Source organism: Chlorocebus sabaeus, chromosome 15 (assembly GCF_047675955.1).
Source record: "Chlorocebus sabaeus isolate Y175 chromosome 15, mChlSab1.0.hap1, whole genome shotgun sequence".
In the NCBI taxonomy this organism is placed as follows: Eukaryota; Metazoa; Chordata; class Mammalia; order Primates; family Cercopithecidae; genus Chlorocebus; species Chlorocebus sabaeus.
Genome location: NC_132918.1, coordinates 102,024 through 172,439, shown reverse-complemented (window position 1 = coordinate 172,439; position 70,416 = coordinate 102,024). Strand labels below are relative to the sequence as shown.

The following is a 70,416-nucleotide window of genomic DNA, read 5'->3' as shown; positions in this document are numbered from 1 at the left end:
GTGGATATAGCACCTTCAACTGAAATATCCAGGTTCTCACAATGGGACTGACTAGACAATCAACTTGAACAGCTGAGTCAACTGAACTGCAGATATGGAAGCTGTCCCTGCCCCCTGCCCTGCCTCCACCAAGCTCCCTCCCAGGGAGAGATCAGGACTTTATAAGCCTGGCTGGAGTAACTGAAGGCTCCCCACAGGAAGGCCCCACTCAGTGAGGAGGACTTGATCGGGGTCTGCTTAAAGAGGAGAATTCTTAAGGAGAATGAAGAAAAGCAGGTTGGGGAAATGGCCCACCCGGGAATAGCACAAAGCCAAAGAAACCCCCACCCCCAGCCAAAGGAAGTGGTGAATGATCATGCAACCCTGCCCAGGAAACCATGCTTCTCCCACAGATCTTTGCAACCCACAGATCAGGAGATCCCCTCATGAGCCCATACCTCTAGGGCCTTGGGTCCTATACAGAGAGCTGTGTGGAGTCTTGGCAGAGTAGCCACTCAGGCACTCACAGAGACCCAAGACTTTTACATACTCTAGCCCCCAAATCCCTGGTGAGGCAGCAGATCTGTTCATACATTCCCCTAGGAAGGGGGCTGCATCCAGGGAGCCAAGAAGTGTCATTCTGCAGGCCTCTCTTCCACAGCACCTCACAAGTTAAGACACACTGACTTGGAATTCCAGCCAGCCAGGGGCAACAGGCTGAGCCTGCCTGAGATAGGAAAGAGTTCCCCCGGGAAGGGTGGGCACTATTTCTGTAGTGCGGTCAACTCAGTATTCCGGCCTGCCAGTTCTGGAGAATGCAGGTGGTCAGGGCAAGGAGGGGACCCCCTAATGCAGCACATTTGCCTAGTCAGATTGTGCCCAGACTGCCTCTTTAAGCAGACCCCAATCAAGTCCTCCTCACTGGGTGGGGCCTTCCTGTGGGGAGCCTGCAGTTACTCCAGCCAGGCTTATAAAGACCTGTTCTCTCCCTGGAAGGGAGCTTGACTGGGGCAAGGTAAGGGGCAGGGATGGCTTCCATATCTGCAGTTCAGTCGACTCAGCTGTTCAAGCCTGCCAGCTCTGGAGAGTCTAGGCATCTGGACAAAGAGTACCCCTGCCAACACAGCAAACCTGCTCTACCAAAAAGCAGCCAGACTGCTCCTGTAAGTGTGTCCTGAATTCTATTCCCCCTACTGGGTGAGACCTTCCAAAAGGGGTCTCCAAACACCTTCTACAAGAGTATTCAGGCCAGAGAAAGGTCAGTACCCCTCTGGGACAGAGCTTTCAGAGGAAAGAGCAGGCTGGCATCTTTGCTGTTTCACAGACTTCACTGATGATACTTCCAGGTACAGGAAAAACTGAGGCAACTAAGGTCTGGAGTGGACCCCAGAAAACCACAGCAGCCCTACGGTTGCTAAGTCAGTGCCCTGTTAAGAGAAAAACAAACAAACGGAAAACTACAACAACATCAACCAAAAATACCCCACAAAAAGCCCACTCAAAGGTTAGCAACCTCAAAGGTTGCAGGTAGATAAGCCCACAAAGATTACACTGAATCAATAAAACAATTCTGAAAACTCAAAAAGGTGGAGTGCCTCTTCTCCAAATGACCGCAATAACTCTACAGCAAGGGGACAGAACTGGGTAGAGTCTGAATTGACAGAAGTAGGCTTCAGAAGATGGGTAATAACAAACTTTGCTGAGCTAAAGGAGCATGTTGTAACCCAATGCAAAGAAACTAAGAATCACAATAAAACGATACAGGAGCTACTAACTAGAATAGCCAGTTTAGAGAGGAAGATAACTGACCTGATGGAGCTGAAAAACACAACATGAGAACTTCACAAGCAATCACAAGTATCAATAGCAGGATAGACCAAGCAGAGAAAAGAATCTCAGAGGTTGAACACTATCTTTCTGAAATAAGACAGACCAACAAGAATGAAGAAAAAATAATAACAAAGGATTAACAAACTATTTGAGAAATATGGGATTATGTAAAACGACTGAATCTAGGACTGATTGTGGTACCTGAAAGAGACAGGGAGAACAGAACCAAGCTGGAAAACATACTTCAGGACATCATCCAGAAAAACTTCCCCAACCTAGCAAGACAGGCCAACATTCAAATACAGGAAACCCAGAGAACCCAGTAAGATACTCCATGAGAAGATCAACTCTAAGACATATAATCATCAAATTCTTCAAGGTCAAAATAAAGGAAAAAATGTTAAGGGCAGTCAGAGAAAAAGGCCATGTCACCTAAAAATGGAAGCCCATCAGAGTAACAGTGGGCCTCTCAGTGGAAACTCTATAAGCCAAAAGAGATTGGAGGCCAATATTTAACATTCTTAAAGAAAAGAATTACCAACCCAGAATTTAATATCTGGCCATACTAAGCTTCATAAGAGAAGGAAAAATAGGATCCTTTTCAGACAAGCAAATGCTAAGGGAATTTGTCACCACTGGGCCTGCCTTGCAAGAGCTCCTCCTGAAGGAAGCACTAAACATGAAAAGGAAAAACTGTTACCAGCCACTACAAAAACACACTAAAGTACACAGACTAGTGACACTGTGAAGCAACTACATAACTGAAATATGCAAAAATAACTGAAATCATAACAGTCTCTCAGACCACAGTGAAATCAAATTAGAACTCAAGATTAAGAAATTCACTTGAAACCACACAACTACATTGAACAACCTCTTCCTGAATGACTACTGGGTAAATAATAAAATTAAGGCAGAAATCAAGAAATTCTTTGAAACTAATGAGAACCAAGAAACAATGTACCAGAATCTCAGGGATGCAGCTAAAGCAGTGTTAACAGGGAAATTTATAGCACTAAATGCCCACATCAAAAAACTAGAAAGATATCTAATTAACAACCTAACATCACAACTAAAAGAACTAGAGAACCAAGAGCAAACAAATCCTAAAGCTAGCAGAAGACAAGAAATAACTAAGATCAGAGTTGAACTGAAGGAGATAGAGAGACGAAAAACTCTTCAAAAAAATCAATGAATTCAGGAAGTTTTTTTTTTTAAATTAATCAAATAGGCTGTTACCTAGACTTATAAAGAAGAAAAGAGAAAATAATCAAATAAACACAATCAGAAACAATAAGGGGGATATTACCACTGACCCCACAGAAATATAAACAAACACGGGAGAATACTATAAACACCTCTATGCACATAAACTAGAAAATCTAGAAGAAACTGATAAACACCCTCCCAAGAGTGAATCAGGAAGAAATTGAATCCCTGAATACACCAATAATGAGTTCTGAAATTGAGGCAATAATAAATAGTCTACCAACCAAAAAAAGCCCAGGACCAGATGAATTCACAGCTGAATTCTACCAGAGGTACAAAGAAGAGCTGGTACCATTTCTACTGAAACTATTTTAAACAATTAAAAAGGAGGGACTTCTTCCTCATTTTATGAGGCTAGTGTCATCCTGATATCAAAACCTGGCAGAGATACCACAAAAAAAGAAAACTTCAGGCCAATATCCCTGAAGAATATTGATGCAAAAATCCTCAATAAAATACTGGCAAACCAAATCCAGACATTTATACAGTCAATAAACATACGAAAAAAAAAAAAAGCTCAACGTCACTGATCACTGGAGAAATGCAAATCAAAACCACATTGAGATACCATCCTATGACAGTCAGAATGGCAATTATTAAAAAGCCAAAAACAACAGATGCTGGTGAGGTTGTAGAGAAACAGAAACACTTTCATACTGTCAGTGGGAGTATAAATTAGTTCAACCACTGTTGAAGACCATGTGGCAACTCCTCAAAGATCTAGAGGTAGAAATACCATTTGACCCAGCAATCCCTTTACTGGGTATGTACCCAAAAGGAATGTAAATCATTCTATAATAAAGATACATGCATGCATATGTTCACTCCAGCACTATTCCCAATAGCAAAGACATGGAATCAGCCCAAATGCCCATCAATGATAGACTAAGGAAAATTTAGTACAAACACACCATATGCAGCCATAAAAAGGAACAAGATCATGTCTTTTGCACGGACATGGATGGAGCTGGAAGCTGTTATCTTCAGCAAACTAACACAGGAACAGAAAACCAAATACTACATGTCCTCACTTATAAGTGGGAGCTGAATGATGAGAAGACAAGGACACACGGGGGGAACAACACCTACTAGGGCACATTGGGGGTGGGAGGTGGGGGAGGGAGAAGATCAGGAAGAATAGTTAATGGGTGCTGGGCTTACCACCTAGGTGATGAGATGATCTGTGCAGCAAACCACCATGGCACACGTCTACCTACGTAACAAACCTGCACATCCTGCACATGTACCCCTGAACTTAAAGTTGAAGAAAAAAAAATATTATAGATATCCCATCAACCTTGATTCGGTTCTGTGAATGTATCAAATTATCACACATACTCCAAAAATATGTACATCTATTATGTATCAATAGAACAAATACTGAGTTGAAATGATGAGAGTAGGAGGAATATGTGGAAAGGAAGAAAGGAACACTCACATTTTCAGACACCTACTGTGAGCTAGGCACCTACTCAGCATTTTCTCACTGACTCTTGAAAGAATCTTTCCAGATTATTATTGTTAACCCAGGAGGCTGTCAAATTAGAAATGAATCTGTGCCTCAAAAGTTAATGAAACCAGTAACTTAAAGAAATAATTGAGTTTGCAGGATGGCAGATAAGAAAAGAAATAATTTGTTGTTAACACTGAAACTCTCTCTGCTTATGAGGTAAAGTAACTGACTAACATCAGTTGGAATCCATATGGCCAGTGCAAGTCTGTGCAGAACCAGCTTGCTGACATCACTAGCCTGAATTTACATGACATGTTTCATACTAACTCCCCTGGAATTTTCACATGTGATCCATGAGGTATCATGAAGAGACAACTGCGCATGCCCAGAGACTTTTCAGACCTCCACTTTTCTTCCACCAATCACCTAATCTCAAAATCCACCCCCTGAACCTTTTCTAATAAAAAGACTGCTTTGAAGCCAGCACAAAGAGACAGATTTGGGCCTCACACTCCTGTCACCTTGCGAGTTAACTTCCAATAAGAAGGCTGTCTTCTCTCAAAATCTGGTATCATAGTATTGGCTTGTAGTGCATTGGGCAGCAAGCTCCCTTTAGCTTGATAACAGAGTCTCAGAGTAGAATGTCTTTCAAATCATCTCTACCCTGCCTCCTGCATCAGCCAGCTAGTCCATGCTTACACATGCCCTCTGCTTTCTCAGCTTTGCTGTCTCACTGCCTGGCCTACAGCAGTCCATGCCCTGGAAGATTCAATTCTGAGGGCAGCCAGCCCTGTGAGAGGGGCTGCCATACTGGGCACAACAGGATTGGATCAGCTCTGTGGTTGGGGTGAGATTTGAAGAGAGGTCTCCTCCACCTTCTGCCAGGCTGCTGCCCGTCAGGACTCTCCTCTCTCTGACCCTAGCAAAGACTATTTGGAATAGCCAACACTTGTGAAGTGGAACATATTGCTGGATCTTGAATCATTCCAAGTTTTCCTTAGGGGACACTGCAAGGGATATATTGGAAGACCTGTCCTGGACCCTGCTCCTTTACTTACAAGCCAGCCTGAGCTAACCTCATTGAGGTTAGTCATTGGTAAGATAGGGATGATGAAGATGGTGATGATATGCCATCTCTCCTGTCTATTCTATAGAATGGCCTGATATCCAATCTGTAACCCGCAAAACCCTTTGTACACATACAAAGGTTATTAATAAAGTAAACAGCATGTAGCCTTCTACTGGTAGTATAACTTTGGGCAACTTGTTTAAACTTTTCTGGGCTTCAGTTTCCTTACATGTAAAACTGGGATAGTAATAATGTATTCCTCTGGTCTACGTGTTCAGGGTTATGAAGTGGTGTTCTAACATTACCTACTATTCACTGGCTAGCAGTACCACTACTTGCCTACAGTAGAACAGAAAGAACTGGAGCTCATTCCTGTGTGTATCTGTGTGTATATATACATGGTATGTTATGAATATGTCTGTCAAAGAAAGGCTAAAGCACTGGTCCAGATTAAAGGAAACTAAAAAGACATGACATCTCACTGAAATATTAATATATAATTCTAAATTGGATTCTGGATTGGGGAGAAAATGCTATGAAGGGCAGTTTGAGGACAATTGGTGAAAATCAAATTTGGACTGTATATGAAATCTTATAAGTATTAAAAGAAATAAAGCAGAAACATTTATAACAGTACCTGGGGAGTAGAAACCACAACAATTAGTCATTACCTATAGGATGTAAGCCCTGTTTTGTTCACTACCATATCCCCAGAACCTAGAGCACATAATATGTGCTTAACTAATATTTTTTGAATGAATGAAGAAACTGGGCTCCTACAAGACAGAGCTAAGAACTAGGGTGAGGTGCCCAGGGTCAACTGTCCTTACACACAGGGACTGATTGTCCTTGTTGGTTCCTAGACATTGTTGGTTACCTTAGTGACCCTTGGCATGGAAAACATTCTAAGATTGATCCAATTATTCCAAGTACCTGGTTAACACAACCAAAATTCCGGGCAGCTCTACACATCGAATGCATTTGTAATTTACTAACTTACGATTGCTTAGTGTTTTGCCTGGCAAGGGAAGCGGGGTGGATTTTGCTGCTGTCCCCCGCCTCTCAGGAGACAAAGACAGGCTCTGCTTGGCTGAGGAAGAACCTCAGGCCAATGCTCATCTAATAGGAGGGAAGCTAGCCTTTGTGAGGAGGTTCAGTAGGCAGATCTCAGCTGGACGTCATGCTGCAGAGCGGTCTCAGATGGCTGGTGGGGCGCCGACATGCCGCACCCCTTCTCCAAGCTCTGGCTGGCTAGCACCTGCCACCTCGATCAGCCTGGATGCTGGTCCAGCTCATCACTGTGAGTATCCTCATCGCCAGATGCTGGGCAGCCGAGACTGGTCATAGAGCCCAGAATGAGACAGCTGACGCCTTAGATAGTATTCGATCTGCTGCTGTCCTTTGACAGATGAGGAAACTAAGGCCTGGAAATGCAAGTTGGCCTGCCCAAGGCCACAGCAGATATTGGCAGAATGAAGACTTAGGGCCAGGGCTCCTGATTCTTAGAAGATGCTCATTACACTTGGCTCTGTTAGCCTATTTTGAGGGGTAAGGCTCTCAAAGTGAGGCCACCAACAGTTAAGAGACAGTACCTAGAGGTCCCTTCACTCTTACTAACTCTGTAGCCATCCTCTAGTTTCTCTTGAACATTTCTGATGTGGGAAAGTTGAATTGCCAAACCCTAGTGTGGGTAGAATTGGGGAAAGCAAATCTGAGCAGTAGCACCTGGGGGGAAAGCAGCAGTAACATTTTATTAAGATATTTTCTAGGCCAGGCACAGTGGCTCACGCCTGTAATCCCAGTACTTTGGGAGGCCAAGGCAGGCAGATGACCTGAGGTCAGGAGTTCAAGACCAGCCTGGTTAACACGGTGAAACCCCATCTCTACAAAAATACAAAATTTAGCCGGGCATGATGGCAGGTGTCTGTAATCCCAGCTACTCAGGAGGCTGAAGCTGGAGAATTGCTTGAACCCGGGAGGTGGAGGTTGCAGTGAGCCAAGATCACGCCACTGCACCCCAGCCTGGGGAACAAGAGCGAGACTCCATCTGAAAAAAAAGAAAAAAGAAAAAGAAAAAAAACGATACTTTCTGGATGAAAAAAAAAGTACGCAGAATTAAAAGTGAATTGTGTGCAATTTAAGTGCTAAGAAGTAGCATCAACTGGATGTCATCCCTTTCATATTTTCATGAGTAACTTCATCCCGAAAAAGATTTCAGTCCAGGCTTCATTAATATAATCATTACTAAAAAAATTCTTTGGGCTCAAACTGGAGAAGGAGAGATTTTTTTTTTTTTTCCTGTTGAATTCAGATGAAACTAGCATCTTGGAATGCTTGCTCTGGCAGGTACTGAGCCAGGTCCATTCACATTATCATTACCTCATGCAGTTTGCACAGCAATCTGCAGGGAGGGTGGTGTTATTCTCAATTTTACACATTTGAACATTGATACTCAGAGCAGTTAAGTGACAAGCAGCAGTAAGTATGGCATATTAATGGGAAAAGTTTTGGAGACTGAATTCAAATGCCACCCTACCATCCACTAGCTCACAAAAGAAGAACTTCCTGCAGAATGGCAGTAACAATCGTTGATCATTCCTTCACCCCTGACCCCTTGCCTTTAAGAGCTTGTCTGTTTATAAGTAATTTAAGAAGCTATGTTTCTCTCCATCTGTTTAGGTAGAGAAGAGCATATAAAGGGAATTGTGAGTAAGCCAGATTAATGCACCAGAAAAAGTAGAAACCGTACCAGGAACAGGAAGGACGGATTGGCACCAGTGAATTCAAACAATAACCAGGTAGAAGATAAAACAAGGTGTTGTCATATAATGGATTATCCAAAATTCCCAGTGGGGAGGGCTAGCTATCTGGACTCAATCATCTACTCTGTCTCCCAGAAAAGGGAGTCTCTGGTTGAGCCTTCTGATTGTAATAGGAAAGTAAGTAGATAAAATAAACTACATAGCCAAACAAGGTGAACCATCTTAGAAGCAGAACCTGAGGGACCTGGGGAGCAGTAGAGGGAGGCACAGAGGAGCTGGAAGCTGAAAGGAAACAGGCAGGGGAAAGAATGTGTCTTTGAATTGTATATTAGCAAGGCTCCCCAGTGTCAGCGAGACTTGACCAGTTTGTAACTTCCCATGTGCAGAAATCCTTCTAACCTGCCAATCTGACCCTTTCATTCTCCTGCTTAAACCTCTTCACATAAAGCCTACATACTCCTACATGGTTGATGGAGGGCCCCAGGCTCTCCCTCTGGCCTCCTCCCTTCCATTTCTTCCCTCCTACTAGACATTTCCACATTTACAGTTCTAGGAATCTGACATGCTCTCTCTTACCTCTGGGCATTTGTACCTGCTCTGCGAGACGAAAACAGACTCATCTATTAGGTAAATGCTTGAATGAATGAGTCAAATTGGAATACCGGGGACAGTCCACCACCTCTTTTGGACTTACCAAGTCTCAAGCAGTAGCCACCTCCAGTCTGATACAAAGGATTACTCCCTCCTCAATGCCAGCTGGAGCCCCATCATGGTGAAGCTATATAATGAGTTTATAGAGAAGACTGTGGATGGGTCATGGACAAGATTTCCAGGTTGTTGGTGCTCTGTGTAATTCCTTAAAGAAGCAGACCTTGCTAAGATTGCTAAAGCTGTCCCTGGTATGTTGAAACCCCCTACATCAGTAGTGTTTAACTGGGCTTGCAGGGGTGCTCTAAAGAATACAAAACTGTTGGCAAAACTTTGTTTATGCATATGCATTTTCCTCAATGCAATCTGTGCCCCAGCCTATCTCCTATATCTCCTCTGTGGCTTGCATTAGCCTGAAAGTCAAGACCAAGGGAGTCTGGAGATCATGATCCCAGATTCATATGATATTAGCCCAGAAAAGGAACTTGGAGTCACTTAGTTCAAGGCCCTCATCTTTCACATGAGAAAGCTGAGGCCTAGAGAGGTGACAATGATTTTTTGTCAAGATATTGGACAAGCATCAGAAACTCCTGACTTTTAGTTCAGGGTTCTCTCCACTTCTATCTGAAGCCACTCCTGGCATCTCCTTATACTTTCCCACCACAGCTGGTCTCCTGTATAGACCAGACAGATAAAGCATAAGTGAGGAATTGGAAAGGGGCAGCATCTGGGACTAAGGGACAATGCGTTCACCCTGGTACACCCAAGGCCAGTAGCTCAGTGACAATGCCAGTGGGACTATCAGGTAATTTACAGACACCTGAGGCCAGGACCCAGAACCCTGTTGGTGACAGGACACAAGTTCCCTCTAGTGGTCAGTTTGAGCTGAGCTTCTGACTGGGTGAAAGAGAATGGATGAGAAAGAATGGCAGATGATGGAGTGCCACGCATTAAGAGACAAAGGGGCCAGCGGGAAGACTTCTAATTTACATACCTAATCTGTCATTAGAAATCCTGCTTTGAGATTTTTGGTAAAAATGCAGATGTTTGGTAAGTACGTGGAATTAAAAAAAAAAAAAAAATAGACACAGGGTCTTGCTCTGTCACCCAGCCCGGAGTGCAGTCAGAGTTTGCTGCAGCCTGGAACTCCTGGGTTCAAGAGACTGTCCTGCCTCCACCTTCTGAGTAGCTGGGACTACAGGCTCATTCCACCATACCCGGCTACTGTTTTTATTTTTGTAGAGATAAGGTCTTGTTATGTTGCCCAGGCTGGTCTTGAACTCCTGGGCTCAAGAGATCCTCCTGCCTCATCCTCCCAAAATGCTGGGATTATAAGCCTGAGCCACTGAATCTACCCTAAATATTTAATTTTATATATGGGAGGCTTCACTCTTGACCTCTAATGAAGGCCCATAAACTGGCCAGGCACAATGGCTCACATCTGTAATCCCAGCACTTTGGGAGGCCAAGGCAGGCAATCACCTGAGGTCAGGAGTTTGAGACCAGCCTGGAGAACATGGTGAAACCCCGTCTCTAACTAAAAATACAAAAATTAGCTGGGTGTGATGGCGTGCACCTGTAATCCCAGCTACTCAGGAGGCTGAGGCATGAGAATCGCTTGAGCGCAGGAGGCGGTGGTTGCAGTGAGCTGAGATTACACCATTGTACCCTAGCCTGGGCAATAGCACAAGACTTATCTCAAAACGAACAAACAAGAAAGTTGAGGTGAATACACAGCTAGCAGGTGACAAAGCCAGGATCAAATACAGAATCAGTGCCTGATTCCAAAGTCCACTTTCTTTTTACAGCATTACCTTGCCTCAGTGGTCTCTCAAGGACACACAGAAAAGAGCAGGAGATAGCCTCTACCCTTTAAGGAGGGAAAACAAGGTGTATCTGTCAGGGAAATATGTGTCCTGATTATCTTTCATCTGGATTATGAAAGATAATCTCCTTTACTTAAAGTCAACTGATTATAGAGGTTAACCACATCTACAAAATACCTTCACAGCAACACCTGGATTATTGTTTAATTGAAAACTGGGTATTAGAGCCTAGCCAAGTTGACACATAAAACTGACTGTTACACAAGATGCTTGCTTATAAATAAAGTCATTCTGCCAAAGATAAAGAAAACCTGGCCAGGCGCGGTGGCTCATGCCTGGAATCCCAGCACTTTGGGAGGCTGAAGTGGGCGGATCACCTGAGGTCGGGAGTTTGACACCAGGCTGACCAACATGGAGAAACCTCGTCTCTACTAAAAATACAAAATTAGCTGGGCATGGTGGCACATGCCTGTAATCCCAGCTACTCAGGAGGCCAAGGCAGGAGAATTGCATGAATCTGGCAGGCAGAGGTTGTGGTGAGCCGGGATCACAGCATTGCACTCCAGCCTGGGCAACGAGAGTGAAACTCCATCTCAATAAAAACGAAAAGAAAACCTTCCACATATGGATAGAGCTATAAGCAAACCACAAGTGGGTCCTGCTCACCCCTGTGGGAAATTCAGATCAATCAGGACCTAGAAGATTTGTGACCAGAAAATATGTGCTTATGTTTATAGACTTTTAGCCAAAATGTTGCCCGTTTCCTCATTGTGAAGAAAGCAAGAAAACAAGAAGAGTTTGATTTTTTCCAGAAGATGGGGAACTGGTTTGTCAAAATATTGACGGAGTGACTTGTGGCTTCCACATGACAAAACACAAAACACCACACCACCTGGGCACGCACAATGGCTCCTCTCCCTTCCACCGGCCCTGACTACTTGGTCCTTGGAGTAGAATGGGAAGACCCCACTCCTGCAGGAACACAGTCCACCCCACAGAGCCACCTGCCCCTCCTTCGGATACCAACTTGTAAGCCGCCCTAACTTATTGTTCTCTCGCAGACCATCACCCTTGGCTCAGGGGTAAGGTTACAGGCAACATTCACTGGCACAGAAGGAAGAAAAGCATTTCCTTCTTGTGAAGCCCAAAGCAGTGACAGGATCATCCTCTTTGCAGAAGCTTCTGGGTAAAGCCATTAGAATTCCCTTTTTTCTGCAGTATTCACCCATCCTTGTGATCAGGCAGAAAGTGGCTTCCCCCACTGGTGAAGACAGTGCCCTTGGAGACTCTTAAGGCTTCTCTTTCAGGTTGTATGTGTTTAGGATGGGAGCAGATGTTCAGATGGAGAGGAGCCTCCATTAGTTATAGGACAAAGACCATCATAAGATGCCCATTAGACCAGAGAGGCCAGTACGCATAGAGACTGATGAAGATGGGTGGTGAGGGAGGTTGTGGTAGAGAGAATGCATGGTATCTCCCCTCTCAATCCCCTATTGGTTTCCAAAAGGCAAAGACTGGACTCATTGTTTTGGCATCAGTAGAAGAGAAAATTCAGATATTTCCAGAAGCAGCTCTAGCAAACATGGGGGTGGGGGCAGCGATTTACCTGTGTGCTCTTCACTATTCCAGTCATCTTCTTACAAATGAAGCGACACAGATGCAAGGCGCTGCAAGGCCCACCTCCTCCTGCTCTGACAGGCAGACAGGAAACCAAAGCTGCTATCTGGGCAGCCTCTGTCCCTCCCATTCACCTCCAGCTTCCCATGTGGACCTTAGTCTTTTCCTTCTTGGATGGTGGAAACTCCTCCAGATGTCAAGACTTGCTGTGAATAAAGTTTTAAGAGGAGGTCATGTATCCAAACTGATACATGTATATTTCTTCCTGGGTAGAGGGTGTCTACAATCCTTGGGATGGGAAAGCATCATGTAACCTGATCATACAATCCAGAAAACAAAGGCCACTTTGGGTCTTTCAGGGACCAGTGTGCAATTGGGGGAAGTTAGGTCATAAGAGCCAAATCACCTTCCCTTGACTGTAGATAAATCCACTAAGGCTTGCCTTATGCTAATGACTTTGTTTTGAATTAAAGTCACACAATGTTTTCTTTTTTAAAAAAATTCACTCCAACCTTACCATTAAGTAAGTACTACTCCAAAACCCCCACTCATCTGCCAATGGGTGATGCTCTTTCCCCATGATCATTACATATCTCTGCATCCCCACAAACATCCAGGGGAGGAGATGTGGGAAAAGAAGGGCCTGTGGGCTTTAGAGTTATGAGTAAGCATGGCAGGAGCAGATACAGAGGAGGGAAATCTGCCAGCTGCCACCCTTGAAAGCTAGCCCATTTCTTCTGAGCCCATAGCCAAGCAGGCATACCTGAAAGGGTGAGGGAGTGGAGGGCCGGCTTTCACTCTAGCTCCCACCTGTGTTCCCACACCCAGAGTGGCCAAGAGCAGTCTCTAAAATACGCCAACCCACGATATCTCAAAAGTAGGAATTCTCGTCTTATGGAATCAGTGAAGCAGGGACTGGTGTCGGGGTGGAATTCGGTCTTCCTTTAAAAAGAAGTTTCAGTGCACAGTTATCAATATCAACATTGCACAAAGAAAATGAACCTTGCAGTTTAGAACAAAGGGTAGCAAAGTATTCAATCACCAGGCAGGTTTATAATTTTGTTTTGTTTTGTTTTGTTTTTTGAGATGGAGTCTCGCTCTGTCGTCCAGGCTGGAGTGCAGTGGTGGACCTCGGCTCACTGAAAGCTCCACCTCCCGGGTTCATGCCATTCTCCTGCCTCAGCCTCCTCAGTAGCTGGGACTACAGGCGCCCGCCACCACATCCGGCTAATTTTTTGTATTTTTAGTAGAGACAGGGTTTCACCATGTTAGCCAGGATGGTCTCACTCTCCTGACCTCATGATCCGCCCTCCTCGCCTCGGGCTCCCAAAGTGCTGGGATTACGGGCATGAGCCACCGTGCCCGGCCTGTGATTTCTTTCTTTCTTTCTTTTTTTTTTTTTAATGTTTATACTTTCCTTAATCCTCTCTGGGAATAATCTCCTCTGGGACCCCTTTCTTGCCTGTTCTATGTACCTCAGCAGCACAGGAATGAAGCCTCAAAAAATATTATCTTGCTCCCTAAGTCATCAGTTTCTTTTCTGATCTAGTTCTTGGGTAATGAATGAATGTGGAAAGTAGCGAAGGTTGCCATGAAAAGCTTGGACTTTATTCTGCAGATTACCAGGGCCACTGAAAGTGTATGCCTGCATTTTCAACAGGAGTGTCAGGATCCCAGCAGTAATGCTTTTCCATGGATCAGCCAGACAGGCATAACGGAAAGTTGGGAGACCAAAAAAGCCATTGACAGATTCCAGGTGAGCAATAAACCAGAATTTTAACCAACTAGACCAGCGCTGTCCTACGGAAATGTAATGGGAGCCACGTGTTAAAGTTTAAATGTTTTACTAGCCACATTTAAAAAGAACACGTGAAGTTATTATTATTTGTTTTACAGACGGCGGTCTTGCTTTGTTGCCCATGCTGGTCTCGAACTCCTTGGCTCCCTCCAGCAATCCTCCAGACTAGGCCTCACAAAGTGCTGAGATTACAGGCCTGGGCCACTGCCCCCTGCCTTAAGTAAATTTCAATAATATATTTCATATAACCCGATATATCCAAAATATAATTTCAACATATAAAAATTGAGATTTTACCTCACCAGTCTTAGATATCCAGCGTGTGGTTTATGCATACAGTACATATCAATTCCTACACTACATTTTCAGCATTTAAAGGGAAATATGGTCCTGAAAAGAAAACAAAAGCCTGTTTAAGGCGAAAGCATTCCACACTACTTCGGTTTTTAACCTAAAATAATTAAAATTCATGCATCAATTAATAAATCAATAGCCCCCGTTGGCTAGTGGCTGCCTTACTGGGTGGACCAAGTCTGGATTGTAAATACATTCAGATGTTCCACGCAAAAGCAAAGTTCCCCGCAGACGCCCCATTAAACTCTGGGTTCAGGGAAGCGCGGACCCTGCAGTTCCGGGCATTTTCACCAGGTGGCGCTCAGAACACCCTCACGTGACGAGCGTCCCACCCGGAAGCGGAATCTCCTGTTCCACAGAGTTCCTGCGGCTCTTCCTCCATCCCCGGATACACAGAACCTCATCTCCTCCGGGGCTGAAGCCTGCGGCGGGGCAGGATGGGCAGGAGAGCAGAGCCGCGGAGTGTGCGGCGCCGGTGAAGAGCGGCGCGTAATTCCCGCGGCGGGACGGTTCCGCGCCCGCAGCTCCTGGCTAGCAAGCTCCGAACCCCGGCGGCTGCGTGCTTACAGGCGCAGACCTAAGAGAGCCCTCGGCTTAAAGGGCTTCGCCAGGCTAGCGCCATCCCCTCGCCTTCTTCAAGGCCTCCAGGGCTGGGCCCAAGCTCCCGTCGACGGCACCCTGGGCCCAGAGCACTCGCAGGCCCCATCTCCAATGATTCAGAACTCACGTCCGTCGCTGCTGCAACCCCAAGATGTCGGAGACACAGTGGAAACGCTTATGGTGAGGGCACTGCGGGGAAGGGCAGGGGTCCGAACCGCGAGCTCTGGCAGGAGAATTCGGGGCGTTACTAAGCCTCGGCGACCCTTTTCCGTGCCCCAAGGTGCGCTCAGGGTTGAGGATGGGGCAGGAGAGGAGTTTTGACTAATGGGATTGAGAAGGGGGCGGGGAGTGAGGAGAGGCCAGGCGCTGCGGGCCAGCCAGGCGCTGCGGGGCCGATGTCCCGGTAGAGGGAGGAATTGCCGAGGCCTAGGCGGGGCGCGTGCCGGGGAGTGTGCCCGCGCGGCCCCCACAAGGTGCGAGTAGGCTGCCAGGAGTGGCGGAGGTGGGAGGGCACCCGGGCAGATTTGGGCCCGTCACAAGGCCTGGTAATGGCGCTGAAGCTGAGAAGCCGTTGATGCCGCCGCAAGCTGCCCATACGGTATGGCTGTGCTCCCGCAGGCCGCGGCGATAACACCTGCCGGCCAGGCGTGGCGGCACCTCTGAGTGCCAACTTTCCGGCCCGTTGGGACGGCGCATGGTCACCTGGCGACCCCACGCTTCCTCCGGCGTTCGATTGGTCGCCGTGGCCGGGCCGCCGGGCCGCTATTGGTGGAGGCGGAGGCGGAGGCGGGGCTGGCGGAGTGGTTGCCTGGTGGGCGGAGTCGGGGTGCAGCCCGGCCTTAGACGCTGAAGGCCTGGGGCCCAGGCAGAAGCCGCGGCTCTCGCTCTGAGGTCTTGCGCCCGAGGTAGGGGCAAAATGCGACTTTTTTTTTTTTTTTTTTTTTTTTTAATCCTTAAAGGCGGAGACGGCGGCAGTGGCGACTTAACGTTGACGTCTTTGAAAACCTGCTTATCTTTTTCAGGGCTCTCCAGCCCTCGCCTGCAGATGTGAATTGGACTTAGGATACTTTTATCAGGGCAGTAGGAATTGCTTGTGGATCCAGTTCGCACTCTTATGTGCTACTTATGTCCTTTGTGTGCGTATTATTGTTTTTGCCCTCTTCTTTCTCCCCTTAAAAAGAAACTACTTTTTTATTTGCCTTGAATATCCTTGAGGTGTTGTTTTTTTGTTTTTTTGTTTTTTTGTTTTTTTGAGACGGAGTCCTGCCCTGTCGCCCAGGCTGGAGTGCAGTGGCGCCATCTCGGCTCAACTGCAACCTCTGACTCCCGGGTTCAAGCATTTCTCCTGTCTCAGTCTCCCAAGTTGCTGGGATTAGAGGCGTGAGCCACCACGCCTCGCTAATTTTTGTATTTTTAGTAGAGGGGGTGATGTTGGCCAGGCTGGTCTTGAACTGCTGACCTCGAGTGATCCTCCCGCCTCGGTCTCTCAAAGTGCTGGGATTACAAGTGTGAGCCACCGCGCCTGGCCTTGAGCTACTTTTTGAAAATTAAGTTCACTCGCAAAGGATGTGTGCCATTCACCATTGACAAAAATCTTAAGACCATTCAATATTACCTGTTGGAATGGTTTTTGTTGTTGTTGTTGTCTTGTTTTTGCCTATTAGAGGTTGATCTGTACTGCTAGTATAAATAACATCTGCTCTGTGCTAATGGACTTGGAAAAATACAAAGCTAAAAAAGTTATTGAGCCAATAACTTTTGGCTCAATAACTTGAGCCAGTAACATGTCTAATCACTGTGCTGTGAAATAAAAGATGTTAGGAAGATATTTCCTGCAATCAAGGGTGGGAAGGTGAAGGACAGCAGCAAATTTGTTTTAAAACAAATTCCACACAACACCTGTGTGAGCACTGGGGCAGCAGCCCCTAGGAGAACTGCCCAGAAACTGTAACTGCAGGTCATTCCTATGGCCTTGCTGGAGCAAGAGGCCTGGAGAGAGGTGGAGGAGATTAACCTATCCTGGGATGAGCCATGCAGGACCCACTGAGCCCTATCCTGTGGGATTGCGCTCAAAGGGAGAGGTTTAGGTTTCCTGTTAGGTGGCAAGATTCATTCTGTTGTCACTGCTGAACACCTACTGTGCACCAGGCTCCAAGGTCAGTTCTTGAGATATCACCATGAACAAGACAGGCAGGAGTTGTGACCATTCTGTCTTGGACACGCAGTCATAAGGGAGCTGGGGACAGGTGCTGCTGCAGAAGCCGGAAGGAGAGGCACTGAACTTGGACGTGGGGGAGTTGGGGAGATAGAGGGGAGCTAGGGCATAACTACATGTCAGTTTTCAGAGGTGAAAGTAAGGTGGAGTCCTCCAGTATGGCTGCAGAGTGTGTTAGTGGGAAGGTGAGAGCATAGGCCAAAACAAAACAGTAAGCAGGAGCCCTGTGATACATGAAAGGCCTTGCAACCAGCAGTTTGGACTTTATCCTGAGAGGAATATGAACCAATTAAAGGGTGTTGGTTTGGTTGGGCTTTTTAAAATTATAATTCAATGAGTATTAATGACAAATTTGTGGGATACTCTGTAGCTCACATGTTTGTCATTACTTGTATTTTTATTCCATCTTTTTTTTTTTTCTTTTTGGTCTTGTTTTTAAGCTAGTAACTTCAGATTTCACAAAACATTATCTTTCATTGAAGGGTTTTATTCCTGAAAGCAGTGTGATCAAATTTGCAGTATTAAAAGCTGACTCAGGCTGGGCACAGTGACTCACACCTGTAATGCTAACACTTTGGGAGGCAGAGGTGGGCAGATTGCTTGAGTCCAGGAGTTTGAGACCAGCCTGTGCAACATAGCGAAACCCCATCTCTACAAAAAATTAGCTGGGCATGGTGACACACACCCGTAGTCCCAGCTGTTCGTGAGGCTGAGGTGGGAGGATCACCTGAGCCTGAGAGGTCATGGTTGGCAGTGAGCCATGATTGTGCCACTACACTCCAGCCTAAGCATCAGAGCAAGACCTTGTCTCTAAATAAGTAAATAAATAATAAAACAAAAGATGACTCTGGCTGCAGGGTAAAGAGTGGATTAGAGGGGTCATATAGATGACAAATGGGTAAAAAGGTAGTGGCAGTCACCAAGGCAGGAGATAACAGGGTTCTCAGCTGGAATGGATTGGTGGATTTGAGAGCTGTTTTGGAGGTAGAGTGAGCAAGTGTGGAGAGGCCAAGTCCAAGGATAGTGCTCAGGCTTCTGGCTGGTGGCTCGAGAAATGGCAGGGCATTCCCTGGGACAGGGCACCTTGGAGGAGGAGCTGGTTGGAGGTGTGGGAGAAAAGTTCAGGTTTGGAAGTGTCATCTGAGGTGGCCGTGGGACATCTGAGTAAGTGACTGTGTGAGACTGAGCTCCAGTGAGAGGTTGAGAGTGTGGAGGGGGTGGAAATGGAACCCCTGGAAGTGGGTAAAGAGCCATGGAAGTTTGGTTCATTTAAGGGAGAGGCCAGAGAAGTGGGAGGAAAACCAGGACAGTATTAATCTCTGAAGCCAAAGGAAGAGAGCATTGCAAGGAGGGAGTGGTGGTGAATAGTGGAGTGCCCTGAGTGGCCTAAGTGTCCTGGATTTTCACTTTAGACTGGGTGGTATGGTGAAAAGAGTATGAACTTTAAGTCCTGGCCAGTGGCTTCAATCCCTGTGACATAGGACACATTTGTAATTTCTGTGAGCTCCAGTTTAATCTGTAAAACGAGTTTAAAATACCTAGCTCATAAGATGCTATGAGATTTTGAGGTGGTGTCTATAGATGCCTTGCCCAGTGCTACTCTGGGAGTAGAGTTGAGGGTGGGTTGGCATAGTTGAGGTTGGAGACTGCTGCAGAGGTCATTAGGATGGATCAGTGGAGGCCAGACTGGGAAGACTGAGGGCTTGGTCAGTGGGACTTGGTCATGAAGCAGCAGGCTGATGAGTTTTATGTGTCTCTGAGGTTTCCAGCCTGGATTCCTGGAGTATCCCAGTGTGGACTGGAGAAGAGGCAAGTGCGTGAAGAACTGTTGACCAGGTTTCCATTTTGGACATGTTGAATTTGAGATGCCTGTGGGCCATTTGAGGGAAAACAAGGAGACGTTAGCAGAGTCCGGGGAGAGGCTGACCTGGGCTGGTGATGTGGGCGTAACTAGCATGTGTGTGAAGCCTGGGTATGGGTGAGGTTACTCTGAAAGGAGATAAGAGGAGCAGTCCTATGTGAAGGGCAGGCCAAGGAGGAGAAGGAGAGAGAAACCAGAAGCTGCGAGGAGAGGCACTCAGCCGTATGGCATGTACCAGAGAGGCCAAGTAAGATAAGGACAGAGACAGGAATGGGGTCCTGGGGTACAGCAGGTGCTTGGTGAGCCCTCAGAGGCTGTGTTAGTGGAGGAAATTTAGCTGGATAGCAAACCAGGGGGGGCCTGCGGAGGGACTGGCACAGAGCAAGTGGAGTTGGTGTAGCATCAGGCTGGAAAGATGGACGCTTTGGAGCCTGTTGCCTGGCAGAAGAGGAGATGCCAGTTGGAACGAGAGGCCCAGTGTGTGAAGAAACGGGGCTCATTAATGCCACAAAGTCTTGGGAGAGACTAGAGACACAGAACTCATAGGAATATTGGTTGGCAGAACAGCAGGACACCTCTTGGGGAGAGGGAGTTGATGTGGATACAGACTTGCTGAAATATGCACACCTTACTTGGTTTTACCTGTTGTCTTATCAGACTACCCTTTGGTACTTCAGAAGTTATTGGATCGTGGTTGTAAACTTCAGTTTTTAATGACCTGACTTAGTTCCCCCCACCCTCTGCCTCCAACAGTCTTAGGAGGAATTCCGGTTATAACTGGCTCCTTTGGTGGAATTTGAGATGCACTCTCTTCTCTGTTAAGCAAATACCGCAGATTACAAACATTTCAGTTTCAGGTAAATAGTTATGTGATGTGTATAATGGAAACTTTATATATATTCATCTTAATGTTTTAGAGCCACAAAGTGTCATTTATTTAAAAATAATAGTGCAGATGCCACTTAATAAAGGAAGAGGTCTTTGGGGATGAATTTGCCAAGCATTTTTGGAGAAGATAGCTATTTATTTATTTATTTGTTTATTTTAGGGAAGGGGAAGTAAGGGGAAGAAGGTCACTGGTTGGATTTTAAGTACTTTTTCACAGTCATTTGTGATACTACTGGGTTCTAGGGGTCTACAAAGAGGATGCTGTCCTGTAATGGTAATGCCGGTGCTGGAAGCTGTGTCTCCTGGAACATACAGCTCCTGGAACACGCTTAAGGGAGATGCATTTAGTCTTTGAAGGAGTTCCACCCTTCCAGGTGGTGTCTGTAGATTAGCCAGTGTGTATGATGATTCATGGGTTGACGGAGAGGCAGCAAAGCCAGGAGAGGCTACTGGTCTGTAGGACTGTGTGATCTGCGTAGGGCCCAGTGAGCTGGATGGTTTAAGAGAAGGGGAAAGTTTTAAATGAAGGAAATACTAGGTTCTACAGGAAGTGGCACTTAATTTTACACAGTGGTTGAGCTTAAGGTTTCATTTGCTTTGGCTTGGTCCTATAAATACCTATAGGTCTTACAGCGAAGGGAGCCTGCACATCATCAGTTCAAAGTGAAAGTACTACATTCAATTGACTTTGCTTTTGCAAACATAGGGAGATGACCAGTAACTTTTTGAGTCAGAAGAAATAGGGAAGAGCGGTCAGTGGCATGGAAATAGTTTTGCTCCCACTGAGCAATATGTGTATCAGCAATACTAAGACCAGAGATACCTCTTGCAGCCTACAGTGTCCTCAACAACATTCCAGTATTTTAAATTTCTGGCTATACTTTTCCCTTCTCCGAGGTATGAAGAAAACATGAAGCACCACCAGGTAAGTTTCGAAGAGACCATTATAAAGGAATTCGCTGATCAGGTGCGGAGAAAGGTGAGGCTCACACAGGCAGAGCTACTGACACAATATTGTCTTGTCCTGCAGTTACATCCAGTGATCAAGGCTTTCCTGTGTGGCTCCATCAGTGGGACCTGTTCTACCCTCCTTTTCCAACCTCTGGATCTCCTTAAAACACGCCTGCAAACCCTCCAGCCCTCAGATCATGGGTAGGCCCTGCATTTCATTGGGGGAACTGGTTTCAGCAACTTTTCAGACACAGGAATATCTCTACTGTGTTAAGTCAACTTCCATTCTGTTGGATGTTCAGAGAAAAACACAGGCCATGCCCAATCATATGTTCTCTGAATTGTTTTTATATTTGACTTTTCTTTTTAATTAAATGGAGTCCTTTCCTGAGCAGCTTCCTGGAATCTGCCTCAGTGACATTTACACTTTATTGTGTTAGCTTGTGTTATTGTGTTATAACTAGATTGCCTGGCATTAGAGTAGCAGGGGATTTTCTGGAAATAACATCAGTATTATCTGGTTTTTTTTGTTTGTTTTTGTTTGGTTTTTGAGGCAGAGTCTCGCTCTGTTGCCCAGGTTGGAGTACAGTGGTGCAATCTCGGCTCACTGCGACCTCTGCCTCACAGGTTCAAGTGATTCTCCTGCTTCAGTCTCCCAAGTAGCTGGGATTGAGGTGCTCACCACCATACCCAGCTAATTTTTATATTTTTGGTAGAGATGGGGTTTTGCCATGTTGGCCAGGCTGGTCTCAAACTTCTGGCCTCGAGTGATCTGCCCACCTCAGCCTTCCAAAGTGCTGAGATTATAGGCATGAGCCACTGCACCCAGCCTGTATTGTCTGTTTTGTGCCCGGATATTGAGCTCTGTGCTGTGGGAAGTATGCAAAATGTACATAAAAAAAGGAGGTAATCCCACTCCTTGCAGTATAAATGGATAAGCAAATATGTGTGTGCCAACCTATGAACACATAGAGTATCTCCAAGGTGCATTGTAGAGATTGTTAAGTGTCCTAAAAATGAATCTATAAAGGAAGTCTTTGAGTGGGAAATTGTTTTATGAGGAAGTGATCTGAGTTATTTTTTCCTTCCTGTCTCCATTTTGTCTGCTTTCAGGACTAGACGTGTTGGGATGTTAGCTGTACTCTTGAAGGTGGTTCGCACGGAGAGTCTTTTGGGCCTTTGGAAAGGGATGTCCGCTGTAAGCTGCCATCTGGATCTAGGTTCTCTTGCACCCACTCCTTGATAACCAGCCATTTCTCATCCACCTTACCAGCTCTTAAGAATATGTGAGAGTCAGAAGTGGTGGGAGTACCTACGTGATCTTCCTACCCATCTCTCATACTACCACTAACTTCTGTTTGAAGGCTCAGGGATATGTTGCATCTGCACATTATGCTTAGATGTGATTTATTAGGGCAGCATAGTCTCTACAGCAGAGGTACCTAATGTCCCACCTGTCAGAATGCCCTTGCCCTAATCACTTCAGTAAAAGTGGAATGGTACCTCCACACCAGCATTTCTTTGCTCAAAGGCTTTTTCTGGCCTTAGGGACCCACACCAAGGAATTAGTGCCCAGCCCAAACCCAAATCAGAAATCCATATATTGATTTCTCTATTATCCCAGTAATGTACTTCAGAATAATTTTGTGTTTTGTTTTCAAGAGTATAGGCCAGTTATATAACTCACTGTGGGTTTCTTTGCAGTTTCTTTGTGATTAGATTTAGTTCTACATTTTTAGCAAGGAGACCACAGAAGTGATCTTGATTTCCTAACCCAAAGCAGTGTGTATTTCCAAACCACAGAGTCCTCAACCACTGAAAGATGAGAGTTGGTGTTTAAAATCCCATGTCCCTCCCCGCTCAGTTGGAGGAATAACTCTGAGGTGTGTTCTACACTGATTCCCAGAGTTCCCCAGTGGGATTAAGTTGCCCACAGAAGTAACTGGTTTTATAACATCCTTTATTGACTGCCTTCTCTCCTATCTCATGTCCCCCACTTCCCTATTAGTGTTCCTTCCACACCTTAAACAGAGTACTTACATGTGAATCATCTTGGGGTCTTTTGGGAAAACCCAGCTAAGACAATACTTAAAGTGTTTGGTCTTTGATTTTCTTTTCTTTCTGACCTTCTCTGCAGTCCATTGTGAGATGTGTCCCTGGCGTTGGAATCTACTTTGGCACTCTCTACTCTTTGAAGCAGTATTTCTTGCGAGGCCATCCCCCAACCGCCCTGGAGTCGATCATGCTGGGGGTGGGCTCTCGCTCTGTTGCAGGGGTCTGTATGTCACCTATCACGGTAATCAAGACGCGCTATGAGGTACGTTCGGACTGCTTTAGGGCCTCAGGATAGTTCAGCTTTGCCACTGGGCTCCTGGGGAGTGACTACCAATATCAACTCCTGATTTGTAATCTAACATAGACTCTGATGTGGTCAGCCAAGCCATATGTGAATTAGAGCCCACGGTAATGCCCCATAACCTGCAGTCTGCTTGTTCAGTGCTCAAATGGAGCGCCTCCATGCGAGTCACTGGTTCTGTGCTCTCTTTGCAGAGTGGGAAATATGGCTATGAGAGTATCTACGCTGCCCTGAGGAGCATCTATCGCAGCGAGGGGCACCGGGGCCTCTTCAGTGGCCTGACAGCAACTCTCCTTCGAGATGCGCCCTTTTCAGGAATCTACCTGATGTTTTACAACCAGACCAAAAACATAGTGCCCCATGGTAGGGATAAAGCAAGGTGTGGGGAAGAGCTATCCTTGAGCTATCAGATCCTCACCGTTTTCTCTGGGATATGGGACTATGTGTTTCTCTTAGCAGAGTGTTAGCAACTGAGCCATGTCATGATTGTGTCAGGAACTGGGATGCAAAGGTGGATATGACAAACTTGATCCCTGCCGTTTGGAGTTGACATCCTATTAAGGCAAACAGTATTTACACCACTATAATTTGGGGGGTGAAGATAGGGTGGGTGGGAGGGAAATAAAGCATGCTTTGCAGAGTTTCTGCAACAATACTTCCCATATTTGATCTTAAGATTGCTGGGTCCCATCCAAGCCTCTTAGATGAGAAACCTTGGGGTACAACCTAGGAATCTGTATTTTTCAAGAAGCACTTGATGTGATTGTTGTTAAAGTCTGGGAAACAGTAGTAAGTTAGGAGTTTGAAGAAAAATAATATTTTCATCTCCCTTGCTGTGTTCCCAGTTAACATAGTTTTGAGCCCTCCATTTAGGTGGAGATGAAGGTGCCAAACTTCAGTCACTGGGGGAGGCCCACCCCACCCCACCAGTTAGGTCAGGTTGGGCTAGACATGGACAAAATTGGTGGACAGTAAACATCGACCCAAGTAGAACAAGGTGTTGCTAGAAACACATCCATAGAATGAACCTGCATGCAATAAAGTGTCTATGGATGATCTGAGCAAGGAATTGCAACCAAGGTCCTTTAATTAGGAATGCCAGAATGCCCGCCATCATGACGTGGTAACCAGCTACAGCTGGAGTGCCTTGGGAGATTTGCTGCTTCTACCCAGGCACCAGAAGGTGTAACCCTGCAGGTCACAGCCTTACTTTGTGACAGAAAATTAAGGCGATAAGGAAGCACAGATGGGCAATTTTTAACTTCTCAATCCATCTTTAAAAATTTCTGAGGCCCATCGCTCAGAATCAGAATATCAGAATACGGACTGTGGGTTAAAGAATTGGGCCACACGCCTGTAATCCCAGCACTTTGGGAGGCCGAGGTGGGCAGATCTCTTGAGGTCAGGAGTTCAAGACCAGTCTGGCTAACATGGCGAAACCCGGTCTCTACTAAAAATACAAAAATTAGCTGGGCATGGGTGGCACATGCCTGTAATGCCAGCTGCTTGGGAGGCTGAGGCATGAGAATCGCTTGAGCCTGGGAGGTGGAGGTTGCAGTGAGCTGAGATCACACCACTGCGCTCCAGCACCCCATCCTGGGTGACAAAGCGAGACTCCGTCTCAAAAAAAAAAAAAAATCGATCTGGTATTTGGAAATAAACTTGCAAAAAAGCCACAAGAATAGTACAATGTACATATTTTTTTCCTGCCCTTTGAGGGTAAGTTGGAAACATGATGCCCTTTTACTTTTGAGTACTGCAGTGTCTATTTCCTACGAATAAGGACATCCTGTCATATAACCATCTTAGGAAACTCAGGAAGTTTAACCTAGATAATTTTTTTTTTTTTTTGAGACAGAGTCTTACCCTGTCACTCAGGCTGGAGTGCAGCAATGTGATTCTTGTGCCTCAACCTCTGGAGTAGCTGGGATTACAGGTGCATGCCACCATGCCTGGCTAATTTTGTATTTTTAGTAGAGACAGGGTTGCACCATGTTGCCCTGGCTGGTCTTGAACTCCCGGGCTCAAGTGATCCACCGCCTCGGCCTCCCAGAGTGTTGGGATTACAGGCGTGTGGCCCGATTCTTTAACCTACAGTCCATATTCTGATTTCTCTAATTGTCCCAATAATGTACTTCGTAGTAATCCTGTGTTTTATTTTCAAGAGTATAGACCAGTTGCATACCTCATTGTGGGCTTATCTGCAGTTTCTTCATGATTAGATTTTTAGCAAGAGGACCACATAAGTGATATTGTATCCTCATTGCCTTATATCAGGAGGGTCATAACATCAATTTGACCTATTATGAGTGATAGTAACACTTTATCACTTGGATAAGATACTGACAGGTATCTTCCCGGAAAAGTCACCTGTTTTTCCCATTGTAATGTCTAAGTATCTTTGTGGAAAGATAACTTTGAATCTGTATAAACATCCTTTTTCCCACGTTTTAAAATCAGTCAATGATTCTTGCCTGAGTCAATTATTGTGATGGTGGTTTGAAAAAGGTGCTTTTCTAACTCTATCATTCCATCTACATAAATTTACTAGTTGCACCTTTAAGTTTTGAATTTGTAGCCTTATTTGAATCCAGACCTTTCTTGGTTTGGGGAAGAATTAATGGGCAACTTGCACTGACCTTTATCTGATTAAGGTAAGATCCATAACCACATGTTACCTTTGTTCTATTTCAGACCAGGTGGATGCAACCCTTATTCCTATTACAAATTTCAGCTGTGGGATATTTGCTGGTATTCTGGCCTCACTGGTAACTCAACCTGCAGATGTTATCAAAACTCATATGCAGCTTTACCCACTGAAGTTTCAATGGATTGGTCAAGCAGTGACACTTATTTTCAAAGTAAGACTACAGAATAAGTACTGGTTCTTGTGGTAGTTAAGAATCTCTTTCTAGAGCAGTAGTTCTTACCCTTCACTCACATTAAAATTGCCTAGAGAGCTTTAAAAAATCCCCATGCCCAGGTTAAAATCTAGGCCAACTATATCAGAATGTCTAGGGGCATGAAACCCCAGCATATTTTTTCTTCTGTTTTTAATATTTCCCAGTGATTTTAATATGTATGTTTTAAGGCTGAGAACCACAAAACTGATGTTTTTTTGAGGGGCAGAGACATTTACATTAGGAACACCTGTGATATTTGTTAAACATTGCAGATTGCTGAACTCTACCCCAGACTTACTGAATCAGGAAATCGGGGTGAAATTAGTACTCTAATTGAGGACCTAGGGTACCTAGGGTAAAGTACTATTTAGTCAGAGGATAAAAAAACCACACAAACACATTGTTTTATTCTAGCAGTTTGCTCTAATATACAGGTGTCCAGTCCTTTGACTTCCCCGGGCCACATTGGAAGAAGAATTGTCTTGGGCCACACATAAAATACACTAACATTAATGATAACTAATGAGCTAAAGAAAAAATGTCACCAAAAAAATCTTATAATGTTTTAAGAAAGTTTACGGATTTGTGTTGGGCTGCATTCCAAGCTGTCCTGGGCCACATGCGACCTGTGGGCTGCGGGTTTGAACAATCTTGCTCTAATGTAAACGGACGAATGGTATTATTGAAGATAAAAAGTATGGTAGAGGCTGGGTACGGTGGCTCATGCTGGTAATCCCAGCATTTTGGGAGGCTGAAGCAGAAGGATCCCTCGAGCCTAGGAGTTCAAAACCAGCATGGGCAATGTAAGGAAACCCTATTTAAATTTTAAAAAAAAACTACAGTAGCTGTATACTATCCATAAGCCACTGCGTTGGCTCTTTTAGAACGTGTTGTTATCACAAAGCAGATATTCTTGCTAAAGGTAAATGTGAATTTGTGTTGTTATCTCTATATCTAAAATCATAAAGTTTTAAAATAATATTTTCTTTATGTGAAATTTCAAATCAACCCAGATTATGAGGGAGGAGGAAGGGGCATTTTGTCTTTAATTCATATGAAGACAGGGCCACCAAGAGCATACAGTGAATTACAAAAAGATACTCCCTCCTGATAGACAAATGATAAGAAGGCACCTTTTCCTTCAGCCTGGATCCAGGATCCAGGGCTTGGCAAGCAGGTTTTTGCCTGGATTTCATTTTCTACTTGGGGCTTAGTGCTTCTGTACAGTATACAAACTGCACAAGTACACAGCAACCCTGCATAAAGATTTTCAGCTAAGAAATTCCCCTAGAGCAGGCCTAAAAAGGTAAGCCCAGCAACTACAAAAAAAAAAAAAAAAAAAAAAAAAAAAGGCTTTTGGCCAGGTGCAGTAGCGCACGCCTGTAATCCCAGCACTTTGGGAGGTTGAGGTGGGCAGATTACAAGGTCAGGAGTTCGAGACCAGCCTGGCCAATAGGGTGAAAACCCCATCTCAACTAAAAATACAAAAATTAGCCGGGCGTGGTGGTAGGCGCCTATAGTCCCAGCTACTCGGAAGGCTGAGGTAGGAGAATCGCTTGAACCCAGGAGACAGAGGTTGCAGTGAGCTGAGATCACGCCAGTGCACTCCAGCCTGGGCGACAGAGCAAGACTCTGTCTCAAAAAAAAAAAAAAAAAAAAACACTTTTAAGTTCTTTGGTTGTGTTCTTGGACCCATTATTCTTACTTTGGGCATGAAGTTTAGAAACTAAGTCTTAAACATGGGGTAACAGAGACCCTCACTCTGATACCAAGTGGATAATTAATTGTATTGCTACTTCACTTCCAGAGTTTTGACATTTATTTTCTCCATAGGACTATGGACTACGTGGCTTCTTCCAAGGGGGCATCCCCCGAGCCCTCCGCAGAACTCTAATGGCAGCAATGGCGTGGACGGTGTATGAAGAGATGATGGCCAAGATGGGCCTGAAGTCCTGACCACAGAGGACTGGGAAAGGGTGAAATCTATTGCCCTGCTTGGTTTCTGCCAAGGGCTGCTGCTGCTTACTATTCTGCAGTAAGATGAAGTCCTACCTGGAAAGCCAGGCAGAAATTGTGTTGCCTTTGCTTCGGTAATCCCTTTAAGGAGAAAATATATGGACCTGATTTGAGCCTTCAGAATCTCCAAAAGAGATGTCACCAATACACAGAGCACACTGGGGGTGTTAGGAGAGAGCTCTGCATACCCTGAGAGGCTGCTTGGAAAGGCATTTTCCCCAGGAGAGCTCTGTCAGGTGGCTGCACTTCAGCCCCGCACCTACACCACAGTGTCTCCTTGGGCATGTTCTTGGGCAAGGAATCGCAAAGCCAGAGAAGCTGTAAGCTGCCTGCCGGGCCCTGAGGAGCTCCAGCCAGGGAAGACTGGATGTGAGGAGACGAGTCACTGTCACCAGGTCACAGAATGACTGAGGTGATGGTAGGATGAGAGGAACAGATACCCTTCTTTCATTGGTTCTCAATCAACTTCTCAGAGGCTCTGGAGAATGGGACAGTGGCTTTCTAGCCTCTGAATGTCCAGATTAAATGTTTTGGTCTTGGCCCCTGTACTGTTTTACCTCTAAATTCTGGCATTTTTTTTTCCTTTAATTAAAGTGTTTTACTTTATTTATTGAATTTTATCATTGAAAGCTGTTTGGAAAACCTAAAAGGTGTTGTCACAGTTCTTTTTTCTTTACCTGTGCCTTGTAAAAATGGACTGAACCCTTTTCTAAAATAAAATAGTTCTAGGGTGGCTGGTTCTGGACCTATGTAGGTCCCTAAAACCTAATTTCTTTTAAGAAAAAAACAGCTTTACTGAATGATGCAACCACTACTATAAATCACTTTAAGAACATTTTTATTCCCCAAACAGATCTCTCATGCCATTTGTAATTAATCCTCATTCCCAGCCTCAGGCCACCACTCATAGGCTTTCTGTCTTCATAAATTTGCCTTTTCTTGATACTTCATATAAATGCAGTCTGTAGGCCACGCGTGGTGGCTCAAGTCTGTAACCCCAGCACTCTGGGAGGCAAAAGCGGGTGGATCACATGAGGTCAGGAGTTCAAGACCAGCCTGGCCAACATGGTGAAACCTCGTCTGTACTAAAAATACAAAAATTAGCTGGACGTGGTGGCACGTGCCTGCAATCCCAGCTACTTAGGAGGCTGAGGCACGAGAATCACTTGAACTCAGGAGGCAGAGGTTGCAGTGAGCTGAAATCATGCCACTGCACTCCAGCCTGGATGACAGAGTGAGACCCTGTCACCTGGATGACAAAGTGACTATACCATTTTCCATTCTTAGCCACAGTATATGAGAGTTCCAGTTTCTCCACATTCTTGTCAACACTTGTTATTATCTCTTTTATAGCTATTCTTATTGTGTACTCAAATCTTTTCTTTAAAATTCAGGAAAGATGGCCAGGCACGGTGACTCCTGCCTATAATTCCAACATTTTGGGAGGCTGAGGCAGGCAGATTACTTGAGGCCAGGAGTTCAACATCAGCCTGGCCAAAACAGCGAAACCCCATCTCTACTAAAAATACAAAAAGTAGCTGGGCATCATGGGGCGCACCTGTAATCCCAGCTACTCAGGAGGCTGAGGCAGGAGAATCACTTGAACCCGGGAGACACAGGTTGCAGATCACGCCACTGCCCTCCAGTCTGGATGACAGAATGAGACTCTGTATCAGGGGAAAAAAACCCCCAGGAAACAGCCATTACTTTATACAAGAAGCAGAAGTTGGGGGGATATTTAGTCTTGTGGTTAAGAACATGGGCTCTAATCCATGCAGCCCAGGTTGAAAGCTCTTCGCTCTCCACTATTTAGGCATGGCACTGAAATTGCCTAGGAAATGGGGTTAGTTGGTTTTGGGGGTTTTTTAGGGGGCAGGGAACAAAGTGTGGTTCTGTTGCCCAGGCTGGAGTGCAATGGTGCAATCTCAGCTGACTGCAACCTCCGCTCCTGGGTTCAAGCAATTCTCTCACCTCAGCCTTCTGAGTAGCTGGAACTACAGGCATGCGCCACCACGCTGGGTTAATTTTTTGTATTTTTTGTAGAGACGGGGTTTCACCATGCTGGCCAGGCTGGTCTTGAACTCCTGACCTCAAGTGATCCACCCACCTCAGCCTCCCAAAGTGCTGGGATTACAGGTGTGAGCCAGTGCCCCCAGCCGGAAATAGGGTTAGTAATGTTTACTGCCTCAGGTGGTGGTGAGGGTTAATGAATAAATGTTTCTGAAATGTGGTATTAGCTTCATAGGACAGCCACAACAAATTGCCACAGTCTGAATGGTTTATAACTCTCAATCTGGAGGCCAGAAGTCTGAAATCAATGTGTCAGCAGCATTGCACCTCTGAAGGCTCAAGGGGAGTCATGCTTTGCCTGTTGCACCTTCTAGTGGTGGCTGGCATTCCTTGGCTTGTAAATATATCACTCCAATCTCTGCCTCTGTCTTCACATACCTTTTCCCTTGTGTATGTTTCTATGTCCAAATTTCTCTCTTAAGGACACTAGGTATTGGCTTAGGACTCATCCTAATCCAGTATGACTTCATTTTAATTTGATTACATCTGTTAGACCCTATTTCCAAATAGGGTCATATTTGCAGGTATTAGGGGTTAGAACGCCAATATATTTTTTGGGGGGACACGATTCAACCCATAACACAGATTAAGTTGATGTATAAGTTAAAATCAGTTTATACTTTAGGTTTTAGGTTAAAACACCATATTTAAAATAGTAATTTGGGTAGAGGTGTGGGAAAGGATGAAGCACGGTCCTAAGCGTATAGTGGCACACAAGCCTCCAATGCTGTGACCTGTGTGTTGTGAGGCCTCGTGCTGTGGGAAGCAGGGGAGAGGTCAGGATGGGAAAGGAGAGAAGGGAGGACAGTTGGATGGAGTGGCTGCTTCCTAAGAACTTAGACTCTAGAGCAGGTGTTCCATGTCCCTTGCCTCCTCAGCCTCGTTTGACTCTCATCCCGAGTGTGGGGAACCTAATGCCAGTGAGGCCTCTTAGGGAGGAGGGACAGAGATAAGGCCGAGAGAGATGGGCTTCTTACCAATATGAATTTCCTGGCCTTACATTGGCAGGTGAATTTCCACCACCAGATTCCCCTCATATTTTCTTCATTTGTTTTTTAGGGGAGCAAATAAATATGATAAAATCAGGAGAAATCATCTAGTTTTCTCTAAACATGAGGTAGAAAATTTGTCTTTGTGAATCCCAAGTCCTGTGGCAAGTAGCCTGTTGTTTCCTCTTTCACAGTCTCACTGTTAAAGTTCGGAAGGGAATTGGCTAGTGAGCGTTAGCTGGCTTTGGAAACATTGCCCATTGCCTTTTTTTTTGTTTGAATGGTTCCTTCTTGGCTGCCTTAGACTTAAAGCACATTAGAGGTGGGGATCTGTGGGAGGAAAATAGTCATATGGTGACTAAAGATAAGGCAGTGTAGGGCTAGAGCCAAAAGAAGACACAGAAGCAAAGGTTTCAAGCTATATTACACTCACTTTCTAAGAATACATGATTATGAAATCTTTCAAGCCATCACAATAGGAGAGCCAATGGTCTACTGGCTCTTCATTCATATGGCTCAGATGGAGCAATTGCCAAGATTTTGTCACACTTGCTTCTCTCCCCAAACTCTGTCCCCTGCCCCACCACTCCTTTTTCGTTTTTTTTTTTTTCTTTTTTCTTTTTTGAGACGGAGTCTCGCTGTGTTGCGCAGGCTGCTGGAGTGCGGTGGCGCGATCTTGGCTCACTGCAAGCTCCATCTCCTGGGTTCACACCATTCTCTTCCTCAGCCTCCCGAGTAGCTGGGACTACAGGTGCCCGCCATCATGCCTGGCTAATTTTTTGTATTTTCAGTAGAGATGGGGTTTCACCGTGTTAACCAGGATGGTCTTGATCTCCTGACCTCATGATCCACCTGCCTTGGCTTCCCAAAGTGCTGGGATTATAGACGTGAGCCACCACGCCTGGCCTCCTTTTTCTTTTATGAAGCTTTTAGAGACAGATCCCAGACATCACATCATTTCACCCTTGCATACTTCAGTATGCATCTCTAAAAATTATGGACTTTTTTTTAGCATAAGTACTATGTCACTACCCCACCTGGAAAAGTTTAACACATTTTTTGCATATCATCCATATTCAGATTTCCCAGACTGTCTCAAAAATGATTTTTTACAGTTGGTTTATTTCAATTAGAATTCAAACAAGGTCCATACAAGGCATTTGGTTTTTTATTTATTTATGTTTTAGAGACAGGGTCTTGCTCTGTCACCCAGGATGCAGTGCAGTGGTATGATCATGGTTCACTGCAACCTTGAACTTCTAGGCTCAAGAAGTCCTCCCACCTCAGCCTCCCAAGTAGCTGGGACTACAGGTGCACGCCACCACACCCAGCCAATTTTTTAAAATTTTTTTTGCAGAGACAAGATCTCGCAATTTGCCCAGACTGGTCTCAAACTCCTAGCCTCAAGTGATCCTCCTGCCTCAGCCTCCCAAAGGGTTGGTATTACAGGTATGAGTCACCACCCTTTGCTGGCAGTTGGTTTTAAAAATCTCTACGCTGGGCACAATGGCTCATGCCTGTAGGCCCAGCCCTTTGGAAAGCCAAGGCTGATAGATCGCTTGAGCCCAGTAGTTTGAGACCAGCCTAGGCAACATAGTCAAACTCTGTCTCTACGGAAAAATAAAAAAAATCAGCCAGGCGTGGTGAGACACATCTGCAGTCCCAGCTACTCAGAAGACTGAGGCAGGAGAATCACTTAAGCCCTGAAAGTGAAGGCTGCAGTGAGCTGTGATCAGGCTCACTCCAGCCCAGGTGACAGAGCAAGGCCCCGTCTCAAAAAAAAGAAAACAAAAAAAAACCAAAAACTATTCCAGGACACCACCATTCTCCCCACTTTTGTTGTTCTACATTGTCTTTGTAGGGACTGAGGGGATGGGAGAACAAGACAAAGTTAGAGGAACCTTGATTCTGAAGCAATGTCTAAGGCCTCTCTAGGCGTATCAAAGGGCCAGTCTTTGAGGTAACGCTTTCTCAGCCCCAGTATCCTGTAAAATGTCCCATTTTCTGAGTTTGTTTTCTGATGGTTTTAGCTCATTTCTCCATTTCACACATGTTCTGTAAACTGGATGTTACCTTGGATGGCTTCATTACATTTAGGTCTATCCAATTTCTGAGGCAAAGGAAAGACCAGAGCTATAGATTCTAAGCGATGGAGAGTCTAAAAAGACATATAAGGGTTTCTCACTTAGCAAATGTGAGTGCAAATGAAACGTTCGATTCACTTCATTCAGTTGCTTCCTCCCAAGAGAAATGAGGAGAGGCTGAAATTTCTTTAACCAGCAGTTAGAAAGGATAAATAATTTTGAGGCAAACTGAGGTTAGAGTGAGTCAGTTCTGAGGGCCCAATCAAGACAGGGAACCCAGCAGTGACTCTGGGAGGTTACAAAACTGAAACCTGCTCACCAAGGTTATGCCTTATGCCTCTTCCATATACTTCTGGCTGAGCAGTGTGCATTTATAACTTGTTGGTTTTTTTGGTTTTTTTGAGACAGGGTCTCACTCTATTCCACAGGCTGGAGTACAGTGGCACAATCTCAGCCCACTGAAGCCTCTACCTCCCAGGCTCAAGCAGTCCTCCCACCTCAGCCTCCCAAGTAGCTGGGACTACAGGCATGCATTACCACACCCAGCTAATATTTTTGTATTTTTAGTAGAGACAGGGTTTTACCATGTTGCCCAGGCTAGTCTCGAACGCCTGGGCTCAAGGGATCTGCCCACCTCAGCCTCCCAAAGTGCTGGGATTACAGGTGTGTGCCACTACGCTGGGCCTTCTAACTTATTGTTGATATTAAATGTAATAACCAGGCTGGGCGTGGTAGCTCACGCCTGTAATCCGTAGCTCACGCCTGTAATCCCAACACTCTGGGAGGCCGAGGCAGGTGGATCACCTGAGGTCAGCAGTTCGAGACCAGCTTGACCAACATGGTGAAAACCCATCTCTACTAAAAATACAAAAATTAGCCAGACATAGTGGAACGCACCTGTAATTCTAGCTACTTGGGAGGTTGAGGCAGGAGAATCACTTGAACCTGGGAGGTGGAGGTTGCAGTGAGCTGAGATGGCGCCATTGCACTCCAGACGGAGACCGTCTTCAAAAAATAAATAAATAAATTTAACAACCAGCAGGGCATGGTGGCTCACACCTATAATCCCAGCACTTGGGGAGGCCAAGGCGGGTGAGATACTTGAGGTCAGGAGTTCAAGACCAGCCTGGCCAACATGGCAAAGCCCTGTCTTTACTAAAATTACAAAAACTTAGCCAGATATAGTGGTGTGCACCTGTAGTCCCAGGTATTTGGGTAGCTGAGGCACAAGAATTGCTTGAATCTGGAAGTTAGAGGCTGCAGTGAATCGCAATTGCGCCACTGCACTCCAGCCTGGGAGATAGCAACTCTGTCTCAAAAAAAAAAAAAAAAAAAAAAAAAAAATTAACAATCCACTGTGTCTTAAATTTCAGCTTTTGTCACCACTCCCTCCAAAAAAAGCTGCCTCAATGCAACAGCCTCTAGATAGAACTAGCTAAGTTCTCCTTCTCTGCTCCCGGGAGCCATTAGCTTAGGTAGTCAAGAAATACCCTAGGCCGGGCGCAGTGGCTCATGCCTCTAATCCTAGCACTTTGGGAGGCCAAGGCGGGCTGATCACTTGAGGCTAGGAGTTCAAGACCAGCCTGGCCAACAAAGCGAAACTCTGTCTCTACCAAAAATACAAAAATTGGCCAGATGTGGTGGTGCGGGCCTGTAGTCCTAGCTACTCAGGAGGCTGAAGCTGGAGAATTGCTTGAGCCTGGGAGACGGAGGTTGCAGTGAGCCGAGATCACAACACCGCACTCCAGCCTGGGTGACAGAATGAGACTCTGTCTCAAAAAAAATAAATACAATAAAGAAGAAATACTCTAGAGTCTAGGATCGTGGTTTTTAAACTCAATATGGCTGCACACTGGAATCATCTGGAAAATGTTGGGGCTCAGAAAATGATACCCTGACTGAATAAGGCACTTTGGCATGCTGAGTGCTTTGAATGAAAGAAAACAAAGGCTTCTGAAATAGCGTCAGAACCAAGGTTTCTTTCTGACCTTCCCCAACCCCATCTCTCAATCCCCTCTTTTCCCAAAGCATAGGGAGGGGCTTTGTCTAAAGTTCCCTTATCTGAAGAAGGTAAGTTCCTCCAGAATAAATACAATAGTCTTAAAACTTCCTCTCTAGGAATCTCATCCGGTAACCAGGAAATATTAACCACTGGGAAGAGAAAAGACTAAAAGTCATCACCATGCCCACACAGACTCTTCATCTATTTTTCTGAGCGCAGCTCTGAGAGATTTTCCAGGAAACATTATCTGCCTAATAAGGCAATCTTTGGTCACAGTGAAGTTCCTCCCCTTACCCCACCGTAATTTGCTGCTGTTTCCCCCAGAGCTCAGAGGAACTCTGTCTCAGGCAAATTTTCTGTTCTTTGAACTCATTCCTATCCTTCCCAAAATCACTTACTAGCCCTCTAAATTGTTTACCATCCCATCTTCCTTCCCTGTGAAGTAGATGCTATTTAAGCTTCAGCCATCTGGCCCTTGAGTCTTATATTTTGTATGGCTCCTGTGCATAAGCACATTAATAAATGTGTATATTTGGCCTGGCACGGTGGCTCATGCCTGTAATCCCAGCACTTTGGGAGGCTGAGATGGGCAGATAACCTGAGGTCTGGAGTTCAAGACCAGCCTGACCAACATGGAGAAACCCCATCTCTACTAAAAATACGAAATTAGCCAGGTATGGTGGCACATGCCTATAATCCCAGCTACTCGGGAGGCTGAGGCAGGAGAATCACTTGAACCCGAGAGGCAGAGGTTTTGGTGAGCCGAGATTGAGCCATTGCACTCCAGACTGGGCAACAAGAGTGAAACTCCGTCTCAAAAAAAAAAAAAAAAAAAAAAAACCAACAAACGTATGTTTCTTCTCCTGTTAATTTGCCTATTGTCAGTTCATTTTAGCAGTGAACGTTCAGAGGGTGGTGAGGAAGCCCCTACAAGAGCTTTAAAAGCTACTGATGCTTGGGTCTCACTCAGAAGTTCTGATATGTTCAGCCTAGATACAAGACTTTAAAAGCTCCCCAGGTGATTCTAATGCCAAGGCTGAGACCCCTGGAGGAACCCTGCAGAGCTGCATTCACTACTCAACAATCCCAATCCACACTTGAAGGGTTAAGCAGGAGTATATTTGGGCGCAGGGGGCAGGGCATTGTTCTGGGACTCAGGGGCCTTGCTCTGAGGGCTGTGGCCTGAGTTTGTGCCAACAAACTGAATGTATCCTCTTTCCAAAACAAAGAGTAGAAGTGGGAGGCATTTGCAGCAAGGGGCTGTGACTTCTCTGAATTTGTCCCTCAAGCCCCAGGTGCTTCAGCCTTGGTGGGTGATGAAGCAGAGCAGCCTGGGGGTGACCGGTGCTAGGGTCCAAGGGTTTCCAAGCTCCTCAGAAAATCATACTGGCCTCAGTGGAGCTGCAGAGCCACTTGCAGGAGAACCTGGATGTGCTGTCCTATGGAAGAGTGGCCATAAGGGTCTACGAGTTCATTTTGGGGTGGGCTCAGAAATCAGATTGACTCAGCAGGCCACAGAGAGGAATCTGCATTTTTTTTTTTTTTTTTTTTTTTTGAGACGGAGTCATGCTCTGTCGCCCAGGCTGGAGTGCAGTGGCGCAATCTCGGCTCATTGCAAGCTCCGCCTCCCGCGTTTACGCCATTCTCCGGCCTCAGCCTCCCGAGTAGCTGGGACTACGGGCGCCGCCACCACACCCGACTAAGTTTTGTATTTTTAGTTGAGACGGGGTTTCACCGTGTTAGCCAGGATGGTCTCGATCTTCTGACCTCGTGATCCGCCCGCCTCGGCCTCCCCAAGTGCTGGGATTACAGGCTTGAGCCACCGTGCCCGGCGATTTTATTTTATTTATTTATTTATTTTTGACGGAATCTTGCTCTGTCGCCCAGGCTGGAGTGCGAATGGCGCAATCTCTGCTCACCGCAACCTCTGCCTCCTGGGTTCAAGCAATTCTCCCGCCTCAGCGCCCCCCCCCCCCCCCCCCCCCCCCCGGTAGCTGGGATTACAAGCATGCACCACCATGCCCGGCTAAGTTTTGAATTTTTAGTAGATACCGGGTTTCGCCATGTTGGCCAGGCTGGTCTCCTGAACTCCTGGCCTCAAGAGATCAGCCTCCCAAAGTGCTGGGATTACGCGCCCCTTCAATTAACTCCTATTTTTTGTTTGTTTTTTGGAGACAGGATTTCACTCTGTTGCCCAGGCTGGAGTGCAGCGCTGCAATCATATGCACTGCAGCCTTGACCTCTGGGCTCAAGCTATGCTCCCGCCTCAGCCTCCTGAGTAGCTGGGACTACAGGCACGCACCACCATGCTTGGTTAATTTTTGTACTTCTTGTGGAGACGGGGTCTCCCCATGTTTCCCAGGCTAGTGTTGAACTTCTGAGCTCAGGCAATCCACTTCGGCCTCCCAAAGTGCTGGGATTACAGGCACAAGCCACCGCGCCCAGCAAACTTATCTCCTACTGATAGATATTGCAAAAATGTTTCTTCGACCAAAAAAAAAAAAATGATAGGTAGGTGACAGATAGATATAATCCATACCATCTGTTCAATCTTGTCCTTTTTAACTTTTTCAGGGAAACTTCCCCTAAGTGAACATTTAAATCTGAATTACTTCCTGTTAAACTGTTCTCCAGGAAAATCAAATAAATCTTCACGTTTTTGTTGACTTAACAGTTTGTTGTGTCGAACAAACCTTCCTACGTTTCACGTTTCAGGTAAGGAAACTGCAGCTTAGGCGAGAAAGCCGCTCAAAGTCGCAGGTACAAGGAGCTGGTAAGAACGCCCCGCCTGGCCGGCTAGCTTCAGTTCCGCGCTCTGGACAGGAATTCTGCACCGGGCGCCGCCGTGGCACTAGAAACCCCAAAGTCACGAGCTCCCCAGATCCCACCAGGCCGCGGCTACCGGCTACAGCCCAGAAGTCCGCGCCTGCGCCGCAAGCCCGCCTTCCTGAAGGAGGAGCTCCGTCCCGGCCGCGCCCTTCTCCGGCTCCGCCCTCCTTCCGCTCGACGTTCTTTGCCATTGGCTGACAACGGAGTATATAAGAACGTCATTTCCTGCGCGCGTCCTTTCCGCGCTACCTACGGAGGGGTCCATACGGCGTTGTTCTGGGTGAGTCCCTTGTGGTGTCCCCGGCGCCTCCCAAGGCTAGAAAGATGAGCTTTTCCTGCTCAAATGAAGGCTGCGAAAACTAGCGATGAAAGCCGGTCAGACCGGGTCTGCCTCCCGCCCGGCGCGCCCCACCTTAGGCCTGGGGCCTGCACGTGGCCAGTCTCGGGCCCGCGGGTGCCCACAGTGCCCCGGGAGCGGGTGGAGGTCGCCCTCCAGCGGAGGCTCGGAGCTGGGGTTCGGGCCAGGCCGCTGGTGGGCGGGGGTTCAGAAAGCGGGCCGACATTCCGTGTTGCTCTCCCGTCGGACCCCCACACGGCGGTGAGTCGAGACCCAGGCCCTGATTGACACCGTCGACTTGGGCTGGTTGGGTTCTCCCATTTGCGCCGTGTGGGTCAGGAGTTAAGGTTCTTGGGTTTTGAGACAGGTGGTGACCGCACAGCGAAGTAATTCCAAAGCACCCGCCTGCTGTCTGCTTGAAAATATCTGAAACCAATTCATACATTTTTTTGCTTTTAGTTTCCATGTTCCAAATATGGCTGCTCTTATATATCTAGTTGTTAACTTGGCGCATCCAGAACGTTTCCTTAATTCCTATCTTGAGAAGTGTCGAATTTCCATTCGCTAATTTAGTTTAGTTTTATTATTCGCTTATTCTGCCGTCCACATTTCCTCAAGTAAGATGTGCGCTATTCCGTAATACACGACATATATTGGTTAACTTTGCTCCTTCATTGCACTGTAAGCTCAATGCCTGCCACTGTAGGAGATGGAGTCTTTGGTTGCTTTTAAGGGTGTACCCCACTTAACTCACTGGAATGAAAAGAAATAGATTGCTCTCATTTCAGATTCCCGTCGTAACTTAAAGGGAAACTTTCACAATGTCCGGAGCCCTTGATGTCCTGCAAATGAAGGAGGAGGATGTCCTTAAGTTCCTTGCAGCAGGAACCCACTTAGGTGGCACCAATCTTGACTTCCAGATGGAGCAGTACATCTATAAAAGGAAAAGTGATGGTTAGTCATTGTTTATTTTTTTGTTACTCCAGCTGTAAGTACAGATTTTGAGCTTGCTTATTCTCGTGGTTAGTTCTGAGTAATTTCTTGGTATCATCTCTTCCTCAAATGAAACCAGACTCCTAGGTTGAAAACAGACTTTAAATGTTCTGGTTGTTATTGGGAGAAAAGATTCCTGCTCCAGGGGAAGAATACATCAATTGGCCGCGTTATGGGACTTGGGTTGGGTGGTGAACTTGAGAAAGTTCATGAGCTGAGTTTCTAATAGCTCCCATAGTGCCTTCAACTTCATAGGTAATTATACAGGCTATTGAACTGAATTTTGAATGGAAAGTGGGGTAAGAGGTGGGGATAAACAATATAGCTTGGAAGAACCAGAGGAGGGAAGGCATTAAGTTGGCTAAGGCACTTATTTTAGAGATAAAGCTACCAAGGACTTGGGAGTGACATGCTGTGAAGGAGATTTAGGATGAATCTTGCATCAGTGAAGATGATAAAAGGGAAAGAATGGCAGAAAGTCAGGAAGTGGATTCTTAAGAACCACTGATGGACAGGAAGTACAGGGAAGGAGAAAGGAGAGATGGATTTAGCCAACTGAATCTCGGCTGCACACTATTAAAGCTCAGGGTGGAGGCCAGTCTTGGCTCATGAACTTCTGAGTGTCGGAAGTGTGCTACATTAATGGCAGGATTTTCGCTAACACCAGTAGAGCTTGCCTCTATGACTGGAGTTTGGTAGTACTCGCTGCCACATACACTGAACTTGCAAAGAGTGATTGCACAGCCAGGTCAAGTCTTACAAATCCTTCTGCCCTCACTTAGGCATCTACATCATAAATCTGAAGAGGACCTGGGAGAAGCTTCTGCTGGCGGCTCGTGCCATTGTTGCCATTGAAAACCCTGCTGATGTCAGTGTTATATCCTCCAGGAATACTGGCCAGGTTTGTGGGACAGTGATTAGATTTTATATTATAGAAATGAAGCTTACAGACATTGTGAGACATACAGAAAGGTATAAGAAAATAGAAATAACTCAGATTCCACTGTTCAGAGATCTTAAGTTGGACTGAGCTATAGAAGTCGCCGTTATGGTTTTTCCTCTTTTTTTTGTTTTTTTGTTTTTTGTTTTTAAGACAGTCTCTTGCTCTGTTGCCCCTTGCCCAGCCTGGAGTGCAGTGGTGTGATCTCGGCTCATTGCAGCCTTTGCCTCCTGAGTTAAAGGGATTCTCCTGCCTCAGCCTCCCGAGTAGCTGGGATTACAGGCATGTGCCACCATGCGCAACTGGTGTTTGTATTTTTAGTAGAGACATGGTTTCACCATTTGGCCAGGCTGGTCTTGAACTCCTGACCTCAAGTGATCCTCCCACCTCAGCCTCCCAAAGTGTTGGGATTACAGGCGTGAGCCACTGTGCCTACCCTGTAAGACCTTTTCAACATACATGCTGGGCATCTGGCAGTATGTTGAACTTTATAATTTCATTCTGTGTAGACTTGTGTCACTAAATATCTAGAAATTATCCTATTAAAGTGGCTTACCACTTTTTCCCATAGTCAGAGTTTTTACCTTAAGACGACGAAATACTGGGACAGAAATTTGGTGTCAACTGCAGCATTTTTCAGTAAGATTTTATTAGATTACGACAGTAGTCTTTGTCTTATCCAAGTCTCATAAGCAAAAAATTTTTAGGAATCTTAGCCAGTCATGGTGGTATTCACTTATAGTTCCCGTTAATTGGGAGTCTGAGGCGGGAGATCCCTCAAGTCCAGGAGTTGGGGGCTGCGTGCAGTAAGTTATGATTTTGTCACTGCACTCCAAGCCTGGGGCACAGAGTGAGATCCTGTCTCTAAAAAAAAAAAAAAAAAAAAAAAGGCTAGTCGTGGGTGGCTCATGCTTTTGTAATATGGGTGCTTTGTGAGGCCGAGACTGGTGGCTTGCTTGAGCCCAGAAGTTCAAGACCAGGGTGAGCAATGTGGCAAGACTGCGTCTCTAACAAAAATAAAAACCAGCTGGGTGTGGTGTTGCATGCCTGTAGTCTCAGCTGAGGCTGAGGTGGGAAGATTGCTTGAACCCAGGAGGTTGAGGCAACAGGGAGCCAAGACTGTCTACTGCATTCCAACCTGAGTGACAAGAGTGAGGCCGTCTTTGCCAACTTGAATGAAAAATACCTTAATTTGTATTTTTAAGAAATGACTAGTTAGTACAACTTGAATTTTTTTTTTTTTGCTACAGCTCTATTTTAACATTTTTTCTGTTGAGAAAACTAGTAGATTTCTTGAATTCTAAGAATTCTAACAGGATTTTATTCAACTCAACTATTTTGACAGATTTGAAAATCATGTAGTGAGGACTTTATTTCAATGTTGACAGGACAGGTTCCGACGCGTGTTTTTGCAGAGGGTTATTCCTGAAACTGACTTGTTACTGGGACCGCATAGTTTGGTACACAGTAGAAAAAAGGCAGTTTTAGTTATTGCTGTAGAATGAACTGAGTGACAGTTCTTGCTTGCTTGAGAAAAATATACTGAGCATCTAGATTGGGCCAGGTAGTGTTGCTGGGTGCTTGGGATATAGTAAAAAAACAAATCTCTTTGAATGTATGCGGGAAATCTCTGGAGAAGTAAGAGAGGTTAAGGAAAGCTGGGTATGTGCCTGCTGTATATGGAGTAGTAGTGATTAAGTTGGCCAGTGCCCAGAAGTGCTTCCTGCTGGTGCCAAGATTGTTCTGTGTTAGATGTGTTCTCACAGCCATGTGAGGAACTTGGAGGCATGTGAATGTCCTCAGTTTACTCAAAAAATCACCTACTTGGTTCTTAGAGCCTGGCAAGTGTGGTTCTGGAGCCTCCAGACGTAAGGAAGCCAGTGAACCAGACACCTGAGAGAAGTGGGGGTGGGAAGTGCATTCCAAGCAGAGGCCTAGAGGTGAGGGCATTGTAAGTCAGTTAACCTAGAGAACTTAGAGGAATTAATGCTTTTTGCTTTCATTTTTGAGGAAGAGGTATTTGAGGGTTTCGGCTAGATAGGCTTTTCCATATGATTACAGAACTGGTGTCAGCATACGGGGAGTTGCTATGAAATATCTTTGGAGTACCATTAACTTTTAAATTCTTTAAAGAGGGCCGTGCTGAAGTTTGCTGCTGCCACTGGAGCCACTCCAATTGCTGGCCGCTTCACTCCTGGAACCTTCACTAACCAGATCCAGGCAGCCTTCCGGGAGCCACGGCTTCTTGTGGTTACTGACCCCAGGGCTGACCACCAGCCTCTCACAGAGGCATCTTATGTTAACCTACCTACCATTGCTCTGTGTAACACAGATTCTCCTCTGCGCTATGTGGACATTGCCATCCCATGCAACAACAAGGTAATGATTTTATGATCTAGAATTGACGAATGCATGCTCTAGAAAAAACATTCCCGTGCACATTGTTAGAGCTTGGAGTTGAGGCTACTGACTGGCCGATGAACTCGCAAGTGTAGGTAGTGTGCTACATGAGGGGCAAGTTTTTCGCTAACACCACAAGGGTCTTTGGCCCAATGAGTGGAGTTTGATAGTAATTCTTGCTACAAGTATAACATTACTGCATGACAGCTTTGTGGAGAGATGAAAACATTTGGAAAATAGTGTATTTTCTTCTGCCTTTGTCCATGTTTCTTGCTCAGTCCTCAGGCATTTGGCCTTTCTGTTTTTACACCAACTTGATGGGTTCTACTGTAAGATTCTAAAAAGGTGGGTTGTGTGGTTCAAATTGGTTGATTTGTAACCCTAGTTGTGCATAAGAATTGCCCAGAGATTTTTTTTGTTTTGTTTTAATGCTAGTGTCCAGGCATTTCTCCCAGAGATCTCATATAGTAGTGTGTGGTGAAGTCCTGAAAACTGTGTGTGTGGGTTTTTTTTTGTTTGTTTGTTTGTTTCAATCCCTGTGATTCCAATGTGCAGACAAGGTTGGTTGAAAATCCCTGATTATGATGTTCCCTGTTACAATTGCTTTTAAACTAAGATGTCTGTACTTTTGGTGCCTAGATGATGTGGGAGCCAGGAAGATGCTTGCTGTTTGGGCTTGACCAAGTGCCACTTTTTAATAATTGCCGCTTTTGGCAGGGAGCTCACTCAGTGGGTTTGATGTGGTGGATGCTGGCTCGGGAAGTTCTGCGCATGCGTGGCACCATTTCCCGTGAACACCCGTGGGAGGTCATGCCTGATCTCTACTTCTACAGAGATCCTGAAGAGGTAAGCTTCTCCAAAGGCTTGTGGTTACATAAGCAAAATGGACAACTTGGACTGTGCTTCTAGGAAGCAAAATTTGTCAGTCACTGTAAGTCTTCCCCCCCTTTTTTTTTAAATAACCAGATTGAAAAAGAAGAGCAGGCTGCTGCTGAAAAGGCAGTGACCAAGGAGGAATTTCAGGGTGAATGGACTGCTCCAGCTCCTGAGTTCACTGCTACTCAGCCTGAGGTTGCAGACTGGTCTGAAGGTGTGCAGGTGCCCTCTGTGCCTATTCAGCAGTTCCCTACTGGTATGTATCAGGTTAGAAGAGCATCATGCTGATATTTTGCAACTTCTCAGTTTTATTCTAATGATCTCTGTGGCTTTTATAGTAGCTTTAAGAGATTTTTGTCCTAGTGTGCTACAGCATCTGATAGACTGCTGTAGGGAGTGGGGTAAGGAAAAATACTGCTTTGAGGACAGAGCTGATGGCTTTTTTTGGTATTTTCTTAACAGAAGACTGGAGTGCTCAGCCTGCCACGGAAGACTGGTCTGCAGCTCCCACTGCTCAGGCCACTGAATGGGTAGGAGCAACCACTGAATGGTCTTAAGCTGTTCTTGCACGGGCTCTTAAGCAACATGGAAAAATGGTTGATAGAAAATAAACATCAGTTTCTAAAAGTTGTGTTCATTTAGTTTGGTTTTTTACTCCAGCTCAGAATACCTGAGATTGCATACCAAAGTATAATAATAAATACATGTCTCGAAATGAATTGTACTTCTAAAGCCCACTGTAGATAATGTACGTTGCTTTTCACTTGAGCTTGCTTTCTGTGTAGAGAACATCTGTTCCCTGAAAATAGATATAAGTGGTTGCACATACTTAGGTGGTAACCTCAGGAATATTTTTCTGAGGCCCTGATAATCTTGACTTTAATTACCATTTGTGTAGGTAAGTTCTATAGAGCTTAGGTTTTTATTTTTGAGAATGTTCCTGTCACTTAGGTAAACTATTCCTGGAAGCCCTGGACAGGCGATGGCCCTTCCCCACATCGAGAGACATTGATTGCCCCTCTTGTGAGCTTGCCTACAGGTTCTGGGAGAGGAGAGGGTTGTATGTATGTATAAAAAAATAAATGCTCTCCGTATTTGTCTTTGCTGGGGGTGGGGCAGGGGAGAGAGTTTTTCCCTGTTGTCCGGGCTAGAGTACAGTGGTGTGATCTCAGTTCACTGCAACCTCTGCCTCCTGGGTTCAGGCAATTCTTGTGCCTCAGCCTCCCGCGTAGCTGGCATTTCAGGTGTGCACCGCCACACCTGGCTAATTTTTGCATTTGTAGTAGAGACAGTTTTGCCAGGCTGGTCTCGAACTCCTGGCCTTATGTGACCCGCCTCAAAATGCTGGGATTACAGGCCTGAGCCGCTGTGCCTGGCCACATTTGTTTTTTATATGTTAATGCTGCTGACTTCATCCTAAACTGATTTAATGATTCTCATTGCCTATTGAAAAATACTCTTGGCTGTCATGTTGGCTCACCCATAATCCCAGCACTTTGGGAGGCAGAGGCAAAACGATTGAGCTCAGGAGTGCAGCACCAGCCTGGGCATCATGGTAAAACTCCATCTCTTCGAAAGATACAGAAAATTGGCAGGGCATGATGGCATACTCTTACGGTACCTCAGCTACACAGGAGGCTGAGGTGGGAGAATCCACCTGAGCCCAGGAGTTGGAAGCTGCAGTGAGCTGTGATTGAGCCCCTGTGTACTCCAGCTTGGGTGAGGAAGTGAGGCCCTGTCTCAAAAAGATTAATAGAGACATTTCCATAAATTGGATTGAATGCAGATTTTGAGATGCCTGAACTGATTTACACGGATTCATAGGTTCTTTTTGAAAATTTACAAAATAGATGTATATGTGACCACATTGCCAGGGCTCCTTCCAGTGGTGCTGAGGCAGTGGGGACACTGCAGTCTCAAGCATTTTCTTCATAGTAAGCCTGCTTACGGCTGTAAGCAAGGTTGGGAAAATCTGCCCCATAATGTCTCCAAGTGGAATGGTGTTCAGTGAGATTTATGGTTCCTGGAGTTGCAAGTGGTTAGCGACACTGGCAGAGATTGCTGGCATCAGGATGGTGGGAAGCAGGGACAGTTAAACAGAAGGCTACTGGCCAACGGGAGCTGGAGAGGCCTTGGGAGGTGGTGTGAGCCTGGAGTAAGGTGCGCTGAGCTCATTCGTCAGCAGGTTCTGGGTGGTCTTCAGTGAACAGAGAACCTTGGTATTTCCTGGCACTTGAAGACGTGGAAAACATCTGTTACGTCAGACATGTCACTATCCAGCAACTTCCAGGAAGACCCCATCCTAGTGGGGTCCCTCACAAACCCAGCCTCTCCATAGACGTGTGTCCTAGTGCCGAGCACCTCGGATTGGGAGGCCTTGGTAGCATTCTCAGCAGTTCCAGAAAGTCTTTTTTTTCTAGATTCTAAGGCTAGGAAGGAGGTAGTCTGAAAATAGGATCCTCTCCCCTGGCCCTGCCGCACATCACCAACTGCTAGTGGATCCTGGCTCAAGTCTGGGATCACCATGCTCTCATGGGACCGAGCAGCTGCCCATGGCCACAGAGTCAGTGCCCCCAAGCTCTCACCATCTGGAATAGCCATCTTAAACTAGCCAGTTCAAACTGAGTTTTCTCTTGCCTGGTGGTGCCTGCCCGATGTAGGGCAGCTCATAAGCGCTGCTGAATCAAGGTGACAATCTGTGCCCTCTGGGTGTTCAGCAGCCTGCTACTGGCAACTTACCCCAGTGGTGTTTGCAGAATTGAGTCTTCCTGACTGCTGTGGGCCCCTGCCTAGCATGAGGCTATTTTTAAGGTGAGGGAGAAGCCTTTCCCTCCTTCACTCCTAGGCACTGCTTTTGCTTTGGCCCCGTGAGCCGCCTCCCTTCTTTCCCTGGCACTTCTGTTTCCTTCTACACAGGAATTGGTTTTCCCTCATTAAGTTATTCAATTCCCTTGTTCAGCCTGATCTTAGAAATGCAGCTTGCTCTAAATATTACATGCCTTAAGGTTTTACTTGTTCACAACTTCAAGCTCTTCATACAATTTTGGGCAGTTTGTTTTCTTCTATGCTTAATAGAAACTGAATCTCACATAGAACTCCTCTTCCTCTACTTTCTCCTCTCTTCTCTACTTTCCTAAGTAGCATAGGGACTCCTTTTGTAGGACTGCAATAAACACATTTTTTCTTGTACATTCCTAATACGAGGGCAAATCTGAGCATCCTCATTGGAATCAGCCTATCACAAAAGCTGGCACTTGGTAAATACTAGTAAGTACTGAGTGAATAGAAAAAGTTAATAAATCTGAGGGCCAGGTGGCTCACACCTGTAATCTCAGCACTTTGGGAGACCTAGGCGGGCGGGTCACCTGAGGTCCGGAGTTGGAGACCAGCCTGGCCAAAATAGAGAAACCCCATCTCTACTAAAAATAAAATTAGCCAGGTGTGGTGGCGGCTGCGGGTTCCTGTGATCCCAACTACTCGGGAAGCTGAGGCAGGAGAATCGCTTGAACCTGGGTGGCGGAGTTTGCACTGAACCGAAATCCTGTCATTGCTCCCCAGTCTGGGCAACAGAGCAAAACTCTGTCTCAAAAAAAAAAAGAGAGAGAGATTTAATGAATATTCAAAAAAAGTGGGAGAAGTAAGTTTCATTTGGCAAACCTGAAGCTCCCAACAGGATTCAAGGTGCCCACTCTTGCTTGTTGTTCAGGAGCACATCAGCACAATTAACAGGTGGCCACATCACCTGCTCTCAACTTGGGTGTTTGATCAAGTTCCCTGCTTGGTCAAAGACACCAGCTTCACATAGTGTTTTGAGAATGCACTGCACTCCCTGAGGTCAGCTTGGGTGTGGTCTCCTGGTGTGTTAGTGGGTGGGACGGGTCGGGTCTGTGCCATGGCCCAACACCAAGGAGACCTTCGCATAACCAGTTCTGTGAAGGGACTGGCCCACTGTCATCACTGACATGATGGGCTGCAGAGTGAGGTGGATAGTGTGGGCTTTAGAATTGGACATACTTGGGTGATGACAGTCCTGCTTGGGCCACTCCTCGTGTGTGGTTCTGGGCAAGGGACTATGTCTCTAGCCCAAGTGGCCTCACCATCAAATGGGATGATCATGGGCTGCTGTGATTCACTGAGGTCCTGCCCAGCAATTAGTCTGGGTTTGGCATGTAGTGAATACTGTCGTATGCATTGCATTGTCTTTCCTTAGTACTTACTTTAAAAATAATTTTTATGTAAAATGGATCATACATGCAGATAGTTTAAGAGACATATCCACGCGTTCTTGAAGAGTAAGAATCAAGTTAAAGCCTCTGCAACTGTGATGCAGGTTATGAAAGGGAAAAGTGCCAGGACCAGAGAAAGCATCTGTGTGTCCCTCCCTGCTCCTCTCTGAGGTCAGAGAGCTCCTGCTCCCATGATGCCCTGGTTGACTTTATTGTTTCCCCACTTATGTATGCGCTTTTAATCATGAATTATTTAATTTTCCTATTTTTGAGCTTCCCATAAATGGAATCTTAGCACAGTTTCTTTCCTTCAATGCTGTCTGCTGCTTCTTTCTTTTTTGAGACAGAGTCTCTGTCGCCCAGGCTGGAGTTCGGTGGTGCGATCATGGCTCACTGCAGCCTTTACCTACTGGGCTCAAACGATCCTCCTACCTCAGTCTTTCAAGTAGCTGGGATTACAGGTGCGTGTCACCATGCTCAGCCAATTTTTTAAATTTTTTTGTAGAGACGAGGGGGGCTCACTATATTGCCCAGGCTGGTTTTGAACTCCTGAGCTCAAGTGACCTTTCTGTTTCAGCTTGGGATTATAGGCATGAGCCACTGTGGCCCACCATTTGGAACATTTTTGATAGATCCTTGGGCAAAGTTTTCCCCTGTCGGTTTTAAACTCTAATTTCACCAGATAACATCAAATGGTTTCACAATCGCATATAAAATCCTACAAAAATATAGCCATAGCCCTTAGGACTTTCTGTTGAAAACATTGTCTTCACTGTTCAGAACTGCTGCTTCTCAAAAATCAGGTCCATCTATGCAGTCTGATCCTGACCTCTCCATTTTTCTCCCTGCTCTATGAGTGTCCCTGAGTCAATGCCACACTAGCCTGTTTACTAGAACTCTATAATCTATTGTGGTATCAAGTAGGGCAATCCACCTATCTTCGTCCTTTCCTCCAAGAGAGTCTTGGCTATTATTGATGCTTTTGCACTGTCATATATATTTTCAAGCCAACTCCAGTCAGTTAGTCCAGTTCCATTATAAAGCCTGTTGAGATTACATTGATTCTATAGAGTAATACTGACTGATTTACACTACTGAGTTTTTCAACACGTGAGCAGTCTGTATGTTCCTCCATTTTCTCATTTTTATGTCCCTCAATAAGGTTTTATAATTTTTCCTGTAGAAGTTTTGCACATTCTTTGGTAAATTTATTTGTAGGTAATTGAGACATTTTAAATTGTTCCCTTTTGGGAAACTATTATTAAGGATCCTGTTGGAAAAGCTCTACCTCATTCATATTCTAAATAACATGATAACCAGTGGTAAATGTCACTATTTCCATGGGGTTTCTGACCCAGCCTGAGCAATCCAGAGCTTTTCTGCAAGGCAAGGATGAGACTGCTAAACTCCATCCATGAAAAACCTGCTTTAAACCTACAGGTAAAACATTCTATTTGTTTAATAGGGCAGGACACGCTGCACTTCTGAAGATGCTAAGTTCCGCAGGCTTCTCTTAGGAATAGTGCCAGAATTAGCCAATTCTACTTTGCAAAGAATCTCAAGTAAAATAATAATAACTCAACATTCAGCAAATATTTATTAAGCACTTACTGTGGACCAGGCATTATTACGAGCAATGGGGATAGAGCAGTAAATGAAGACAAAGCCTGTGACCTTGTGGCAGTTATCTGGAGAGGCAGATAACAAGTGAACCATTTATTTCCTATGGAAACAGAAGTGAGGATGATGGAAACATAAGGAAAGCTTTTGTCTAAAGCAAGAATCACAGGCATCAGCCAATAGAAACAGAAGACAAATGGAGAAGATCACTGGAGAGAATGACAGCAAAGAAACCCCTCCAGAGAGAAGAGGTCTCAGTCCAGCCTCACACCAAGTAGAGCCTCATCAAAACGTTCCATTCTCATGGGGAGTTGGAGGCCTGTACCAGAGGCCATGAAGCCTCTTGGAGTCCATGCTATGTGAGTGGTGCACATCTCCACTGCCCAACCCGTTGAAAACTCACCTAAGTTTTCTCTCTTCTCTCCTATAGATATTTTTGGAAATGAGTTGGGGACAAGGAGAAAGCTATAACTGCACATACATCTACCCCAATTCTACCTCCTGCTGCACTCTCACTGAGAGACAATGGTCCAAGAAGCACTCTCCCCTCTCCATGACTGGCTAGCTCGGTTCACACTGGTGCAAAGAGCACTTGACATTGCCAGAAGTGTGCATCATCGCGTCCCTGCTTACCACCTCTCCTCAGTGACTCAGCTCTGCATTTTCTTCCAATACTTTTATCTCAACCCAAGGGGCGTCTTCCATTTATGATTTGCAAAAGAAAGGTACAGTCTTTAGCTTCAGAAAGTAGTCCCTTAGACAATCATGGTAGCACACAAGACCCTGCACAGGTCATGAAGCCTGAAGAAATGAATGGGCTAGTTTGACATTTGCTTCAAAATTCCTTATAGGGAATTTTTTTTTTTTTGGTATTACCATATATCATTTCATATAGATATATTTCTTTTAAATAAGTTGTCTTTTTAAGACAATGTCTAGTTATTGACCCTGTCCTTTTGCCATTTAGAAATAAAGAATATGATCATTGCAATTTAAAACCCAATGAGCAGACAAAATAATAAGACACTGTTGTAGAAAGGTTTGATGAATTAGAAAAAATATATGAAAAAAATTATTCATAAGGAGAACAAAGAGAGGAGGAAAGAAAATACAAAAGAGAAGATACAGGGAGAGTAAAATTAGAGAGTCAAACTGTCTAATTGGAGTTCCAGAGAGAGAGAAGAGAGAATAAAGAAGTCAGTATCAAATAGATATGACTGAGAAATTCCCATGAATCTGCAAATAGATGTGATCTGAAATTCTCATGAATCTACAAATTCAGGAATTCCAATGTATACTAAGTGGAAACGATTTTTAAAAACCCATTCTTATTTACATTTTTAAAGAATCCTGAAAATGCCAAAACCAAAAGTGTTATTGAAAGAAGCCAAGGAGAAAAAGGACACCTAACTGTTCCCCATCAACAGTGACAGCTAGGGGACAGTAGAATGAGAAAAATGAATGGCTAACTGGCTCTGTCATCCAAGAATTAGGACAAAATAATGACTTTTCCAAAAAACAAAAGTTAGTAAGGTAAAAAGAAAGTGAAGGCAAAAGAAAGCTGTGGCCAGAATGAACACCAATGTTTATGAGGATTTCTCAGTCTTATCTATTGAACACCAATGTTCATCCTCCCTTCTTCCATACTAAGAAAGCCTGTGATTTTTCACTGGGCACAGGCTGAAAAGCTGGTGCCTCACATTACATGGTGGTAAAATATTGGTCAGGTTTTGGAGATTGCGTTGCTTTGGAGGGTAGACCAAAATTTGATCAAATCTGTGGCATTCGGAAAATGGTAGGAGAGATCCAGACTGACAGTCTGTGTGACTCTTGGCTGCTTTAAGCACAGTCCTATGAGAGACAAGAACTCTGGCTAGATCTGGCCAGCCTACAAGCAGAAGTGAAAGGACCTAGAATTGTGCTAATGCAGGGATTTTCTGTCTTGGTCTGCCATATACAGAACCAAACAGTTTACCCACCTCAAGCAGTGTATCTGCAGGGGCAGACTCCAAAGGAGATAACACCCTTGCCTTTTGGAAAGGTAGCATGCATTAAGGTGAGATTAAGTTAGGGTTAAAGGAGCTGTTTTCCATTCCAAACCTACCATAAACAAGAAAAAAGTCCCAGCCTGGCCAACATGACAAAACTCCATCTCTACATAAACATACCAAAATTACCTGAGTGTGGTGGCAGGCACCTGTAATCCCAGCTACTTGGGAGACTAAGGCAGGAGAATCACTTGAACCTGGGAGACAGAGGTTGCAATGAGCTGACATCGCACCACTGCACTCCAGCCTGGGCAACAGAGCAAGACTTCATCTCAAAAAAAAAAAAAAAAAAAAGTAAGAAAAAAGTCTGGCAAAATCAGATTATGGTAACAAGGATTTGGAACAGGAACTCTTATACTAGGTGGTGGGAGTATAAATTGGTACAGTTTGACATTATTTAGTAATATAAGCATCTGCATTATTGCTCTTGAAGGTATACACTAAAGAAAATCATGCACATTTGCACTAGGATATGTGGACAAGAATTCTAATTGGCTAACTTGGAAGTGACTCTGGGTCCATCTACAGTACAGTTGATGAACGGTTGTATATTTATACCATAAAGTGCCAAGCAGTGATAAACATATCATGGCTACATGCAATGACATGTATGAATCTTACAAATTTGGGCAAAATAAGTGTAACAGAATATTATTCCTACTATGTGATTCCATTTGTAAAAAGTTCAAAAACAAGCAAAGGTAAGCTATATCTCTATATCTATATCTATATCTATATCTATATCTATATCTATTTTTTGAGGTGGAATCTCGTTCTGTTGCCCAGGCTGGAGTGCAGTGGTGCAATCTCAGCTTACTGCAACCTTCACCTCCCAGGTTCAAGCAGTTCTTCTGCCTCAGCCTCCCGAATGACTGGAACTACAGGTGTGCACCACCATGCCTGGCTGAGTTTTGTATTTTTAGTAGAGACGGGATTTCGCCATGATGGCCAGGCTAGTCTCAAACTCCTTACATCAGGTGATTCACCTGCCTCAGCCTCCCAAAGTGTTGGGATTATAGGTGTGAGTGAACCACTGCACCTGGCCTAGCTATATTCTTTAGAGATATATTCCTTGGTGGCAAACATTAGACTGTATAAATCAGTAACAAGATTTCTAATATATGGGGTAAAAAGCAAGATAAAAGCAATCAACAAAATATTTACAAAGAGTGTAGGCTGAGTGTGGTGGCTCATGCCTGTAACTCCAGCACTTTGGGAGACCAAAGCAGGAGAATCTCTTGAGCCCAGGAGTTCAAGACCAGCCTGGGCAGTGTAGCAAAACCCTGTCTCTAATAATAATAATAAAAATTTTTAAATGGGTATGGAGGTTATGTGAAAGATAAAGTGTTTTGAGGTCTTTGTTAATGAGAGAGTTTAAAATGTCAACTTTAGGACCACAAATGTCTCTCATTCTACATGCTTTTCTTAACATGACATTGTCACTATCCCATGGGGGGAATATATGTTCCCTCCCTTTCAGCCTTGGTAGAAGTTTCTCAAGTAATAAGATGCAATGGAAGTGATGCTATGTGTTTTTCAAAGATATGCCATAAACATGCCATTCCCTTTTGTCTGGGTCCCTTGGGACATTTGCTGCTGAAACTCAGCCATCTTCCAGTGAGGAAGCCCGAGCAGCTGGGGAGAGGCCCATATGGAGAAGAACCAAAGTCCCCAGTCCCCAGCCCCAGACCAGCTGAACTCCCAGTCAACACCCAGCACTAACTTGCCAGCCAAGAGGATAACCCGTATTGAAAGTGGATTGTTCAGCCCAGCTGGAGCCATCTCAGCTGTTGCCATGTGGAACAGATGCATGTCATTCCTGTCAAACTCTGTGCTTATTTGTGAGCACAAGAAATAATTGTTTTTGTTTTAATCAACTTAGCTTTCGGGGAGTTTGTTACTGAGCAATAGATAACAGATACGATGGAAAAATTCTAGAGGCATTTTCACTAAAGTCAGAAACAAGCCATGGATACCCACTATCACCACTCCTCTATATCATAGCAGTGAACTTCTCAGGTAACGTAATTAGGCAAAAGTAACTAATTATATACACAATATATAGCCAACTAGCTTTCTCCTTAGAATTTACCATAAGCATTTCTCTAAATTCTCTTAGAATTTACAATAAGCATTTCTCTAAATTCTCTTAGAATTTACAATAAGCTTTTATAACAATTGTGTACATTAGCTACACAGTAAGGTATTAAGTGGCTGTAAAATAGTTTATATATCTATTTTCCTAGTTTTAATATTTTATAAAATTTCTACTATTATAAACATGGCTGTCATGAACATCCTTGTGGCTAACTGAATCACATGGCAGGGAACATTTTATGATGTGAAAATAAAAATATTAAATTTCCCTAAATTGAATTTTTAGTACCAATAAAAGAGACTGCAGATTTGGATTTATTGTCACTCATAATAATTATCATTCTTTGACAATCTGATCAGTGAAAAATTGCAGTACAATGTCCTTTATGTTCATTTCAGTTAGGTAAAGAACAATTGCTAACCTGCTTTGATTTGTATATTCAGGAAGAAGCTTCAAGGTTTGACTTGCCAGAAAGCTTTTCTCCGTAAACTGGAAAGTTATTCTAGGAGTTATTAAGGTCCCTTCTGCTAGCAATAGTCTATGCATGCAATAATCAAATAAAAAAGCTACTGCCTGACATATTTACCACAAAAACAAAAATACAGTAAACTCTTATGCCTTGTAATTTTACTGTTCAACAATATTTGCTGAAAACTGACCATGTGCCTTGCGTTAGGCCAAGAATGTGGGATTTGACAGATAACTAGAAACTTTCCCCATCCTCCAGGAACTTACTCTGTAATTTGAAGAGAAGACAAACAGAAATGCATTTGTTGTTTCATGAAGATGAGTAAAGGCACAGCCAAACTGCATTAAAACCATTTACCATTTGAAGTGGAAAATGGAAACTGACTCTATAGGAATGAGGCTGCTGACTCCAAAGGTAGTTTCCAGCAGGGAGTTCCAAACATGTTTTGAGCAATGGCAGCATTCCTAGAATTCATGTATACCTTCCTGAGTTGATCACCGAAAGGGCAACATTACTGTTCAAGTACACCCTTTTTTTTTTTTTTTTTTTAGACAGTGTCTTACTCTGTCGCCCAAGCTGGAGTGCAGTGGTGCGATCTTGGCTTACTGCAACCTCTCCCTCCCGGGTTGGAGCAATTCTCCTGCCTCAGCCTCCCAAGTAGCTGGGATTACAGATGTGTGCCACCATGCCTGGCTAATTTTTAGTAGAGATGGGGTTTCACCATGTTGGTCAGGCTGGTCTTGAACTCCTGACCTCAGGTGATCTGCCCACCTTGGCCTCCCAGAGTGCTGGGATTACAGGCATGAGCCACCACGCCTGGCCCAAGTGCAGCCTTTACTTTCTGAGTCAGTCATGAAACTTCACCCGTATTTCCTCAAACTTTGCTAACAAATTGGAACTACTTTTGTAGTGGTCAGGTAGCTTCTTTCAGATACATCCTCTCATGGACAACCACTAAAAACTCTGGGAGAAATATACAAACGATTGTTGGATGAGAGTGAGGAGAAAACAAAAGAAGGTAATTGCTAGAGGAGAGTTGAGTCCTATAAGGAGAAAATCACTAGGTGAGTTTGCTATATTTTGCAGCTTTTATCCTTTGGTCAACCTCAGTCCACCCCAAGCTGAGTAGCTAAAACCTGGATAGAATCCAGTGGTCTTCTTGCTTGAAGAACGAGAAGTACCTTGAAGCAATTTAATTAAAATCACCTATAGGCCCTCTGGCACCCATTGGTAATCATCTCAAACAAGGAAACAAATACATTTCTTGCCCATGTTCACACATGTACAAAGATGATAATGTATACCTGATCTTGTTCAAGGATAAAGGACATCTTTCTGAAATGACTGAGCACAAGGTGTAGCACGTGGCAGGCACATAATGAATGTTTCCTTTCTTTCTCCTCTTCCTTCTCAAGAAACAATAGTAATACTCTCAGAATTCAGATTTCATTCTCAAATCCTCTGTTGGTCTCTTATCTGGACTGAATATTGTCTAATAAAACCTAAAAGAAGGTTGTCTGTCTGTGAAATAATGGTCTCATAAATATTACCAAGCAGAGAGCCTTCAAACACGATGAAATCTCAAGGTCCAAGTCATTGCTAGGGAAAAAAAAAAAAGCAAGCGTGGAGGAATTTAGCAGAACAGAATAGCTTTGGGGAATACTTAATACTCAAAGGAAAAAGGAACTTGTAACTGTTTGAAGAAATAGACAGCAAAGGCTTCTCTTTTCATGCAGACACAGGACTGGGACTGGCAGACTTAAGACATTTAACCTTGGGACATCCATGGATGATTTAAAAATGGGCCTATCCCTAGGCTGGGCAGGATGGCTCATACCTGTAATCCCAGCACTTTGGGAGACTGAGGCAGGAAGATAGCTTGAGGCCATGAGTGCAAGACCAGCTTGGGTGATATAATGAGACTTCATCTCTACAAAAAAAAAATTTTTAACTTAGCTCAGTGTGGTGGTGTGTGCCTGTAGTCTCAGCAACTCTGGAGTTTAGGGCAGGAGGATCACTTGAGCCCAGGAGATGGAGGTTCCAGTGAGCCAAGATCGTGCCATTGCACACCAGTCTGGGTAACAGTGAGGTGCTGTCTCAGTAAACTAAAAACCAAAGAGGGTGGTCCCTGGTCCTCCATGACCTGTGGCCATCACCACAACCAGGCCTTCATCATAATTCTATTTTCCTTGCTTGTTTTTATGTCTTTGTATGCAACTTGTGGGGGTTTAAGAAGCTGCCTTGTGCCACCTTAGTCGTGGCTAAATCTTAGTGGTTAAGGACACAGCCCAGTGGTGTCTGTCAAGGCCTTTGGCAGAAAAGCTCTCGCTTAAAGTGAACACGACTGACTAAGTCTGATGTAGAGAAACCCTACACAGGAGTTGGATTTTGAGGGTCAGGACATCACAGGACCTTCACAGGCTCATATAATCTTTATTAGAAGTCATTGAGGTCTGCTCTTTGTCCTTGGTGTTCCAACCATAAGCACATAGCCTGTGGGGTCTTGGCTGTGGAGCTGCAAGGTCTTTTTAGCACTCATCCTTAACCAGTACTGGGAAGAGTCCATGTGAGGTAAAGCAGGGGCAGAAAGTCCTAGGCTAAGTTCTCTCCAAGCAGCTGACTTTCTGGAGGAGGGAGGTGGGGTGGTGAGAAATATAAGGTGGTGAGAAAGTCGATTTTATTCTTTTTAGGGCCTGAGTCCCGAGCCTTTTTTCTTAGAAGAACAAGCTTCGGAGCACTGCAGAGAGGGAATTATTGTAAAATTCATTTCCCTTTAATTAATATCTGAATGCAAAGACAAGCATGGAAAGAGCATTTCTCAAGACCTTACCTTGATTGTTCCTCCAGCATCATTTTCAGGCTTCAGAAGTTCCTGTGTCACGAGGATCAACTGGAGAGAAGGTTGGCTCTGTGAGTCAGCCCTGGAGTGGCTTGAACCTGAGAACGGGAGGAGATGGGAAGACGGACTTTCCCAGCTCTCCTCAGAGCATGCTGTGTTGATGACAACCTCCAGATTCCCCAGGGTTATCTTCTTAGGTCACTGTCTGGATGGTGCCAAGAGACTGGGGCAACAACTGCAACAACTTTAAATGAGGAAGGAGAACTGTTAAAACGTGTTCTCCAGACAATGGGACTGGTCAAATCGAAGTTTCTCATACTACGTTTCCAAAGATTCCGGGAATTCCCAGGATTCAGTATTTCCAAAAAGTTCTCCAGGCAATTCTGATGCAGGGGGTCCATGTGAAAAATGTTGGGAAATACTTGTTTAGAAACCTTACTGGGCCTCCTCCAGGCTTGGTGTTCAGAGTAACAGGGTCAAGACAGAGGTACTGGCTGGGTGCAGTGGCTCATACTTGTAATTCCAGCACTTTGGGAAGCCAAGGCAGGCGGGTCACTTGAGCACAGGAGTTCAAGACCAGCCTGGGCAACATAGGGAGACCCTATCTCTATAATAATAATAGTAAAAAATTAAAGAAAAGCAAAAAGATAGCGGTAGAGGGAGAACAGAGAAAAGAGATTTGATCTTAAGTTTTGGGTAGCACGTAAATGATCTGCTATATAACAGTCTCCCTCAAATCAACAGCACTTATTTAGTTAAAGATTCTACCAGGTTCAGCTGATCTGGACTTACTCATATGCCTGGGGTCAGGTTGGCTGGGAGCTGGCTGATCCCCAAGGCCTCTCTCTCAGTGGTCTTTAGGGGTGCTGGGCCATGTCATCCATCAGCATAGTCAGGGCATGCTCCTATGGAGTCAGGTTTCCAGGAGCGGCATGCAATCTTCAAGTTTCCTCTTGTTACCTTTGCCTTGACCAAAGCAAGTCATCTGTTCAAGCCCAGCATCAGGATGTGAGGGTTTATCCAAGAGTGTGGATAAAGGAAAGCCTAAGCAAATAATGGGCAACAATCTGCTCCATGCCGGGAATGGGAAAAGACAAAAGGCAATCACAAAGGGGATTTCCTGATATTGAATGGCACAGGTGATGGAGGTCTGGACTTCAGGAAGAAAGCAGAGTGTGGAGAGAGGCCACGTGGACCGCAGTTCGCTGCCAGTGAGCCAGTGGAGAAAGCAGAGCTGTGGGAAGTCAGAGGCGCTCCCTGCCCAGGTCCTCTGCGACCTCTAAATTTGTAGCCTGTGCTCAAACAGGTCCGGAAACAGCCACAGAAAGACAGGAAACTGTATCCAGTCCAGCATCCCAGGATCCTCCTGCAGGCAGCGGCCAGGGCCTCCTTGTTCTGAGCAGTCACGGCCCGGCAGACTCTCCCAAGGGCTCTACGTGTTCTACACGGTGCGGCAGGACCAGCCTGCGGCGCGCTCTCCCCCCACGGATCGCAGAGGGGCCGAAGCAGGAGGCTGCACCCGGGCGATGCGGCTGTCACTCAGCCTGGGCCTCTGCCACCCACTGGCTGAATCCGCAGAAGGACGAGTGGTTGGGAGTCTCCAGTCGGATTCCTCCTCATCCCCTGGGTGCCTGATGGGGACTAAGTCTGGCCCCCTATTCTTTGGCCCCACCTTCTGGTCCCAGTTGTCCCGAGTGTCCCACCTTGTGCGCGCTTGTGGCTTCCCCTCAGTGAGCACGGTGACCACCTGTGCCCCTAACTGTACCCGGCCAGCCCCTAGCGGTCCCCAGTCAACTCCCAACGGCTCCCAGCCATTGCCTAACTACTCCCAGCCTCCTCCGCAAGGATCCCCAGTCTCTCTCCAACGTCCCTCACCGACCTCCCCAAGGTGGCCATTCACTTGCATTTGTTTCTCAACCTACTGCCCTGTGTTAGTCCAAACTGCACTATTTTGTAAGCCTCCTGCCATTTCTCAGACCCTGGTCAAAGGGAAACATTCCATGGGGTCCTGGCCACGAGAAACATCCCGCCTAACCTCTCGACCACAAGGCACAGGAACATTCTTATTATACCCTACCCGGCAGAGGCCCAGCTGAAGGAACATCCCTATACACCGTGCTGCGCAAAGATCCAAAGAAATCACTATCACACTCTGCCGGAAAAAGGCTATATTGCACACAGCCCTCCCACCCATATCCAAAGTGCCCCAAACTATAAGCCTCGTGGGCTCTGGCATTAAGCTGGTCCCCTACCTCCGTAGGTTTTTGCAATATGCCTGTGTTTGCTGTAGAGCCTCCACTCTCTCTCTCTCTCTCTCTCTCTCTCTCTCTCTCTCTCTCTCTGTTTCTTTAACCCTTGCCTTAGCTTCAAAACCTAACACCCTGGTCGGGTGGGGCCGGCCTGGGAGGGCTCCCTAGAGACAGCCGTGTGTAAGGGAGGCGGGAAGCTTGAGTAGGAGCTGACAAGAGAGTCGGGAGGCTGTTGTAGGTCGGGGGCCACAAGGGTGTGAAATCTTGGAGAGGAGACCGGACGGGGCCATAACTTTGGGAGCCTTGGAGCTGGAGGAGAGGGTGGAGAGAGACTATGTTGGGGAGGAAAGCAGAGGGGACCATGAGGCCTCCATGTCTGATGAAGAGGACCTGGGGTGCCATCAGATGTGCGATGTGGAAGGAAGCGCTGGATGTGGCTGGGACAATGGAAGCAAGTTGTCAGGCAAGTCTGGGGCAGGGAGTTGGCCCGGACATTGCATGGGTGACCTAGGAAGGAGGGAAAGTGACCTGGGTTAGGGGGTGCCTATGAGGATAGAGAATTGCGTCCTTTTTGTCTGTCTTTTTTGGCTGTACAAAAGGTAAGTCCCAGACAAGTCAGGATGGTGGGGCAGGGCTGTGAAGATGCTGGCCAAGGTGGAGGTGGCTGAGCATAGGAGTTGGCCAGTGCCCTGGCCCTTAACTGAGGTGAGGACACGGGAACAAAGTGAGTTAAAGGCAGGGAGGAGAAAGGGGTGACCAGCTCCATTCTGGGGAGTTTAGTTTGTAAAGGGAGATGCAAGTTCATATGGAGGTGTCCAGTGTGTGGCCATGGGGTCTGGAGGTGACAGAGAGATAGTGGTTGGATTCATCCACATGTATGTGGAACCACTGACCTGGTGGAAATGAGAGGAGAGCTCAGAAATCTGTGTACAAGTCTGTCCAAAGTATAGGAAGACAGAGAGAAACTTTGAAAGAGTCAGAAGACGCCAGGCCAGGAAAGATGAAGAAAATAGTAAATAAAGGAATCTTGAAGGCAGATGGCAAAAAGAAGTTTGGAATGGAGTTTGGAGTGAATGGCAGTGCTTATCAAAAGTGAAATGTAATTCCTCTTCTCAGTATCTACCAGGAAACAGTAGGCATATAAAGGGCTGTAAAAGCAGTTTTGTGGTGGGGCGAACAGTCCTTTTTTTTTTTTTTTTTTTTTTTTTTTTTTTTTGAGAGAGCGGGCCTGGCTCTGTCGTCCAGGCTGGAGTGCAGTGGTGTGATCTCGGCTTATTGCAACTTCTGCCTCCTGGGCTCAGGCAATCTGACACCTCAGCTTCCCGAGTAGCTGGAACTACAGACACGCACCACCATGCCTGGCAAATTTTTGTATACATAGGGTTTCACCATGTTGCCCAGGCCGGTCTCAAATTCCTGAGATCAGGTGATCCACTTGCCTCAGCCTCCCAAAGTGCTGGAATTACAGGTGTGAGCCACCATACCTAGCTGAGATTTTTTTTTTTCTTTGATACAGAGTTTTGCTCTTGTTGCCCAGGCTAGAGTGCAATGGCGTGATCTCGGCTCACCACAATCTCCTCCTCCTGGGTCCAAGCGATTCTCCTGCCTCAGCCTCCTGAGTAGCTGGGATTACAGGCATGCGCCACCACGCCCAGCTAATTTTGTATTTTTAGTAAGCACGGGGTTTCTCCATGTTAGTCATGTTGGTCTTGAACTCCCAACCTCAGGTGATCTGCCCGCCTCGGCCTCCCAAAGAGCTGGGACTACAGGCATGAGCCACTGCATCCAGCCCTGGAGGAGAATTTTAAAAAAGTCATCTGACTAAAAATCTGTCTGCTTCTTGTTATCAACATGTAATAGAAATTCTAAAAAAATCATTGATAAACTAACCATCCCCACTGCAGTGACTACTGCCATACCCCTTCTTCTGGCATTGTGTCCTGGAATTATTACAGCATTGTTTATAGTGGAGGGGTGTTTTTAAACATGGCAGAGAAGGCCCAGCATGGAGGCTGTTGGCCAAGGAGCTGCTCCAGTGGCCCTGAGGAATGGTGGCAGGGATTTCTGAGAAGGGTAGGATTCTCAGCTTCGCTGGTCAGGCCAGCTGTCTGGAAGGGAGGGAGCTTCTTGAACCAGTGTGTGGAGGTGCAGGCATCTGTCCCACGTGCCCAACAGCCCCTGGGAAGGGACCCCCCTGCACCCCCACCAATGGTCTGGGCCTGTCTCTGTGACTTACAACAGGAGGGGAGGTGTGGTGGGCGTCGTGTCTGCCCAGGAGGACTGAAGTTATTTCTTTAGATCTCTCATTGACCCACAGAAGTGCATTCAGAGGCCTCTTCCCTGCTGCAAACAGACTCTAGACAAATATAGAAGAGAGAAAATTGAGACAAATGTGTTTTCCAGTTCTCCATCAGTAGGGGAGAAGACTCCATGACCCCCTTAGGGTGTATCAAGAGACTCCCTGTGCCACAGGCATCAACAAATCCACATGCGGCCTGGTGAGGGGAGATGTTTTCCCTGAAACTTCAGAAATATTCCTGCACCACGGCCAGGCACGGTGGCTCACGCCTGCAATCCTAGCATTTTGGGAGGCCGAGGCAGGCTGATCACTAGAGGTCAGGAGTTTGAGACCGGCCTGGCTGGGATGGTGAAACCCTGTCTCTGCTAAAAATACAAAAATTAGCTGGGCAGGGTGGCACATGCCTGTAATCTCAGCTACTCAGGAGGCTGAGGCAGGAGAGTCGCTTGAACCAGGGAGGTGGAGGTTGCAGTGAGCGGAGATCATGCCACTGTACTCCAACCTGGGCGACTGAGTGAGGCTCCGTCCCCCAACCGCCCCTACAAAAAATCCCTACACCAAGAGCAGACCCATCTGCAGGTACCAGAAGACTTTTGGGTCATTTTTGAATTTCGCTTACTATACAATTTTAAAAATTTCAAACCAAAACCAGTATTAATTTTTACTGTCTCTATTGTGATTATTAATATTGATTATTACTATTAATTTTTATTGTATTTATTAATATTAATAATTAATAGACGTGTTCCTGATATCTGGGGGGGAGAGGATGATATTACTCCCAATATCGAAGAAAGTGTGCACCCCTGTATGATGTTATTCCTAATAGCCAGGGGGTAGAGGATGACATTATTGAAACTATTGCAGTGGGTGTACAACCCCTCGGTCATCTTGTTCCTTATATCCTGGGTGGGAGAGGATGATACGACTCCCAATATCGCAGGGGGCGTAGACCTCCCCTGTGATATTGTCCCTAACATCCAAAGGTGGAGAGGATGATATTTCTTCCGATTTCGCTGGGGGTGTACATATCCCTGTGATATGGTTCCTAATATCCAGGGGGTGAGAGGATGATATTAGTCTCAGTATTGCAGGAGGTGAACACTCCCTAGTGATATTGTTCCTAATATCCAGCGACGGAGAGGATGATATCACTCCCAATAGAGCAGGGGGTGTACACTCCTTCTGTGACACTGTTCCTAATAGCCAGCGGGGGAGTGGAAGATATTACCCTGAATATCGCAGGGGGTGTACACCCCCTTGTGATATTGTCCCTTATATCCTGGGAGGGAGACGATGATACTAGTGGGAATATCGCAGGGGGTGTACACACCCACTGTGATATTGTTCCGAATATCCAGAGGGAGAGAAAATGATATTACTCCCAATATCACAGGGGGTGTACATCCTCCTGCGATATTGTTTCTTATATTCAGGGGGAGAGGATGATATTATCCCAATATCGCAGGGGTTGTACACACCTCCTGCGATACCGTTCCTAATATCCCAAAGGGGAGAGCATAATATTACTCTCAATATCGCAGGGGGTGTACACCTCCTTTGTAATATTGTTGTTAAGATCCATGATGGGAGAGGTTGATATGACTCCCAATATCGCAAGAAGTGTGCAGCAGCCTGTGATATAGTTCATAACATCTAGGTGGGGAGAGGATGATATTACTGCCCATATCGCACGAGTTGTAAAACCCCTTCGATATTGTGCCTACAATCCTGCGGGGAGAGGATGATATTACTCCCAATATTGAAGAAGGTGTACACCCCCCTGTGACACTCTGCCCAATATCCACATTGGGAGACAATGACAATACGCCCAATATCGCAGGGGATGTACACCCACCCTGGGATGTTGTTCCTTATATTGAGAGGGGGAGAAGATGCTATTGCTCCCATTAACATAGGGGCTGTGGCTGTGCACCCCTCCTGTGATACTGTTCTTAATACCCTAGGGAAGAGAGGATGATACTACACCCAATATCACAGGGAGTGTACACCCACCCAGTGAAATTGTTCTTAATGTACTCCACCTCCCACCACCAGGGATATCGTTCGTAATATCCAGGGGAAGAGAAGATAACATTATGCCCAATATCGCAGGGGAGTGTACAAGCCCCAGTGATGATGTTCCTAGTATCCAAAGGTAGATACGATTATATTACTGGCCATATCGCAGGGGGTGTACACCCTTCTGTGATATTGCTTGTGACATTCAGTGGGGGAGAGGATAACATTAATCCCAATATCGAAGAAGGTATACAGACCCCTGTGATGTAGTTCCTAATGTACAGGGGAAAGAGAAGAATATTGCTGTCAATATCGCAGGGGTTGGAACCACCCTGCCCCCCGTATATTGTTCCTAATATGCAGCGGGGTGGAGGTTGATAGTACTCCCAATATCCCAGAAGGTGCACACACACCTGTGATAGGGTTCCTAATATCCAGCCGGAAAGAGGCTGATTTTACTTTCGATATCGCAGTGGGTGTGTACCGCCCCCAACCCTGGGGTATCGTTCCTAATATCCAGGCAGGAAGAAGATGATATGGCTGACAATATCGAAGGGGGTGGACAACTCTTCTGTGATATGGTTCCTGATATCCAGGCGGTGAGTGGATGATGTTACTCCCAATAAAGTAGGAACTGTACAGCCACCCTGGGATTTTGTCCTCAATAACCACAGGGGAGAGGTGATATTACTACCAATACTGCAAGGGGTGTACACCCCTCCTGTGATATTGTTTCTGATATCCAGGAAAGGAGAAGATGGCATTACTACCAATATTGAAGAGATGTACAGCCCCCATGGGATGTTGTTCTAAAGATACACGTTGAAAGAGGATGAGATTCCATCCAATATAACAAGGGGTGTACACACAGCCTGTGAAATTGTTCCTAATATCCTGAACAAAAGAGACTGCTAATAATGGACACACATTGCAGGGGGGAGTAATTATTACGATCCACATCATAATGGGGAGTAATAGTAACCCCCTCTCTCCCCCTCACTGTTAGGATCCACAGCGCGGGGGGGTGAGGCACCCCCCACGATATGGAGAGTAATAGCATCCCCCTCTCTCCCCCTGGCCTAATAGAAGGAGGCTGGCCTTATATAAGTGCCCCCCAATGCCATCGCAGGCTTTAATGTATTCACTTCAAGTTTTTTCCTCATTTAGATCTGCCTTTCCCTTAATAGGTCTAACTGCTGCCTGACGTTCTGTATTAGCATTTTCATGAGCAAGCAGCTGGAGTGATCAATTTCTTGGCACGAGAATCAGAAATAGCCTTTTCAGCCGCACCTTGCAAACGGGCGATAGAATCTGGATAAGGCTCCCTTGGACCCTGTTGAAATGTGTGAAAAGAAGGATAAGCAGTAGCAGGGTCGTGAATTTTTTCCAAGGCTCTTAGGCATGTAGTTCCGAGCTGATCAACAGCCTCATCAGCCATTACCATCTGTTGATTTAGAGTACCCCATGCCTGTCCGATTCCAAGCAGTTGATCAGATGTGATATTAACGGGACGTTGGGCTTGAGCGTTTCTGCGTGCCTGATTTGTTGCTTCATCCGTCCACCAGGTTTTCAACTGGAGAAATTCAGAGGGGGACAAGGTGGATCGGGCTAGTGCCTTCCAATCCATAGGTATTCAACGTCTGTTATAAGCCACACATTGTAACAAGTAATGAACGTAAGGAGAATTTGGCCAATCTTGTCCAATTGCTTGCTTTAAGTCTTTTAATATTTTAAAAGGAAATGGCTTCCAGCATGCTTGAGCAAGTTCTCTGGGCTCCTCAGCTGGCGAAAGAATGACCAGAAACTGCCAAGCATTCAAATCCCCCATTTCTTGTGCCTTGCGAATGGATGCCTGGATTGTCCCTGTGCCATAATTTGTATTTGGATCGGCTGGCAGCATTCCTCTACCAAAATTAACAGGTGGACAAGCCTGGATCATTCCCTCCTGGTAACTGGCTGTTGCACAAGCCTGAAGCTTCCCTTCACCATAGTTACTGGCGGGGCCTGCAACAATGGGAGCGGCAAGGCGCTTCTCAGGCTCCCCTTCCAAAAATTCCTAAGGCTGGCCTGGGGGTGGCCATTCCAGATCTTCCCCTAAAGGCGCAGTAGGTGGCCTGTATCTCTATAAGTTTTTGAAGATTAGCATATATACCTTCCGGTTTCTCGCCCTTTTAAAAACTAGACTATCATAGTTCACTTTACTGATAATTAGACTCCTGATTATTCAACTTTCCTATGTCATCCTGAAAATCCTCCTTCTCCTCCTGAGTGTGGAAGGGCTCCAGTGCTGTTTTAATTGCCGACCACACAGACCAAGCAGAGACGGGAATATCGTGGCCCTCTTGTGCTCGTTTTAAGTCTGATCTGACTTTGTCCCAATCTTTTACATTCATGGTTCCATATTCCGGGAACCAAGGAGAATACTTGTCTACCAGAGGGAACAAAGATGTGAGATTTTGGGTACTCACAATTACCCCTCCGCGGCACAAGGCTTAAGTAATTAGCGAACTTACTCTCACCCTGACCCGTATTTTCCCGAGGTTTCCCTGGAATTCCCCGAGCGCCCTACTTACCCTAGAGCTTGAAGTGAAAACCTACTCGGGAGTCCTTTGTCGGTCGTCCTCTGCTTTCCACGCTCTGGTGTTCCTTCACGGGATTATTTGTAGAGATTACGGGGAGCCCCGCGTTGGGCACCAGAGACCAGCCTGGGCAACCGAGGGAGGCCCCCGTTTCTACAAAAAAAAAATTATATATGTGTATATATATTTATAGCCAGGTGTGGTGTCGCGCGCCTGTAATCCCAGCTACTCCATGAGAAATCAGACAAAACCTAACACCAGAGACTGATTTTCTTCTAAAATGCTTTCTCCAAAATATTTTTAAAACAAAAGGGGGAAATTGGAAAGGAAAATATTTTGGGCTCCCCAGATCGCTAAGATAAAGGGAAAAGTCAATCTGGGAACTGCTTAGGGCAAACCTGCCTCCCATTCTATTCAAAGTCATCAGCTGCTCACTGAGAAGAATGTGTATCTTATTGCCTCCTTTGGAAAGGCTCATCAGAAACTCAATGCAACCGTTAGTCTCTCACCTACCTGTGACCTGGAAGCCCCCTCCTGGCTTCGAGTTGACCCACTTTTGCTTCAGGTTGTACCAGATCAAACTAGTGTTCATTTTACATATGTTGATTGATGTCTCCTGTCTCCCTAAAATGTATAAAACTGTCAGATACAGTCAGTTTCTCTTCCAAGGTTTGGCATGTTAACGTTCTTGTTTTTTGTTCTGGAACTCAACTTTCTTGTTCTCCATGCCTCCTTGCCCTTAGTTACTGTAAACAACCTTCTTGTCAGTTCTAATAAAGAACTCACATCTGTTTCCTTGGTTACCTGCTCTGCACCCATTTCTCCCTTTGAAACCACACGTCCCACCTTTGTAACTCACATACCCCTTCCCCCTTCCTTATTTGGGAAAATATTCACAAATAGCCAACCGGGTCAGTTTAGAGCTTGAGGTCTGGCCCCAACCTATGCCAGAGGTAGGGATTGCCTTAGGAATAAAACCCCCTGCTTTCTTTTGTTCGTGTGCGTTGCTGAGAAAACTTTCGCTTGAGTGCTGGTTTCACTTTGCGGCACCCAGCATTTATCTCCAACAAAACCAAGCTGTGCTCTGACCACCTTGGGCGACTGTCATCAGGACATCCTGAGGATGTGTCATGCACAAGCATCCCCAACCTTGGCAAAATAAACTTTCTAAATAGGGAGACTGATTTGAATAATCATAAAACTCCGAGGCTGCACTCAGCCTGGGCGACAGAGCAAGACTCTGTTTAAGAAAAATAAAATAAAATAAGATAAAAAACTCTGGTCTCCCGCACAGCCGACTCTGCGTGAATTACTCCTTCTCTATTGCTATTCCCCCGTCTTGAGAAATCAGCTCTGTCTAGGTAGCGGGCAAGGTGAACCCACTGGGCAGTTGCAGAATTGTCATTATATTGCTTGCAATTATATATATATGTTATGCACAAATAGCTATAACCTTGTATACAAGGTTAAATGCGAATGTCCTCCTTGCATGGTCAGATCGCAGCGCAGGAAGGACGCACTCCTTACAAACCGCTAGGCCAAAACGGTCATTCTGGCCTCATCCAGCCTCACGTGAGACCACAATCTCCTGTCACTCTGGGCCTGAGGGGGCGGGGCCTGAAGCCGCATACAATCAGGGGCTCTGGAGTGGGGACCGTTTAATCAGGCGCGCCGCCGGAAAGGAGAGGGCGGCTTCCGGGACCGGCTGGCGGGCGCTTTGTGTCGCCTTCGCCACCGTAGGCTCTTTCTGTGAGTCTCCGCTGCGGCTTCCTGGCTCTGGGAGGCCCGGTGGCTCTGCAGCAGCCTCGGACACCCTGTGACCTGCGGGTGTTGGGACATCCCTAGCTGACGCCGGGACACCCGGGGAGCCGAGGAACGGTGAGTGGACTGCGCCTGGCTTCCCGAAGTGGGGAAGAGGGCTGGGTGAAACCTGATGGAACCAGCCATGGGCTGCGGAACCTGCGGACCGAGTCTCCGCGGCGCAGCCGGGCCTCAGTCCCCTTCTGTGCAGGGCCGGGCGGCGCGGGCAGCGGGACCCCTGCGTCCTGTCTGTACCTGCGGGCACCACTTCCGCCGGCCGGAGTCCTCTCCGGAACCCCGCGCCTCCCCCACCCAGGTAGTGCGGTGACCACGGGAGGGTGATCCAGGAGAGCCCCGACTCGGTGAGCGGAGTTCCAGCGTGGGAGGAGCTGTGGTTCAGGGAGCTTCCAGTCCCACCTTTCTCCCCCTAAAATTAGCCTGAGGCTTTGTTAAAACGTTAAACGGTGTGTTTGAGCAAATCGGCGATTCATAAAACGGGTACCACAGTCATGGTTTGTGGTTTGGGGTCCACAGGAGGGGCGTAAATGAGAGGCTTTGATAAGGTTAATGAGGAAGCAAACCACACATATATGCATATACATATATATGTGTGTGTGTATATATATAGTTTTTTTTTTTTTTTTTGAGACGGAGTCTTGCCCTGTCGCCAGGCTGGAGTGCAATGGTGCAGTCTCAGCTCACTGCAACCTCTGACTCCCGAGTTCAAGCGATTCTCCTGCCTCAGCCTCCCAAGTAGCTGGGTTTATAGGCACCTACCACCATGTCCAGCTAATTTTCGTATTTTTAGTAGAGACAGGGTTTCGCTATGTTGGCTAGGTTGGTTTCGAACTCCTGACCTTAATTGATCGCCTGCCTTGGCCTCCTAAAGCTCTGGGATTACAGGCATGAGCCACCTTGGCCAAAATATTTTTCTGTTTCCAAACATTTTACATGAGAGGAAAGTGGAGAATAAATCATCTGACACTCTACTGTAAAAAACATCTTTGTGCCTCTCTTCTTTTCATCTTTCCTAAGTGTACGCATTACCAAAATGTCTTTAGGTTGAGGTCCCCCCGTGAAAACTTTACAGGGTGTTGTGTCCTCAGCCACCCTCCTGTCTTTTCCTAGTGCTGGCATTTTAGAACTGTCTGGAGATGACCCAGGATACCCACAGTGGCCATGTCTATTGGAGGGTCTAGTGAGTCTCAGCCCCGGGGTCACCTCATCCCCAAGGGCAGCCTGAGGTAGGGGGTAGAGTCTCTCAGGGGAGCAGCTGGATGCTCTTGGCCTTAGAGGAATCTCCTGGTATAGTTTCATCTGAAATGGTGACCCCTTAGGGTCATTAAAATTTTAGGACATTAACATTAATGGACAATACAATGTAATGCCATGAAAGTTAGGTCATTAAAATTGTTCCTCCAGCCCGAGTTTTTATTCCTTGGAGACACATGGACGGTCTGCCAATGGGATGGTGATACTGAGAGGAAAAGGCAGAAATGATTTCTGCTCTCTAGCTTGTCTCAGACTTGTGAAGAGAGAAAAACCGTCCCAAAGGACAAGGAAAACCCACCCCAGAGAGGATGTGCAAGAACCTGAATATGAAAATGCACTTAAGGCACACAGGAGGACAAAGAGCAGTGCCAATGCCTCCTAGGTGGTCACTGAGTACTTTACTGAACAGGATGGGTGTCCCGAGGGATAGAATGGCCTGCCGTGACACTTAGAAAGGTCTGTGTTGGAGTCAGCACTGCCTCTCCCTGAATTTGTTACCTTGAAAAGACTTGTCCGCTTATTTGAGTTTCAGTTTTTCATTGACTGTAAGATACATTTTGTCAGTACAGCTTGAAAGATAAAAATACTATTTCCAAAGAGGCAAGGTAAAATAATGTACTTTATTTGCTAAAAATTCGTATTCATTTCTTCCCCAGAGTGAGTGTAGTAAGTTTTAAAGGTCTGTTCTTTTTTTTAAAATATATACTTTAAGTTCTAGGGTACATGTGCACAACGTGCAGGTTTGTTACATATGCATACATGTGTCATGTTGGAGTGCTGCACCCATCAACTCGTCAGAACCCATCAACTCATCATTTACATCAGTTATAACTCCCAATGCCATCCCTCCCCGTTCCCCCCTCCCCATAATAGGCCCTGGTGTGTGATGTTCCCCTTCCAGAGTCCAAGTGATCTCATTGTTCAATTCCCACCTATGAGTGAGAACATGCGGTGTTTGGTTTTCTCTTCTTACGAAAGTT

General features: G+C 45.7%; 3 protein-coding genes and 2 non-coding genes across 12 annotated transcripts in view; all 5 read left to right on the top strand.

The window, feature by feature from the left end:
• The first annotated feature begins 14,952 nt into the window (after window positions 1-14,952).
• SLC25A38 (solute carrier family 25 member 38) lies at window positions 14,953-29,044 on the top strand. 5 transcript variants are annotated; one of them, XM_007971705.3, is made up of 8 exons: window positions 19,445-19,528; window positions 21,067-21,094; window positions 21,200-21,321; window positions 22,234-22,318; window positions 23,258-23,437; window positions 23,671-23,839; window positions 26,171-26,337; window positions 28,213-29,044. In XM_007971705.3, exons 1-8 carry the CDS (start codon window positions 19,506-19,508, stop codon window positions 28,333-28,335), a joined length of 897 nt encoding a protein of 298 aa, XP_007969896.1. In that variant the 5' UTR covers window positions 19,445-19,505; the 3' UTR covers window positions 28,336-29,044. The 5 variants fall into 5 exon arrangements, with proteins under 5 accessions (XP_037844356.1, XP_007969895.1, XP_007969896.1 ...); XM_007971709.3 differs by having other exon boundaries at window positions 19,463-20,138; XM_037988428.2 differs by lacking the exons at window positions 19,445-19,528; window positions 21,067-21,094 and adding an exon at window positions 14,953-15,385 and having other exon boundaries at window positions 23,671-23,855.
• Window positions 29,045-38,569: 9,525 nt separating this feature from the next.
• RPSA (ribosomal protein SA) lies at window positions 38,570-44,542 on the top strand. Of its 4 annotated transcripts, none has more exons than XM_007971702.3 (7): window positions 38,570-38,649; window positions 39,495-39,660; window positions 40,482-40,600; window positions 42,773-43,018; window positions 43,757-43,885; window positions 44,006-44,171; window positions 44,378-44,542. In XM_007971702.3, exons 2-7 carry the CDS (start codon window positions 39,528-39,530, stop codon window positions 44,470-44,472), a joined length of 888 nt encoding a protein of 295 aa, XP_007969893.1. In that variant the 5' UTR covers window positions 38,570-38,649; window positions 39,495-39,527; the 3' UTR covers window positions 44,473-44,542. The 4 variants fall into 4 exon arrangements, with proteins under 4 accessions (XP_007969893.1, XP_007969891.1, XP_007969894.1 ...); XM_007971700.3 differs by having other exon boundaries at window positions 43,679-43,885; XM_007971703.3 differs by having other exon boundaries at window positions 38,584-38,649; window positions 39,479-39,660.
• On the top strand, window positions 40,265-40,415 carry LOC119620771 (small nucleolar RNA SNORA62/SNORA6 family). Its single transcript, XR_005237321.1, has one exon. It is a non-coding gene; the product is annotated as a small nucleolar RNA SNORA62/SNORA6 family (small nucleolar RNA).
• On the top strand, window positions 43,073-43,226 carry LOC119620770 (small nucleolar RNA SNORA62/SNORA6 family). Its single transcript, XR_005237320.1, has one exon. It is a non-coding gene; the product is annotated as a small nucleolar RNA SNORA62/SNORA6 family (small nucleolar RNA).
• Window positions 44,543-68,039: 23,497 nt separating the features above from the next.
• LOC103244255 (uncharacterized) overlaps window positions 68,040-70,416 on the top strand; it is a 14,503-nt gene continuing 12,126 nt past the window's right edge. The window contains 1 exon segment of the mRNA XM_037988426.2: window positions 68,040-68,242. The gene's annotated coding sequence lies outside the window, so the exon portion shown is untranslated.

Coding starts and splice junctions, on each gene's coding strand:
- SLC25A38 (XM_007971704.3), top strand. CDS start 15,317: ATGATTCAGAACTCACGTCCGTCGCTGCTGCAACCCCAAGATGTCGGA. Junction 21,322..22,233: donor CTCCAGCCCTCAGATCATGG/GTAGGCCCTGCA, acceptor GTCTGCTTTCAG/GACTAGACGTGTTGGGATGT. Junction 23,840..26,170: donor CAAAAACATAGTGCCCCATG/GTAGGGATAAAG, acceptor GTTCTATTTCAG/ACCAGGTGGATGCAACCCTT.
- RPSA (XM_007971700.3), top strand. CDS start 39,528: ATGTCCGGAGCCCTTGATGTCCTGCAAATGAAGGAGGAGGATGTCCTT. Junction 43,019..43,678: donor CCATCCCATGCAACAACAAG/GTAATGATTTTA, acceptor TTTGGTGCCTAG/ATGATGTGGGAGCCAGGAAG. Junction 43,886..44,005: donor TCTACAGAGATCCTGAAGAG/GTAAGCTTCTCC, acceptor TTAAATAACCAG/ATTGAAAAAGAAGAGCAGGC.